Source organism: Gadus morhua, chromosome 18 (assembly GCF_902167405.1).
Source record: "Gadus morhua chromosome 18, gadMor3.0, whole genome shotgun sequence".
In the NCBI taxonomy this organism is placed as follows: domain Eukaryota; kingdom Metazoa; phylum Chordata; class Actinopteri; order Gadiformes; family Gadidae; genus Gadus; species Gadus morhua.
Genome location: NC_044065.1, coordinates 13,063,700 through 13,133,659, shown reverse-complemented (window position 1 = coordinate 13,133,659; position 69,960 = coordinate 13,063,700). Strand labels below are relative to the sequence as shown.

Genomic DNA, 69,960 nt, shown 5'->3' with positions numbered 1-69,960 from the left:
TACAGGAGAGAGGGAGTTGGTTCATGATTTCAATAGAGTGGAATGCTGAAATATTAAATGCACAATTACTGAGAGTTATGCTGGCCGGAAAAAGTGAAAGAAAGAAGTTGAAGGAAGAATGAAACGGCAAGAGATGTGTGCCGGGACAGGATGTCAGTGTGCAGGGCCCGATTAAGGGCTTTTTCAGATCTTGGATATTTGTGGCTATTGGTACAAGGACTTGCCCAGAGAGTAACTTCTCCCAGATGTGATTATCACTCACAATTTGCGTTAGCAAGATAAATTATATGATTTCAATATGCGGACAAAATATCATATGTAATTTCCTTCAGTGTGCTTCTCTTTAAGCCGAGCCAATGTCTCCATGGCCGTAGGTTCAGTAGTGCTGGATGTCACAGAAGGACAACCGCTCGGGGCAGGCTGACATACTAGGGTTTGAGGAGGGGAGACTACCCAGAGCAATGCCGCAGAGAAGAATATTTGCATCAATATTTATATCATTCTTCCAAAAATACTTATTACTGGGAGAATACCGAAAAAGTGAAGGATGGAAAAGGAAAGGATATTTTGCGATGTATTGAACCACGGATGTGGAGAAACAGGCCTGCAGGGTTGCATACTTTCATGCACAGAGATAGCAATATCTATATAAATATCGTTCAGAACACAAGTCCCACACGGCAGCTGTTATAAACTCTGTATGACAATAAGCAGGCATCCTTCAACAGAATGGGGGGCCTGTGTGTGTGTGTGTCTGTCTATGTGTGTGTGTGCGTGTGTGTGTGTGTGTGTGTGTGTGTGTGTGTGTGTGTGTGTGTGTGTATGTGTGTGTGTGTGTGTGTGTGTGTGTGTGTGTGTGTGTGTGTGTCTGTTACTGTGTGTGTGTGTGTGTGTGTGTGTGTGTGTGTGTGTGTGTGTGTGTGTGTGTGTGTGTATGTGTCTGTGTCTGTTACTTTGTGTGTGCGCCGTGTGTGTGTGTCTGTTACTGTGTGTGTGTGTGTGTGTGTGTGTGTGTGTGTGTGTGTGTGTGTGTGTGTGTGTGTGTGTGTGTGTGTGTGTGTGTGGGTGTGTGTGTGTGAGTGTGTGTGTGTGTGTGTGTGTGTGTGTGTGTGTGTGTGTGTGTGTGTGTGTGTGTGTGTGTGTGTGTGTGTGTGTGTGCTCGTGTGTCTGTATGGTGTGCGTGCGTGTGTGTTGGGGGGTAGCCATATTGCTCCGTGTTATCTGACAGACTGACAATAAGATGCAGGTAATAGAGCACATGGTAACCAGAACACGGACAGCCACCACTGGCTGGATCAATACATAGCTAACAGGTAATATGATATTGATGGACTGGCAATGAAATGGAGCGAGAGGCTGAACAGATGTTTCCCTTCTCACTGTGTGTGTGTGTGTGTGTGTGTGTGTGTGTGTGTGTGTGTGTGTGTGTGTGTGTGTGTGTGTGTGTGTGTGTGTGTGTGTGTGTGTGTGTGTGTGTGTGTGTGTGTGTGTGTTTGTGTGTGTGTGTGTGTGTGTGTGTGTGTGTGTGTGTGTGTGTGTGTATCAGTGTTTGTGTACAGCGTGATGTGTGTGTGTGTGTGTGTTTATGTTTGTGTGTGTGTATTTATTATATATATTTGTGTATATTTGGTACAGCATTTTTGTGTTAGTTTGGCGCACACACACACGCGCGTCTATGCGTGTGTGTGCATGTGCAGTTTCCATTCTGTGTGTTTCTGTGTGTGTGTGGGGGATGGTTGTGCACCTCCATAATAGATGCATGCACACGTGCCTGCCTTGATACCTAATACGAAAGTTTACAATATCAATGTATTTTCCTTTCACATAACATACCAATGCATTTTTAACCACCAGCCGCAGTGCTCATCAGTCTGATGTACTGGGCAGGCTATTGGCCTATAGCAAATCAATGACATAAAAACATTATTTTTAATAAAAGTAACGTAGCGTTACTTGATTTTAGATGGCAGGAGGAACTGAACAGTAAAACGATATATACACATATGGATAGTTATAGGACATATAGATTGATCTATATAAATACTATAGATGGATTTTCTTGAAATCGATATGATTAACATTTAGTGGTTCGCAGATAGGTCGAATTGTGGATGTGTGTGTGTATAGTTTGTGCGTGTGTGTATCAAGGTTGCGTGTGGGGGTTCGGTTGAGTGTATGTGTGTGTGTGTGTGGGGGGGAGGGGGGGTCTGAGAGAGGGAGTGTTTGTGTGCATACTCTGCCTGCAATTCATTTAATGATTATTCAGTTGGCCTGACGCGTTCCTAATTCAAAATGGAGACCTGAGAAAGGGCTTGTGTTCATTACCGTCGATTGAAATAAAATAAAAAACCAAAGATAATTCCCCTCTCCATTACTTTCTGTTGATAATAAAATACACGTTTCATTTAAGAATATTGAACCAGGTAAATGTGCGCAAATGGGCACATTCTATTAAATCACAAATATGATGGCTAGGCTCTATATAGAGTGACTTTGCTCTTCTAGTGACCAAGACTAGTGATTCAACTAAAGTTAATAGCAAGATGTGTGCAACCATGGTGGTCCGAGATGGCAAACAAAGTAGGAAGTCAAATTAATATCCAAATGTAACATGTTTTATTTTGAAAGGATAACGCAGACAGGGATGGTGTGGGAAGTGGTGAGGGGTGGGGTTGGGAGGTCCAACTCTGCCCTACACCAGCTAGGAGGTCTGGGGTGGTGGTGGTGGTGGTGGTGGTGGTGGTGGTGCATGAGTCAAGTGTGAAGTCCGAAAATAACTAGAAATAAGGAAGTTGTCTCATTTACAGTAAAGAAAAGCGTTTCAACGAAAAGCCACTTACAAGTGAGGCTTTAAACCATTAAACCATACTGGAAAATGGTCCACTTCAACCTTGGCCTCCAAGAGCTTAAATCTACAAGGGACAATTACATGTATTAATATTATCAAAATAACATATCAACAAACACATATACACAAGGAAGACGGCTTGTTTGTCGAGATGAAGCAACTGCTATGATCCAACTGTCCTTGATATACCCCAGCAGCCACCTGGTAAAGCACACAACACACACACACAGACACCGTAACCAATCATTAAATACACCCTCGCACAAACGCAAACCACAGGCAAATCAAAAAAATACAGGAGCGGTGGAGGTTCACTGACAATGTTAGACCAGCCGGAACAAACATTTCAAGTGCTGAAACGTTTTGAAGTGACGATAACTTAAGGAGAAAACTGGTGTGCAGAGAAAGAGTCAATGTCACATATTGTTTATAGGACTCATGTAACAGACATTGCATGCGTCGCTGCTGTAGGTCTGAACTGACACACACTGACCAATTAGATCCCTCGGCCCTGTCGGCTGATTCAGAGGTACAGACAGGTTCCTGGCTCCAGGGAGCCAGGAGGTTAGCTACTTTCCCCTGGCCCACCCAACAAGCTTTAGGGCTCCCTGGCACTACCTCCGCCGTACCACGGCCATTTTGATGAGCCTCATCGTTCTCCGACTGAAGCTTTCACAGGGCTGAGGCTGACTTGTTTTCCTCCACATAGACCGATAAATTGAGGGTGTCAGCCATGCTAAGGCAAAGGGTTGTAATCCAAGGGGGTCCCAGGTGGGTATATAGACCCCCCATGTGGGACTCAATGTCACCACCCAATTAGTGTTAAAGACAACCCTGCGGTGTGTGTCCCCAAGAGCCAGTGTACAGTTAGAGATTTAAGCTGTATAAATACATTCTTTGAATTGGCCAGTGAAAGTCTGCAAAACATTTGATCGGTCATTTCCTTCAGGCGACATCAACCGCCTCTTATTTTTCTGTGTATTATTGACTCAACTTCAGAAATACATTTCTATGGTTTTGAGGACCTTCTGTCTTCAATTTCCAAAAAGTGCCTCGGATGATTTAGTTTTTTCCTTACTATGAATGTTTTTTTTACAGATTTAAAGATCTTTTAATACTTATTTCAGTTAAAGAGATTAGCTTTCTTCTTTATTTCTCTTCTATCACTATTTTATCACACTTTTTTTATGGGTTCCTAATCCACAGTGAACCTCCCAAAAGACCATTCCATTCCCCGACTTTCTCTCTCCCTCAACTCACTCTTCCATGTCCCCTCTACCTCTCTCTCCTTTTCTCACATCCTGCCTTTCATATCTCTGTCTTTCTGGATATAGAACTCTCATCCCTGGCTTATGTACTCCCTCTATACCTCACTCTATTTCTTATGCACCCAATTCACAATCTCTCTCTCTCTCTCTCTCTCTCTCTCTCTCTCTCTCTCTCTCTCTCTCTCTCTCTCTCTCTCTCTCTCTCTCTTTCTCTTCTCTCTGCCAGACTCGGTCGGTCTGGAATGGTGTCCTGAGCCACACAGCTCTCAGTACATGACAGTCTGGCTGCAATCTGGCTACAGTCTGGCTACAGCCTGGCTACAGTACAGCATGGCTGGGCCAGAAGCCATCCTTGGTTCCATTCCTTTCTACTTAACCCATGGCCACACTAGTTATTAGTGTGCCTGGTGAAGGGGAGAATCGCTAACACCGTGATGTCTTCCATATGAGCTCCTCCGGAGAAACAGACCCCCCCCCCAAAAAAAACCTTAAGCAGAAGAAGACCAGACCGAGATCTTCTTCTGTCTTGGTTACAGCATGCAAGCTTTGATTAGTGAGACTGGTTCAAAAGCAGCTCACGCATGTGTTTTCAAAGACGCACGGTTTTTGCAGTTGGAAATGCATGACTTCTGCACTAGAACTCCTCACATCCATGATTAGAGAGAGAGCCTGCTGTGCAGAAGTCAAGTTGTCTACATAGTTTAAATTGGTATGAAACGTAAGAACCCAAATCCTTATTTTTTCTTCTTGAATAAACCAATTAGCAGATAATTTATTGGAGGTTATTTTGGCAGAAAATGGGAGCAATATATTATTCCTTCTAACAATTGTTTTCATGGATGGATCAAAATTGTAGTTCAGAATGAGTTCAACATTCTGTTTAAAGTAGGACTTCTCCCAAGAAGGAATTTGTACGTTTTACCTTCCATTGTTTTCGGTAAACCTGTTATAATTTCCAAAAGTTATTGGAAATGTCGATGAATGTATTTAATTCGTGACCCTTTTCCTGTTCCAGGAAGGAAATATCTGGCAACCGTGTGATTGTTCAATGGAAGCCATATTGGGGCACAAATAACAATCATTCCCAAAGCGAACGAACATTGAAATGACACACGTAATAAAATACAGCATAAAGAGGTTCTCTGTAATGCATAATGTTTTTCAAAATGCTGTACATAATATCTAACCAAGATAGCAAGCCAAACATACAATTCATCATTATGTTACAGGATTCAAGATATTCCATATACCAAATGCAACATAATGAAGTGATATGCATTCCTTTGCAAAGTACTTTCCAGGCATGAAACCAGTGAGGAACCACCAGATCGATAGATCCCAGGCAGATCAGCACCATACAGGGTGTAATGCCTCCTGCTTGTGGGCCCGGTGTGATGCATTAAGGCTTAAGCTGAAGTGCTGGAGGGGACAACCAACTAACCCTCCCTGAGATCTGAACAATCTTGGAGGAACATACATTCTGTACCGCGCTGACAGCGGGGACAGCTTGTGGGCAGGAGATACTGGACTATCTCTATTCTGCTGTCAACACCAGATCAGTTGGAAAATCGATGGACTCGCTTTTTTGATTGCCTTGGACCAGAAGGGAATATTTGAGTTTTTCAGCTTTTATGTGGTGGCTTGCCTGTGAGCGACATCACATACTTGTTTTTAAGAAACTGAATTTCTAATCGGAGAGGTTAATTTGTGTCTTCCACTTCTAATATTGCATGTTGACTTGGAGAAAAGAGCAAGTTGAGGTAAACCAAAACGGTGGAGGGACAATGGTGAATAAGAAACAAAGCAACACAAGCCGAGTTGATGGCTGTAACTCATTATGCTAGTTTAAACCTTTTTTTCCTCCGAACAATAGACCGTGTGAGTGAATGCGCCTACGGAACCGAGTTCACTTAAGAAGGGTACAAAAGAGGGGATCTATTTTGAAAAAATAACTAAAATAAAAATTAAGCCTGTGACGTGCTTCTTTTGAAACAACAAATCACATTTTCCACAGTCTTTTAAAGACCGCGGTGGAGCAGACACATGATTTTCTGTACATTTTGAGTTGGCACGGTGTGCGCACTCCTTCCACACAGTGGAAATAAATCCTACACACACGAATGGCGTGTACACATGGCGTGCAAAATCAGTGCATAAACAGTATATCGCAGGAATCACTTGACGAATCGGCATATGAAAGAAAATTGTTGTAAAATAACAGGAAGCTCTGAGCGGAGGCTGACTCAGTGCCTCCCCCTTCTCCCTCCCCCCCCCCCCCCCCCCCCCCAGCCCCGAGCAAAATGGCTCCATTGTTCATTAGTGCACATGCCGTTAAGATGTAAAAGCTTCTGTTTTATATATCACTCTCAAATAATTGGATAAACATGTTACCCATCTCATTCGAAGGGGGAAAAGAAGCTTCAAAGGCCTTGATTTTTTTTTCTTTATTTGAAGGGGGAACAAATTGGGGGGATGGGGGGGGGGGGGGGGGGGGGTTTGGGGGGGTCATATTTAGAGTGAGACTTTGGTGCCAGGGGCTTGTCAGAGGGTGGTAAGCTAAACATTCAATGCTCATGAGGGACAGATCCGATAGGCCGGGACAGAAGGGCATGCTTTGATGTCGGTGGAATTTTATGTGTCTCCGGGTATTTCCACGGTAAAAGGACAAATTGTACATCTCGTCTCAGTGTAGAATTAAAATGACAGTAGTTGTATATCAAGGTTTTTTTCTACTTTCTCTTCTATGTGAGTGGATACATCGTTTGGAACTGAGTGATGTAAGTGCACACGTGCGTGAAGAACACACAACCACACACACTTGCACGCACATACACACACACATGTGGATACACATAGACAGACACACACAAACACACGATTATGCATTACCTCACTCAAACCAATGTTACCCTGTTTATAATCTTTATAATTAGGATCATAATAGACATAACTATTACAGGCATATTTAACATGTTTTTTTTTAATTATCGTTGCCATATGTGGTATTACATAACATTATTTTTGAATTGTGACAGTATACACGAGTGAGTGAGTGAGCGGGTGAGTTCAGTGAGGGAGTGAAATACCAAACACTTTTTGGGTGTGGTGGTTTGTTTATCTGTTATCTTGGCAAATGGTTTCGGAAGACAATTGTCATGCAACTTCACTTTGATTACTTTTACATTTTCAGTGTCAATTCAAATGTATTTTTATTAATTATTTAGTTTCAAACACACTTGGGTCTACAACCTTACAAAGAAACATGGCAGGGCAATTTGAAATGACTAATGCGGCAGTGTGTCTTTTTATTACTTTAATGCTGCATTATAATTGACGGTTGACATCATGCACGATTCCAGCCCCGCTCCATTTAATCCGGACGACTTTTCACCAGCACGTTATTAACAATATTCAATGTTTCCTCTGGAGTCATGTCAGCTCCGTGCGAGGGCAGCGGGACGAAGAGACAAGGCCCATTGTAGTGAGCCCGAGCCCAGCTGGACCTAATACTGGAAGAGGGAGACTAGCGCTGGAGCCAGCCCAGGGCCCCATCGGCCTGCCATACAGGTGGCAGGTAAATTACCGTCTTGGAATCCCTCTCGACTTGGACAGCTTTCCACTTGGGGGAGTCAATAAAGGAGTGACTGGGACACGGCCAAGATGTCTGCAGATGCTCCGGTTGAATGTGAAAGCGTTTGGTGGTGCTCTGCCAAGATGTTCCTGTTTCATGCCCTGTTTTAATTATCTCCAAGAGAAATAATTGAGTTCCAAACATAATAAGACTACTTTAGGGCCATGGACCAACAGAGTATTTTCTGTGTGTGTGTGCGTGTGTGTTTTCGCACGTGTGTGTTTGCGTGTGTGTCTGTTTGTGCGTGTGTCCATAATGATTAATGCCTAAGCTTTCTTCCATGCTTTTTGCTCCTCCTTGCCTTTAACCGAATTCCACGTTTGTAAATGTTCTTCACGTTGTTGACTTTATGATTAATTGTATTTATCTTTGATTTATACGAAGGAGGTTGGGTTAGCATGCCGACTCTTTTCAGACAATGGCCTGTTTCACAATCACACACACATGCTCCTCGTAAAGGGCATAAACACTGACGGACACTCACAGACCGACAGACAGACAGATGGACACGCACACACACATGATGGAATCATGCATGTAACACATGGTGTGCATACACACACACACACACACACACACACACACACACACACACACACACACACACACACACACACACACACACACACACACACACACACACACACACACACACATAATCTATACACAAACCTTTCCATGCATGTGTATGCACATAGATTGATGTGGTTGATTAATGTTTGCAGGGGTCATCAAAACTCAGAAGGGTCTCACCAGGCTTTGGGCTTCCAGGAAGCTGACCTTCTGGCAGAGAGGTCACCCAATCAACCAATCGCAGCACATTCCTGCAGTCGTTGTGTTCAGGGGCCCGGGGCCACACACTTCCTGGTTGACTTCGAATGCAGTCATCTTCAGAGATGCCAGGGGGAGGCTGGTGATTCGCAAATCGTACTCCAGTCAGGTCTTCTATTGAAGTACTTTCTATGGGGGGGATGGGGGTTAAACTGTGTTTAAGGGATGATTAATGGAAGCTATGCATTTATATTCGATAAATCATGAAGCTGAATGCGAGGATCATTTTGATTAATCCATTTGCATAAGGACTCCGTGATTAATGGACCCTAGAAATGCAGTCTGAATATCTAATAAGATTGGAACTTAAAATCTTGCAATTTAAACCGCTGTAAGACTCACTGGTGGAGATTGAGGATTGATTCTTTTACATATATTAATATTTTACTTATTCGTTTATTTAAACACTTTTTATTTACTCTCTCAAAATTAAAATTAAACAACCTGACAGAATTTAGAAATCTAACAAATAACTAATCCTCATCAAAACAATAAGAATTGTTTTGTCTACCCATATAGCTACCTTTTTCCACATAGGCCTTGATATCCAGAGTAAGAATCACTGTAAAATGTCAAACCGCAGTATTTTGGTCAGTAAAAGCTGTTGTAATTATATGCCTAATCAAGGTGAGGGTGAGGTGAACTCACGCAAACACACACGCAAGTAGGCCTGCTCGCACACATTCGCACGCATGCGGGTACATTTACTCAAAATTGATGCACGAGCAATTTAGTTTTGTGTCGGCGCGAGGGCGTCAATGCCGCGAAAATCTGAAATGTGAGGAATAAAAAGTATATCATTCTACCCGTTACGTTTCTTTCAGCAAGATTAAGCTAGTTTATATTAATATATTGTAACCAACTCTACTGTCGATTACCTATCAAGGTGAGTCATAGATGTTTTGAGAATCGTTAATTTTAATTCATAAGCGTAATTGTATGCCTACATACGCAAACCTATTCAATATATTCGATAAGCTATGGTTTTAAAGAATAGACGTTGACAATTACTTATATATGTTCTTATCCCCACAATTAGGCAATCACAAGATATTTAAGTGTTCCAAAGAGAGCTTTTACATTCGGTGTGGAAGATGTCTGCTCAGAATAATATCGCCATCTGTGAATTGCACCCCAACATCTCCCACCCGGTGAGCTGAATATAATAAAGTTATTAAACCATATCTCATCAATAGGCTGAAAATACCTTTTCTGTCTATGGACGGCTACCCATGTTTTGTTATAATTCCTTATAAATGTATATATACTTAATTGGGGCTTAGACTAAGGTCAGGCTACATCTCTGACGTAGGCATATTATTATTATTATTGCATCATTTGTTAAATGCAGAAAGTAAAACGTGATCGATGTACCTGCTGTTTTTGCAGAGGGTAGTTGGTGTAGTCATCGGCAAAACGGATGTCCGGAGCTTCCCCGACAGAAAAAGTGAATATATATTTTTCTTTTATAGTATTTTGACTGCTAGACTTTGGTTTTTATAGTTAACTTAAACTATAAATGGAAATATTTTTTTTGTACAATACTCCCACCTTGTGGTACTTGTTATTTTTTCTCCTCAATTGAAATATACAGCAGGACACAACCCCATACTTCTGAATTACAGATATCGGCTTTGATAGATTCACCTTCAGTTTTACGGTGAAGGACTCCCCGGATTACTTCATCAACGTGTCGGCCTGGGGTAACGATGGATTCATCAATGTCCTCTCTGGCAGCTTTAACATTGGAGAATGTGGTGAGCAGTGCCGTGCACAGGAATTATGAAGAGCGGGGTCTCAAGCAAAGATATAACCCCCCCCTTTTAATGATACCCTGTTCATACCAAGCTTTTGTAACAAAAGAAAAGATGCAATGTCCTCACGTAGTTTGTTTTTAGTAATGTTTATTTTATATAGATGGGTTGAAAATCCAGTCGCTTCCGTGTAATGCAGCAGGGCAAGTTCAAAACTTTTTTATAACTTATGTCAGAGTTAAGGCTGCTCTGCTCCAAATATTGCATTTGTTTTTCCTTCCATTTTAAAGTTTTAATAATCGGATTACATTTCCCCTCATGGCGATTGTTACCACCCTGAGGTTGATAGACTTGGGAGGTAACATAGCAAAAAGGGATTGAAATTAAATATTACCAGGCACCATCAAATAAAGGGTTAATTATAAATAAACTGAATGGAATACAGGAACAAAGACATAAGCAAAAAAAATGCTTTGGGGTAGCCACAATAACCAGAAAATCCCAGATATTTGAACAAAACTTGCAGTCCAGGCTTAAAAATATATTTAAACATCTCTAATCCCACTCTACACCAAGACAAGAGAAAAAAACATGGGAAAACAAAACAATACTTACCCTTCAACAACTTATCAATGCTCTTTAAAAACAAAACACCACGACCAGAGCGCTCACTGCAAAACAACAGCCAGTGAGCCAGCCAGAGGGCGAAAAGAGAGAGGGCACAGTCTCTGGTGCTGGCATACTTCAGGTGAGTTTGGTGCAAGTCATTAGCCGTAACAGCGATGTACACTAGTGAATCACTTATGAGCGTAAACTTAAGTGGCCATTGCAGTGTCCAATAACAGTACACTCACAGCAGTGGTGCAACTTAATCTAGTAACAGCATTTCAGACAAGTACAAACAACATAAAAAAAGTCAGGGATTCAGACCACACCCCCTGCAATCCTGAGTCTTTCCAGGGTGGTTAGGAATCCCTCAAAGGTTTTGTGCGAGGCCAACAAGATAGTTGATAAAGAGTAGAGTAAGTTACAAGTTAGTTAAAAGAGGCCAAGGCAGTGAAGGGCTTGGCAATGGCTTTTGCCATGGAGAGCAGTGTCTTTGGGATCCAGTCTGGGGGGGGGTCCAATCTGGCTTGTCTTCTGGTTTGAGGATTCAGGGAGGCACCAGGGGCTGAGATAGTCCAGCCCCTGACGCTGGGGCAGAGGCCAAAGAATGCGAGTCTTTGGGAGACTGGAAGTATTCCAGGCTTCAAGTTGAATTGACCTGGGTTAGGGGGGTTAGGGAGCTGTCATCAAAGGGTTGGGGAGGGGTCGCAGGTAGTGAAGGGCTTGCCCACGGCTTTGACCATGGAGGACAGTATCTTGCGGAGGCTGCTTGGGCCCTTGGGCTTCTCAACGTCAGGGGCTCCAGAATTAGTATTTTGAAACTATTCACACACGCTGCCCTTGTGGACTTGCAATCTGGTGTCGGGTGATGTACCGGCTAGGTTGATGTGGTCGGTGTCAGGAGCAGGCACAGTGGGGACTAGCAGAGGACTGACTTTACTTCTTCCTCGTCCATAGCTTCAGGGAGGCAGCAGGGAGGCAGTAGGGGCCGCGGGCTGAGATGGTCTAGCCCCTGAGGCTGGGGCAGAGGCCAAAGACTCTCTGATCTTGGCTTCAGCCATTTACAGTAATTTCCATTGCCTGAAAACGCTTAGCTGCAACCAGCAACAGACGACAGCAGGATGGAGTGCCTGGAACAGTCTTGGTGGTGATGGTAGTGGACTAACCACCTGATAATAAATCAGGGGGCTCCAATTTAATAGGTCTGGAATATGGGTGTGGTTAGCGGACATCAAAGGGTTGGAGCAGGGCGCAGGTAGTGAAAGGCTTGGCAGTGGCTCTGGCCACGGAGGACTTCCATCTTGAGGATGCCACTGGGGCACTTGTGTCATTCCCCAGCGGGAAGGGCTCCAGTCTGGCCAGGCTTCTGAGCAGAGATATACTCAGGAGGCAGCAGGCCGAGATAGCAGGCTGAGGCTAAAGACTGTCTGATCTTGGCCTCAGCCTTTTCATTTCCTTCTCCTGGCAAAGCTCCGCTGACAACCAGCAAGAGACAGCGGCCCTTGCAGGACAGCATCTTCCTCAGCGACTCGCAGAGGACCGACTGTGGAGGACTTGCAGTGGTCGTTGGGGCCCTTGGGCTGCTCACCAACAGGAGGGGCTCCAGTCTGGCTTGTCTTCTGGGTTGAGATCCCTGTCCAGCAGAACAATTATAATCAACTAGTTAAATATTGGTTCTTAATAACACAATGCAAAAACACTCTGTGTTCAAACGTATTACAACAACATCGCTGCCATTTATTACTTTTCTTCTAAATCTGTCATGTGTCGGGTCATTTACCGGCTAGGTTGTTGTTGTCGATGTCAGGAGCAGGCACAGCGGGGACTAGCAGAGGACTGACTTTACTTCTTCCTCGTCATTTGCTTCAAGGAGGTAGCGGGCTGAGATGGTCTAGCCCGAGGCTGGGGCAGAGGCCAAAGACTGTCTGGTCTTGGCCTCAACCATTCAATTTCCTTGGCCTGAATTTGTTCGCTGAAATCAGCAACAGACAACAGCAGGTTGAGGGGCCTGGACCAGTTTTGGTGGTGTGGGTAGTGGACTAACCACCTGATAATTAATCCGGGGGCTACAGTTGAATAGGTCTGGGATAGGGGGATGAGTAGCTGTCATCCTAGGGTTGGAGCAGGGGCGCAGGTAGTGAAGGGCTTGGCAATGGCTTCGGCCCTAGGGGACGTCCATCTTGAGTATGCCGCTGGGGCACTTGCGTCGCTCCCTAGCGGGAAGGGCTCCAGCCTGGCCAGGCTTCTGGGCAGAGGCCTCAGGAGGCAGCAGGCCGAGATAGTCCAGCCCCTGAGGCTGGGGCCGAGGCTAAAGACTGTCTGATCTTGGCCTCAGCCTTTTCATTTCCTTCTCCTGGCAACACTTTGCTGAGAACCAGCAGGAGACAACGGCCCTGGCAGGACAGCACCTTGCGGGGGGCCGCTGGGACCCTTGGGCCGCTCACCGTCAGGAGGGGCTCCAGCCTGACTGGTCTTCTGGGTGGAGGACCCTGTCCAACAGAGGGGTTATAATCAACTAACTCAACCAACTTAATATCAGTTCTTATTAACACAATGTATGAACACTCTCCCCGTTCAAACATATTACAACATCTTGTCAAATTAGCATTTTGAAACTATTTACCCACGCTGCCCTTTGTGACTTTTTTTGTACCTGGGTTATATGTCGGGTAACTTACCGGCTACGTTGTTGTGGTCGGTGCCAGGAGCCGGCACAGCGGGGACTAGAACTGACTTTGGAGGACCTCTTTCCCTTCCATAGCTTCAGGGAGGCAGCAGGGACAGAGGCCAAAGACCTCGGCTTATGCCTCAGCAGGGTGCTTTGATAAATAAAAAATAATAAAAGATCAAGACCTTGAAAGTGCTAGGATTATGAAGGAGGTCCTTAACCATGCTTGGCTTTAGCCGACCGGGATCTCTGAGCGTGAGCCTCGTGCTCTCCGTCATCTCAAAATTCACCTATGATAAAAAAAATGACCTTGGCCTCACCCTTTTAACTTCCTTCTCCTGGCAACCCTTCGCTGGCAACCAGTGACAGTCGGCCCCAACGCTGGACAGCAGCCCCCTGCAGGGTCGTGCTGAGAGGCCTCATCCAAGTACTCGCAGGATGGGGTGCCTGGAGCCGTCTCGGTGCTGATTTTCCAGACCCACCACCTAATAAGTAATCCAGGCTTTGAGTTGAATAGGCCTGGGTTAGGGCGTTAGCAAGCTGTTATCAAAGGGTTGTGGAAGGGGTGCAGGTAGTGAGAGGCTTACCTATGGCTTTGGCCACGTAGGACAGCATCTTGCGGAGGCTGCTGGGGCTCTTAGGCCGCTCACCGACAGGAGGGGCTCCAGTCGGACTTGTCATCTGGGTGGAGAACCCTGACCAACAGCGCAAATAAAATCAACTCATTAAATATCAGTTCTTATTGACACAATAAACAAACTTATTACAACATCTTGTCAAATTAGCATTTTGAAACTATTCACACACGCCGCCCTTTTTGACTTTTTTTTGCCATCTGGGCCAAGTGTCGGGTAACTTACCGGCTAGGTTGTTGTGGTCGGTGTCAGGGGCGGCACAGCGGGGACTAGCAGAGGACTGACTTTACCCCTTTTTTCGTCAATAGCTTCAGGGAGGCAGAAGGGGCAAAGCCAAAGACCTGGGCTTGAGCCTCAGCAGGGTTGTCATGGGTCCGGCTTCATCCAATTCCTCAAAAGATGGGGTTCAAGGAGCCATCCTGGGGATGCTGGTGGGGCACCTGCGTCGCTCCCCACTGGGAAGGGCTCCCAGATTTCTAGGCGGAGATGCCTCAGGATGCAGCAGCCCGAGATAGTCCAGCCCCTGAGGCTGGGGCAGAGGCCAAAGACTGTCTGGTCTTGGCCTCAGCCAATTCATTTCCTTCTCCTGGCAATGCTTCGCTGACAACCAGCCACAGACAACCGCCCTACCTTTGGACTTTAGAGAGCACTAGTGCGTTAGAGCTGAGGGGCATCAGCAAAGTCATGGCAGGCTTGGGTGCCTGGAGCCGTTTTGGTGGCGATTGTGCCAGACTCACCTCCTAATTAGTAATCCAGGCTACGAGTTAGATCGGCCTGGGTTAGGGGGTTAGGAAGCCGTCACAAAAGGGTTGTGCAGGGGGCGGAGGGAGTGAAGGTCTTTCCAATGGCTTTGGCCATGGAGGACACCATCTTGCTGAGGAGGCTGGGCCGCTTGGACCGCTCACCGACAGGAGGGGCTCCAGTCTGACTTGTCTCCTGGGTGGAGATCCCTGTCCAACAGAACAATCACAATCGACTAATTCAATATTTTGCATTGTCAGATTTTTTGTAAACTGGGCTAAGTGTCGGGTCATTTACCGGCTGGGTTGCTGTTGTCGGCGTCAGGAGCCGGCACAGCAAGGACTAGCAGAGGACTGACTCTGGAGGACTTGCAGAGGTCGCTGGGGCCCTTGGGCCGCTCACCAACAGGAGGGGCTCCAGCCTGGCTTGTCTTCTGGGTGGAGGTCCCTATCCAACAAAGCCATCACTCATTAAAAAGTGGTTATTATTAACACAATGCATTGTCCGATTTTTTGTAATCTGGGCTGTGTCGAGTAATTTACCGGCTGGGATGCTGTTGTCAGTGTCAGGAGCCGGCACAGCAAGGACTAGCAGAGGACTGACTCTGGAGGACTTGCAGAGGAAGCTGACAGGAGGAGCTCCGGTCTGGCTTGTCTTCTTGATAGAGATCCCTGTCCAACAGAGTAATTGTAATCAACTAATTAAATATTGGTTCTAATTAACACGATGCACAAACCGTGTTCTAATATATTACAACATCTTGATTTTTTTAACCTTGGCTATGCGTCGGGTAACTTACCGGCTACGTTGTTGTGGTCAGTGTCAGGAGCCGGCACAGCGGGGACTGGCAGAGGACTGACTTTAGAGGACCTCTTCCTCGTCCATAGCTTAAGGGAGGCAGCAGGGGCAGAGGCTGAAGACCTGATCCTGAGCCTCAGTCTTTTGATTTCCTTTGCCTGGGAAGGCTTTGCTGACAACCCGTCTTTTGCCAGCTTCATCAGCCGTCTAAAAATGCCTTTTTTGCGTTTTTGTTCTCTGCTGTATTGATACAAGAGGTTGGCCGGACAGAGCCCTGACTCAGGACCGAGCCCTGACTCAGGACCGAGCCCTGACTCAGGACCGAGCCCTGACTCAGGACCGAGCCCTGACTCAGGACCGAGCCCTGACTCAGGACCGAGCCCTGACTCAGGACTGAGCCCTGACTCAGGACTGAGCCCTGACTCTGGAGAGCCACCCCCTGCTGGGTCGTGCTGAAGGGCATCATCCAATGACTGACTGGGTAGGGTCCCAGGAGCCATCTTGATGGTGGTGGAAGCCTCCCCGTCAGCCTCCAGTGTGCGCCGAGGGGCCTTGCTGACGCCACCGGGCTTACCCACAATATGGTCCAGTGAGCCCTTAATGATGGTGGCCAAGTGGACCACCAACATCTGCAGCGTCTCACAGGAGACAGTGGAGGCAACGCTGAGAGTCACCGGTACGCTGGACTCCAAGATGGGCGTGGTCATGGCAGTGAGGATGACCGCGTTGGCCATCAAGCTGACCTCAGCCACTATCAGCTGGGTCAGTGAGTCCATGGCAAGTCGCTGCGGGACTTCAAAAATACTGGTGAGGGCCTTCTGTAGGGACCCAACAAAGCTGGCTCTGAGTCCTTCCTCCGTCAGCTGGAAGTAAGGGAGGTCCTTCTCTGTGGGTGGAGGCTTGTATCTAAAAGAGCACCATTGGAACATAATATTTGCTTAATATTCTGGAATTACTGACCCGATCCTAACATGTTGAGGTGGCTTTTGGTGATTAACATTTCTGATCCTTTCAAATTAGTTCGTCCAAATGAGGTGAATTAAATCTCTGCAACCGGTTAGAATTTTTTTAAACATATCTACGCAAAAAATGAAAACAATATTCTAAACTTCAGACATCTTCAGCATCGCTTCAACGTACGCAACGTCCATGTTTCGACAGGCGTGGCCATGGCTCTGTATGTATTCCCCAATCCTCGGCATGACGGGAGCCAGAGTGGCCTTCACTAGGAACGAGATCAGGTCCGTTAACATGGCCACCATCTGGTCACACACACAGGGCTCCAGGTGCCCGCTCGTCAGATCCCTCCACAGCCTGAAAGATAAAGAGATTCGGTTTTTGCATCATGTTACGTTAAAACCAGAAAATAAAACAAAAATGTGTGTGGTTGCCATTTGGGCCCGCTATCACGCTGAAATCCTATCTAGTATCAGTGGCGGCTGGTGATCAAAAATGTTGGTGGGGCACAGTAATAGACAGGGGTTTCCCCCCCCCCTAAAAAAATTGAATTTAATAGATTTGATTTCCTGTATTCTGGTGCATTTTGGGAAGGGCCACTACCTATTTACCTACTATTCATTCAGATTAATAGCCTACATTCTGACTTGCATGGCCTGGACAAGCTTACACTGCATATACAGACCTAGTTTATGGCCATTCCACCAGCCATTGCTATTTGGCCAATTGTTGTTATTCTGATATTGAGACAAATCATGATCACTGTCTATAGCGTCCATTTTTTGTGAGTCTCAATGTCTACTTCAAATGCAGTTAGAAATACGGGACAGTTGCTTCATTTTGTTTATATGCTACAGACCGAAAGACTAAATTAATATGTAACTTACTTGCTCCTTTTAAGTATAACATTGCTTGGGGAGTCCAATTCCTCCCCTGAAAAGGGAAAGTACTAACAACTCTCTGCTAGCTGGCGAGCTATCTCTTCTCTACATCTAGTTGTGTTGCGCGAATGCTGCTGAGGGAGGTAGCATATTTGATTGATTCGTTGAATTGTCCAATCATGTGGTGATAACAAAAAAGAAACCCGATACCATTGGCCTGGGGCGCACACTGGTGCGACCCGAGGGCGAATTTTCTTGCGCCAATGAAAAGGTGTCTCTGCTTGATAGACAGCAAAAAGTTATCGAGCTTACATTAGCTGTGTTCGAAATCGTTCCCTATTCAGTCACTCACTATTTCCTTTATAGTGTTCATGATATAGTGCACTATATAGGGAGCGAACAAACGAGAATTCGGACACTACGCTGAACATTTCTAAACGTCATTTGCGTCAGTAAATGCGCCGGGTATTTGTGTGATGCAGACAGAAGCGCCCACATTATGTAAACAAACCGGGCACTCACGAGGAAAGCTGGAGGTTGTATTGAAGTTTTATTAATTTTGAATGTAACATTATCCATGTTAAATCCTAAATAAATTGTTGACATTTCTATACGAAAGCCGGAGTCTCCATCATTAAATGTATACTTTTTCGCGGTTATTCAGCTTCTTCTTCTCCTCCGGAAAAACACGAGGCACTTATGCCTGTGTGTAAATAGTGCTCAATCGACGAAGCGCATGTTGTTATTAGTAGCTAGGCAACGGTTTTGGCAAATAGCTCATCGCTATAAACTGGCTAAACATGTTGGCATAATGGTCTGATACCGTGAGAACTATATGAGAATATGTTTACACAATCGGGCAGGCGAATAAACATAAAAATAAAGTTGATAAAGGGGCACACAATATGGCCCAACAAGGCGTGCTGGCATTGCGATCACCAAACATTCCATTTGCGTTGCTTTAACTTCAGCGTTGACTTTAGCTGTCCAACTTACCGAGGTGTGAAACGATTCAGGCCGTCGAGGATCACCTGTCGGATCGAGTTCATGCCAACCGTAGCGTACTCCGGCTGGATCATCTTGATAGCGAAATCAGTCATCTTCTTCCACTTCTTGATTTTTCTCCTGTCTCTCGTCGAGTCTTCTTTCAAAACCGACGCAAACGATGCAACACGCGAATTTATAGAAGCATAGACGTCACAAAGGTAGATGCAGGCCCTGGTTGTTGGGGTTACGGATGGGTTTGGAACGTAATTAAAGCCTTCTGATTGGTCAGGCCGAAAAGTGATTGACAGGTTATTCCAGCCTTTTAATTGGACGGGCTGAAATTAGCTTTATTCAGTTCTGATTTGTTGCCATTTGCTTGCTTTTTGTTGGCTAATTTATTTAAACATTTTTCTTTGTCTTTCTTGACAAAGTGGTTGTTGAAAATCCTTTAGTGGCCAGCAAAGATCCAGAGAAAGATGAAAAATATTGCCCCACAACACCAAGGTAAAAAAACAACAACTGTTTATTTGTTCTTACTTTTACCATTTAAACAGGTGATCTTTTTTGCTAAGGTCTGGTTGTAGATTGCTTAGATGGGTAATATTCGTTTCATTCTTGTCTGTTGACAACCCATGTGTCAGTCTGACAGTTAAGTAGTTACAATTGACCAACATCGGACACATCAAAGTGTCCACCTTTGACCCATGGACTTCCCTTCGCCCGTCCTGTCCTCTCTTCCAGCCTCTACAGGCTGCTGGTGTCAGAGGCCCACTCTCGGGTGCTGCTGTGTGCAGACATGGACACAGCTGATAGGCTCCTCCCTCTGCTCCACCTGCCTGTGAAGGACCCCAGAGACTTCTACTCCCTCGGGGACATAGTGGCCAATGGGCAGAGTCTGGATGGCAGCGTCCTGAATATACTGGCTGCAGTGAGATCGGTAGGGTACTTTAATTGTGGGTGAGTATATGTAGGCAATGGGCAAATTGTTGGAAGCATGCTGGGTAGCAAGTTAGCTGAGAATGAGCATGATACACTCTTTGAAATGTAATTCTCTTTGAAATGTAAAATGTAATAGGGTACTTTGGACTAGACTTGTTCATCTGGCAAATGCACTTGGATAATGTGAACACCTATGTGTTCAATGTAAAGAAGGGACTCAAAGCATATGTGATCAAATCATCCATCCTCCAACCAAAACCTGCAAAGGCTTAATGATATGAAACATGTTGTATAAATGTCTTTAGATTGCAGAGCCGAAGCAGTTCACCACATCAGACGGCCGTAGAGGCCAGAGGCTGGAGGTGAAGCTCTTTGATGACTCCGTGACTTCCTTCTCCTTAGTCTGGTAAGGGTGGCTTTCCATTTGCCTCAGCACAAAATGCTAGAGAATGTATATTATATAGGTATATAACATGCACATGTAGATGAAATGGAAAATGAAAGTAAGAAGTGCATGCTTATTTTACATCGAATTGTATTTTACATAGCAACAGAGAAAATAGCTCAGTAAGCATTTTTGCAATCGAGCTTGCCATCAATCATTAGATTGATTGATTGGTCGAGTGATTGCCCGGACCTCTGTTCACCCCCATGTGTCTTTGATTTTCACCATGTGTCCACCCCACCTCTGCGTTTCAACTCCCCAACCTCACACACACAGCTGGGACAGAGAGGCCATTCAGCTCATACAAACTCTGGTACCAAAGGAGACGGGTAGGTTAACAGCAGCTAACCCCTCTCGCTTACAAAATGAATATTTCCTTAACCTAATGCAGAAATAACATGCCTGTCAAATTCCATAGGCTGTGAGTCTTCATATAGACATTCACTATAACCGACAGTTGTGTTTTTTTTCTCTTTCCTGCTTTCTTTTCTCAAAGTTCTCTTCATCGCAGATGCCAAGATTAGTTTTGACAGTTTCCGAAACTGTATGGCGGCAACAGTTAACTCCAAAACTATTGTTACTGTCAACCCTGGTAAGAATATATTTGACATGTAGGCGTAGCTTAATATTTACCCAAGCGGCATCCTGGGTACCAACTTGGGTCATGCATCATTGTTGGGTTGTAACTTAAGTGAAAAACTGCTACAATGTTGTACCCGTGTTTGTTATAGCCTCATCATATGGATTCCTGCCTTCATTGACATTTCATTGAATGAAGTCGATCTTGAATGACCTCTTGAATGATTAATAATAGGTTCTGTCAAATAGGACACACACCACAGTTAACCTTCTCTAAGCCACACATCACAACAGCACTGAGAAAGCCAGAAGCCATTCAGTTCCATTCCAACCTTTTGAGAGTACCTCACATTTCACCAACCACAACTGTGATTGACATCTCTGGGCTTCAGTACATGTTACTAACACAAAAATTGGTGTGAACAATTTGTGTCTAACTATGTGTATGTAAACTTGAAGAGATTGTTTGTGTCCATCACAGACACCAAGGAAGCTGGCCTGCTGTTCAGCCGTGCCAAGGAGATGTCTAGCTCAGGGCTGCTGGTGGACGACGACAGGCCAGACGACATGCCCGGTAGGTCAGACAGGAGCCTTGCTGTTTGACCATCTTACTGTTTTAAAATTCTTCTATACTTGTTTGATATTAACACAAATACAAACAATGACTAATAGCTTGTCAGGAAGATGAAGGACGTCCATACTTCCTCTTTACGGTCAAATGTGTTACACTGTGTTTCTCGTCGCTCCCCAGTGGACTCCATCACGGACGTGTACACGGTGAACCATCTGAAGCTGAGGGCCCAGGAGAGCCCGGAGGTCTTCTTCGGCCTCACCTACAGCTTCATCTCCAAGCTGGACTTGGACTCCTCCATCTCCAGAGTCATCAAAACCAAGTGGTAGGTTGACCCACCAGCATGACAGGCGGAGTCGTTCTATCACAGATTCACATTAAGTTCAGATCCTAACTTCTACATTTACCGCAATTTTCTATCCACCACTTTTCAGAAAATGTGGATGTTTAAAAAATAATAATTTCAAACAAAGTCAATAATATACAGATCATGGTTTTCATATTCATAGTAACAGAAGAGACGCAATTCTTCATTAAAAATCCCTATAAAAAACTGGTTGAGAATCTAACCAGCAAACCTCTTAAATCAATAAGTGCCATAGATATACAGATGAGTAGATGTTTGGCTGAATGGACAGACCTATATCCATCCCACAGGAAATAACATTGATTACCAGATGTTTACCCTAGCACAAAGAGTATTTAGGCCCAATCCCATTTCTTCCCCTTACCCCTTCCCCTTACCCCTTCAAAACAAGGGGGAGGGGTAAGGGGTAGAAATGGGATTGGGCCTTAAGGCAAGGCAAGGCAACTTTATTTATATAGCACTTTTCATACACAAGGCAGACTCAAAGTGCTTCACATATAAACATTGTCATACAATAAAATAAAATAATAGATAAGTAAAAGAAAAACATATGCAAAGAAATGGGTAAAATAGAAAAAGGCATTTTAGTATTAAAATAGAAAATAAAGGCAAAGTTAAAAAAGCTTTTTAGAAAGTGCAATGTATTTATGATTTTAGCAGAAAGCTATAGCAAACATAAAAGTCTTCAGTCTTGTTTTAAAGGTGCTCAGAGTTTGGGCAAGTCTTAAATCCTCTGGGAGTTTATTCCAGCTATTTGTTGCATAGTAACTAAATCCTGCTTTCCCATGTTTTGTGTTTACTCTGGGGATAATTAACAGATTGGTCTCAGAGGATCTTAGTGGTCTAGAAGGCTGATGTAGTGGAAGCATATCAGTTAAATATTTTGGGCCTAAACCAAGTTAAGGTATATCATGCTTCCTATCAGCATCCAGTGACCCAACCCCCACCACCTCCTCAGCGCTAGGTGCAAGTACCAGGTGAACGAGGAGCTGCAGAGCTGCACCAACCCCTCGTGTCCGGGCAGGGACCAGCCCCTGTCCCTGACCACAGGGTTCGACCTGACGGTGGATGTCACCGACCACACCGGCACCCTGCAGGCCTGCTCCCTAAGGAGCCCTGTGGCTGAGAAGACGCTGGGCTGCACTGTGAGGAGGCCCCCGGAGGGTGGGGACTCCTGGACTGAAGCGACCCTCAGACTATATGGCCCAATCCCATTTCTACCCCTTACCCCTCCCCCCTTCCCCTTACCCCTTCAAAACAAGGGGGAGGGGAAGGGGTAAGGGGTTGAAATGAGATTGGGCCCTTAGACATGAAGGTATCTCGACCAACTATGGATTTCATTGATTTATATATTACTAGTGCAGCACCACAGTGCCACCCAGTGTGCAATAGGTTGAACTCGAAACAATGATCCATACATTTTCTCCAAAATAGTGTCCAAGTGATTAAAAATTGATGTTAATGAATTGAGAATCTGAACCCTGTTTGACTTATAGCAGTAAAATGACTAATGTACTATTTAGATGTTTCTTAAAACCCTGTTCGTTGCCTGCAAATTTATGTGCAAGCTATTTTCTAGTGACAAAGTATGTATTTTTATACATGGAATTTGATTGAGTGTCTCTGAAACAGAAAGATAACAAGACGATTTTCATACTTTCTGTTGCAGATCGAGGAGTTCACAGGTCTCACTGATGAACAGCGTACTGCGTTCAAATGGAAGTTTCTTCTGGAGAGATGCAAAATACACATGAAGGTAGATCTAAAGAATTGGCCACACAGTCTACCACTGCGTTTCTACTACAATATAGTCGTTTGGCAGACACTTTCCATCCAAAGCGGCCTACGGTGAGTTCAGATACATGTTAGGAGAAACGGTATAGGGGATGGGCAATCTCGCTCATGGATTACTTCAGTTAGGCTTCTGACACAGGAATCAAACCCAGTACCCTTTTTCTGAGAATCAATTACCAAATGAATAATTAATATTAACATGTCTTCAACTTATGTTAATCAAAACATATAAACCATTGCAGGTTCTCCCGTCCACCAAGGTGAGGTCAGGTGTCAGAGGGATGATCCTTGCGTGCTCATTGGCTGATCCAGGGGAAGTGAAGCAGCATATGTCCGCCCTGCTGCAGTGAGCTCCAGTGTAAAGCAAGAGGAGCAGAGCAGGAAGTTCCTACAGCGCGGCTCTTTAACTGCTCTTTGATAGGTTACAGCAAAGACGTAGTGTTAGATTATATATTTGACTATGCTGAGAGGTTACTTTGTGTATGTCTAGGTCTATGTTTGGAAAAATGTATTTATGAAATTTATGCAGGTGTTCACATGTGTACTACTACTAATAATAATTATATTTAATAACATTTTTCAATAATAAAGATTTAATTGAACAAAATTCTGATTTGTTTCCATTAAATGTTTAAGTCCTATTTTTACTGTGTGTTCTTTCCTTTGCCTGTTTATAACGGGTTCAGCCTGGAAATTAATTTGACTGCTATAATAAAGCAACACAAAAGAGATTAAATATGAGCTTCATTTTAACGAAGCGGAACCATCGTACAGTTATGTTGTTGTGGGGGCATTTTACAGACGCACACACTAAACATCACATCTACCTTCAAGGTAGGGTTTACCTTGTGTTATTCTGTTTTGCAATGCATTTTTCACTGTTCATTGAGTTTCAATATTCCATTCCAAACTTAATCGACTCGATCAAAATCGTTTTCTCATAGCTGACGATTCGTCTAACTCTTAGCAAGTTAGCTTTCCATGCTATCTTTGTTGATACTGACCTTGTTGACATAGTTCAGTAAAAATATATAGATACTATATTCCGAAAACAATGTGCAACCTTACATCTTATAAAATGACAAGTTAGAATGTGTTTATTTCGATAGCTTCCTCGATAGGTCCGGGTACAACTATCTGCAAGAATGAATGTAAACCAGGGGGGGACCGTGGGGAGTGATCCAGTGATACTGGCCACGGCTGGATACGACCATACAGTACGTTTTTGGCAGGCCCACAGCGGGATCTGCACCAGGACGGTCCAGCATCAAGACTCGGTATCCTTTGTTTTTACGCCCTTTGCCTTGGTATGTTTTGTTTGGCACAAATAATATCGTTCAACTGAAATGTATCTCGGTACACCTGAAATCTATTAACCAGCAAGTGTCAGTGCCGTGGTGTACTTTATCATGTCGGAATACCAAAAACCTGTTATGCGTTTGCTTAACAAGCTCTCAGCAGGTAAACTCACTTGAGGTGACACCAGATAGGAGTATGATTGCAGCTGCAGGTATGTTTATCATCACAATTTATTGACCGCTCCTCAAATCTATATTATCAACCAATTCACAACATAGAAGTAACAACTTGTTTTTTTGGGGGGGGGGTTCTCTGTTTTTAGGCTACCAACACATCCGCATGTATGACCTGAACTCCAACAACCCAAACCCAGTGATCACATACGATGGCGTCAGCAAAAACATCACATCAGTGGGCTTCCATGAGGATGGGCGCTGGATGTACACCGGAGGGGAGGACTGCATGGCTCGGATCTGGGACCTACGGTACTCCCCTCGCATTCGATGCATGCATGGGGGTGAATCAAATGCTAATAAAATGCTAACCTGTGTTGGTCTCCCCTGATGTTTTTAAGGTCCAGGAACCTGCAGTGTCAAAGGATCTTCCAGGTCAATGCACCCATCAACTGTGTGTGCCTGCACCCTAACCAGGTGAGACAAAGAAGACCATTTACTCTGATTGTCAATGCTTCGATTTCCCTTGAAATTGAATTGCGTCTATAGAAAATGCAATTCTATTTGATTTAATCTGAGTAGCTGAAAAATAACTTTTTAATAACAAGTACAAAAATGTTTTAAGTACAAATTGTCAAAGTGCATAATTACCTTCTGTGTAAGAAATGTGTAAGAATTTGTCCTTTTTCTTTTTCCTGGTATTATAAGCGATGCACCGATATATTGTTTGCTATAGGCCAGACTGTGCGATATCAGTATCTGCAGAGTTGAACAACATGGCTGTCGTCTTGTGTGCTCCAGGCAGAGCTGATCGTAGGCGACCAGAGCGGCGTGATCCACATCTGGGATCTGAAGACGGACCACAACGAGCAGTTGATCCCCGAGCCCGACGTCGCCATCAACTCTGTCCACATCGACCCGGACGCTAGCTACATGGCAGCGGTCAACAGCTCGGTCAGTGGATTTGGTGGTCTCATGGAGTCCGACAGGAAGTTACTCTGCCCTCCTCTATAGCAATGCATTACATGCACAGATGCTCACGGTTTACATGTTCTGCGGTGGTGCTAGTGACCGAAATCTAGTGCCGGATCAGTGACTAGCTCGGATCTCTGGACTCTATTTTGGCTTAGTTAGGGTTCTGAGTCTCCTAGTGGACAGGAAGGCTGCTCTCTCTCTCAAATAATATAAGGTTTCTCAACAACAACTGGATGGGCATCCTGAAGGTCTCTCTATCTCATTATTATGCCATTATTTGAGTGTTGGCCAACCCCCTGATTATAAAGCTATTACTTGAACCAAATCTTTATTAACTGTGTATTAACATGCAATTTCACTGCTGTGTCTGAGTTGATTTGGAAAGGAGGGACTGAATGGGGGCTCTTGGCTGCGTTGCTCTCTTCTGAAACGCTGAGCATTGTGTGGTGGCTGATTATTTATTTTCTGTCGTTGTGGGGCATACATCTACCTCCAGGGGAACTGCTACGTATGGAACCTTGCGGGGGGCATGGGAGACGAGGTCACTCAGCTCATCCCCAAGACCAAGATCCCGGCCCACAAGCGCTACTCGCTGCGCTGCAAGTTCAGCCCTGACTCCACGTGAGTAAACCCTCTGCTTTCCTACTGTATTCATGTGTGGTTGTTCAGCTCAGACCTGTGTTTTGTGTGGCCAGCTTTTGGAGGATGAGTAAAGTCTTTTGATGAATGTTGCATTGAATTAACTGAATTACCACGTCTTCTGTTTTATTTTTGTATTAAACATACCGTGGTATGCATACGGTTGATTCATACATTGCATCCAGATGCCATTCAAATATTTTATCTAAACACTTGGAACCCCATTAAGAGTGGAATAATAAATAAAATAAACTTATGTTGTTGAGGAAATCGCATGCCATTACATTATACATTTTAAATGCGTATTCAAACCAGACCAAAGGACTCCTCGTTGAGTTGGATAACTTTGAGGTAAAAAGACGAGTGAGAATACCACAGGGACAAGCAACAGAACGCTTTTGCTTGCACAACAATCGTTGACTCACAGGAGTGATGCCTGTTTCTATGTTTGTGTCGGCAGCCTGTTGGCCACCTGCTCAGCAGACCAGACCTGCAAGATCTGGAGAACGTCCAACTTCTCCCTGATGACTGAGCTGAGCATCAAGAGCAACAACCCAGGGGAGACCTCTAGGGGCTGGATGTGGGACTGCGCCTTCTCTGGCGACTCCCAGTACATCGTCACAGGTTAGTACTACAGGCCAACTGAACGTGGTAGTGTTGGTATTCGGTATGATTGAGAAAAACACCTACACATCTAGTTGTAACTTAAACTTTGACGGTTTAGGCTTCAAGAAAACCACCTTGCAACGCTAATGTTGCCAAGGCCATCTAGAAACGACATAAAAAACTAATTGATTTGTTAAAAACTGTTTGCACTTAAGCAAGGCATTAGAATCCCAGGTCCTATGCGAGACCATAAGATGAATGCTGAACTTGTATATGCTGCTATAGTATTGTATATTAGGGTGGTTAAGTAACCAATAGCTCAATCAAAACCTCAACAGAAGTGTAATGAAATAGTACGGATGTGCTAACAAGAGTTTTTGATGTAGAACGTGAAACTTTGTCTGATTTCTCTCTCTCTGTCTCTCTCTCGCCATTCCTGCAGCCTCGTCAGACAACCTGGCGCGCCTGTGGTGCGTGGAGACCGGGGAGATCAAGCGGGAATACAGTGGGCACCAGAAGGCCGTGGTCTGCCTGGCTTTCAACGACAGCGTGCTGGGCTGATGAAGAGGAGGAGAAGGACGGCGTCGAGCGAACGGAAAAGAAAAAACGATTTTGGGCAGGAGAACAGAAGTGCGGAGAGGAAGAAGAACGAATGAATGAATGGACGCCTGCCAGCAGAAGGGTTGGAACGAGGGACGGAATCGACACGCATGGGAACATATTGATCGCTTGTTAACTTTGGTGGGGATGATCCGTGAGTTGGTATTGAGACCGCGGGACTTCTTTGGATCGGCGTTGACGAGCCAGACCACGGTGTGATGAGCATGATCGGGACTCCATCCCCACAGCAGCCAGAAGACGTTGATGATTATGATGATGAAGAGGAGATCAGGAGTGTCTGAATGTCAGCCCTCCTTATAAGTTATTCCCAAACGCATCCACCTGCTGTCTTTTAAATGATGTAACATCTGGTAATAATGATATTAATATTTTGCCCGTATGAATGATTCCGATGCAGCTCTCTCATCTGCCAATTTGGAAGAAGGAAATTCTTGACACTTCCATTCATTTGCTAACTAGGTTTTTAACTTTTTGTGCCAATCTTTCCAAAGGGCATGTCCTTATGGTGACATCTTTTAGAAATGAAGCAACCGGTAGCGAGCGGTCTGCAACACCACTGAGGGCGAATTAATACAAGCTTTGTTTTTAGAAATGGGCCGTATTTAAGAACACGTGATTTGCATTATATCCAGGATGCTGGCTCGCCTGTGCCGTTGGAATTGGTTATGTCTTGTTTGTGTCTTATGTATAAATGATATCATTATATTCCCGGGCCAATGTTTTAATATTTTGAAGACTGATTTTCCCCAGTAAAGATTTGGGTCAGTCATACGTCTTGCAAAACCTGTTTTCTGATTTTTTATCGCTCCGTTCTTACTTCCTCCTCACGCGACACACACAAATAAATGCCCAACATTACACAACAAATATTTATTGGCAAGATAAAAACACTGCATCTCTATAATAATGGTTAACGGTAAACAGGATCTTGGGCCACCAGGGAAGAGGCATTACAACATGACGAGGGGTTAAGGAGAGAATAATGACGTCTGCATCATCTCCTAGTGTGTGTGTGTGTGTGTGTGTGTGTGTTGGGAAGGAGAGAGCCTGAGGCTACTCATCTCTCCTGATGAGGCTTGTGTGGAGCGAAGGTGGTGCTTTTGCTGTGTGATAAAGGTGAGGGTGCAGGGAGGGACAGAGGGGTGTTCTGGTGAGGGGTGCAGAAGGTCACTCAGGAAGGTAGTAGAAGCACACGGACACGCAGATGTTGCTGGGGAAGCAGATGTCGATGCAGAAGTAGACGAGTCTCTGTCGCCCCGGGCCTGGAGAGACGAGAGGAACATGGTTTGACAATACAGTGGTCTCACGGGAAACAAACATCTAGCAAATGACCTGTTTTTACAATTTGGGCATATTAATTACAATGTTAAGATGCTTTTAGTTAAGTGTGTAAGTGGCCCGATAATTAGTACTTATGGTTTTTAGGAACAATTAGAACATGATAAGGTTAGACAGGTTGAAGAGAATTCTCACAGGGAAAGCTTCTGTCAGGTGGAACTTTAGAGGTTGTGTTAGAGAACGCATACAAGGTCACCAAACACCACTGAGTTATTGTGATTATAAGGGATAGTGTTATTTTCAAATGTCATGTCGACACAAGGATGCGCATCATTAAAACCTTTCTGGGGGAAACTCAGCCTTTTAGTTTCAAGTCAATCTCAAATGTATGCCTTGCTTGTTCTCAGACCGGTTTGTAAGTCGCTTTGGATGAAAGCGTTTGCCTAATGAGCCTTGATCTTTGTTGAGTGCTCAGTTCACACAAGCAAAAGTCTCGTTCGTTGGTAAAAGCATTGAATACACTGGAAAAGGTCAGTAAAGGTCAGGCAGTTATGGTTGCAGATTACATTTCTCTTGCTCTCACTCCCACACTACACATCCTTAGTCCATTGGCCAGCCACCAAGAAACCCCCTCTTCTGTGTTGGTTCATATCGTCTCAGTAATTCATTCAGGAGCTACACCAACGTTCAGTCACATTAACACACATTCAGGGCAACACAGTTCCGGTCCAGTGGTATCAAACTGTTGCAATCGCATTCATTAAACAGTGTTATGAGAGATGCTTTGTTCGTTGTAGTGAAAGGGATCATTTTAAATGCTACATACATACAAATAGATCCTTTCTGATCCTTTGGCTGCTGATTTCGTCTTTAGGTATATGTTCTGCGTGGTAGCCCTTCCATAATCCTTTATGTGTGAATGCAGGGTGTCTAGTGGTCGGGGTGTTCGAATCCTAACCAAAAGGTTCTGGGTTTGATCCCCAATGTCCACAGCCTATCGTCTCTGTGAAATCCCTTAAATACATATCTGAATTCACTGCAATGTTAATTTGGATTAAAACCTCTGCTAAATGTCTACATTAGTACCAATAAACCCCCTATTTAAGAGCTCAGTCATCCTCCTGTAGTGACACCAATGATGACAGAAATACATGGCAGACATACAATACAACGGGAGTGTGTGTGGCCGTCTATGGGGTCTCACCCTCTGCCCTCCTGGTCCAGTGGACCGGGCTGTCCCGACACAGGGCCTGGAAGGGCTCCTCCAGGGTGGACACGTTGACCCCGTGGCCCCCCAGCACCCCCAGGAACTCAGTCTGTCTGTGGATCTCACTCCCAGACAGCTGGAACTGGCTCATCTGTGGAAGGGGAAACAAAAGACCGACCAGGGGATTCAAGGTTCAGTCTAAGTCTGAGTCTTTATCTCCTCTTTGCGGTTAGCAAACACAATCAGAGTCAGAGATGGTTTCACACACAGTGGCTACGTGGTGAGAGCGAATGAGAAGTGTTCATAACACGGCCTAGATATCCGTCAAAGAGAAAGAGAGGGCGGCTGAAACTCGAGCCGTTATAACAGCGATACGCCGGCCCACTTGCTTTGGCTCTCCTCAGCTGAAACAAAGGATGTGTGTGGGGGGGGGGGGGGGGTTGATGCTGATGCAAATCAGCATCTATATCGCTGCACAGGAGACAATGGCAGGCCTCCCCTCCGCACTCTCCTCCACTCCTAACCCATTTATGAGGGCAGAGAAGGGGTGCGGCCCCGGAGGTCCACCAAGGATTAAATGAGCGCTATCTCCGAGCGTCTGAATGGACGCCGACGTGGCGGCGTCTCTGCGGGACATGGGACACCGTGGGAGAGGACGCTCTGGTGCATCAACACTAGTGGTTGTTTTGATTGGTTACTGTCCTCTGAGGAACTGATTACAGATCGGAGGGTGGACCACCAGAGGAGATGGAAGATGGACCCCCCCCCCCCTTGCTTGATTTGGAGCCTTTTGACAGATGGTCAATATTAGGTTTAAGTTCACTTCCTGTTCCTGTCATTCTTACATTCGGTTTTATTCACGTCTTTTGCAGCCTCAGCATGGTCGGTTGACTAGTTGTGTCTATACTGGTGCGCTGCCATACCTAAATCGAAAGCCCCATAATGAATGTTATGAGCTACACCTGTATCTTCCCTGGTGTGAAAAGGGTCTCTTAATAACACCAGCTCCACTTCAACAACAACCGGCCAGGTGGAGACAAGATGTACTTTCTAAATCCCAGATGGGGAAATTTGGTCCTTTAAGCCAAATGTTTTTTAAAGCCGAAAAATCGGTTAATTGGCAGATGATAAACTGCTGGTGCTGCCAAGATAAACCCCACATCCTCTCTCTCTCTCTCTCTCTCTCTCTCTCTCTCTCTCTCTCTCTCTCTCTCTCTCTCTCCCTCTCTCTCTCTCTCTCTCTCTCTCTCTCTCTCTCTCTCTCGCTCTCTTCTCTCTCTCTCTCTCTCTCTCTCTCTCTCTCTCTCTCTCTCTCTCTCTCGCTCTCTCTCTCGCTCTCTTTCTCTCTCTCTGGGTCATCATCGGACCTATCAGGCTGTATCTTCCTGCAACAGAGAAGACCTTAAAAGCTGAAAGCTCCCCCAGACAGAGCAGGCATTGTGCGGGGTCCCGGGCTCAGGCTTGCTGCCTGACCCGTCCGGTAAGACGAGCCTGGGCGCCGAGAGGGGGGGCTGGGGGGTTGGGGCGGGATCAGGTGTGCTGAAGAATTCAGTCATGGAAGAGAGGGCACACACACACACGCACACACACACACACACACACACACACACACACAAATGCACCCTCCCACGCATGCACTCAAACACAAACGTGCACACACTCATATTCACACACACACACACACACACACACACACACACACACACACACACACACACACACACACACACACACACACACACACTCTTTCAGACACCAACACAGACGCACGTACATACGGACCCACACACGCTCGCACACCTTACACTCACAAACACGCATATACTCATTCAGACACACACAGACATGCACACACACACACACATATACACTCATATGGACACATTAACGCACACATACGCATGCATGTGTGCCCTCACACACTTTGTGCTGTGTGGCGCAGGAGTAAGAACAGCATGAACCAACTGTTGCTAAGTGAGGTCGCTCCTTTCGAAATAAACCAGAGAGTTCAATGCACTGCTAATGTTAGTCCTCCTATCAGCAATCGTGTCAAAAAGAGACTTTGTTTCGGAGGTGATTTGTATCCATAGCAACTTGCAGTGAATTATTTGAGATACATGCCATCTGTCTTCTTTCACCAATTAGCCACTGCATTCTCCTTAGATGATGGAGAAAGGTCACATCGTTACCTGGTGCGTTGACTCGGGCAGGACGGAGCCAACACGTTGGTAATCCGATTGGTCCATTTCACGCAGGAAGCAGCTCTCCTGGTTGGCCGGTTTGTAACAAACCAGCCCCTGATGAACAGGTGACCTTTAAACTTTTATCTTATAACATAGGCTTGCTATGTGTTACAGTGCAAAGACATTTCCTTCCTTTAGGTCACTCTTAAAACAAATATATACATATATATATGTAAATATATAATATCTTAATCAAATTGTACACACACACACACACACACACACACACACACACACACACACACACACACACACACACACACACACACACACACACACACACACACACACACACACACACACACACACACACATTTATTTATACATGCATATTATATTTAAATGCATGCCAATGCAAACATGCCATGTTTGATGGACATGATTCAGGAACACTGTATTGATGAAAAATATGCTACAAAATACAATACACAAAATGAATTGACTTACATGTTTGACATCAAAGAGCACAGTGGAGGAGAGGTTTGACGGTGAGGTCACTGAAAAGGTCACCAGGTCATTCTCCTTGTCCACTACTGTTGATTGGTTGATCACAGTGCCAGTTGGATCGGGACCGGTGATTCGGACAATGTGTATAGACTACGATACAAACAAAAACCATGAGCAACGGGTTAATGAAAGGGTAGTCAAGTCAATATTAAAACAATATACTATATTAGCAATATAAGTATTATTATTAGTGTATGAACATGCAATAGAAAACCATACATTAAGTGTAGGAAATATTTTAGACTGAAAAGAACAAGGTGTTTGAAAGGGCGTACTGTAGATGAGAAAGGGGTGTTGTTTATTTCAGGGTAACTATACCTGGGCAGGGTCTTCCAGCATCCCGGAGTTACCCAGGTTGCCTGTCAACGCCAGAGCGATCAAGACCACGAGCAGACAGACCACCACGCTCACCCAGAAGGCCTTGTGGGGGAACCAGGGTTTCACCGCAGGAACTCCCTCCTAGCAATAAAGTGACAATACATAGGTTAAATGTGGACCTGTTGTTCAGGACAGATTCAGGACACTTACTCAAGAATGCCAACTGGTAAACCAAGAACATTCAAGGTGGGAGTCACACATCTTAACCCCTGGACCATCCTGCTCCATGATTGTCTTTGAACAACAGAATGCTGAGCTGAATGAACTTCTCTCCACATAAAATGATTGCCGATCCTAGATTTGTGTTTCCTTATCGGAAGCTTCTGATAAGTCATTTCCAAATTACCCAAATTCCTGCCATCTATATTGATCCTTATACTTCTTGACTATATCTCTTGGCCACTTCTATCCACCTATCTCTCTCTCTCTCTCCCTCACATTTTTGTTATCAATTAAAAATCATTCATTTGGATGCTTAGACTCCAACTCTAGATCTGGTAAGAGCTAAAAATAAATCAATACAGCCCACTGCCTGTCACAAAAGCAAGCCCAAAAACACTTGTTCCCCCCCCGATGAAGAGTGAGTTTGTTGCGTATCTCTTACCGTGCATCGTACTTCCTCTACGCTGTGCTCTGAGGGTCTCCCACAGCCCACCATCCTGTGTCCTTTGACGGCTCCTCACGCACTCTGCGGCCGTCCGCTGCTGCTGGCTATCGGCATGGAGCTGTGGTCCCAGCACTCATCCAGACTCCCCCACGCCACCCACCTGCTGGCAGCCTTCTCTATGGTCACACCCCCCACCCACCCCAAACCAGCCCCCTGCTCCTTCCCTCCCATGGTCCCTTCCTCCCTCCCATTGAGATGTCACCCCCACCCCCACGACCCAACTCCAGTCTTCTGTTTCCTTCCAAAACCTCCCCCTTCTCCCTCCACCACTTTGATAGACCTGCCAAATTTTGTTTGAAGAGGTGTCAACACCTCCTCCCATCTTAGACGGCCAGGTTAACCCTAACCTCTACTTCCTCACACTCCATCTCACACACACACACACACACACACACACACACACACACACACACACACACACACACACACACACACACACACACACACACACACACACGTGACAGCCATTGGCTAGGCCTTCCTTCCCAGACAAAGAACAAGAGGGTGGCCGTGGCTGAGCAGGCTCTCCGTCAACACGACATGAGAGGCAATATGAGGTTCCGCTGGCCAGGGCCGCCCAGGCGCTGACAGCAGCCCAAGGTGACTTCCAAGCCCCAGGGATTAACAATGACAATGGAGGGCGGGGAGGTGGTGGTTGCACTTGTGACTGCACCAGTAATGAGACAGCAGAGGTAGATTTGTTTTTTTAAATAAAAGTAGAGGTTTTATTTTGTGAATTTGATCAGTGAGTTTGCTCCTGGATGGCTTGAGGAGACAAGGATGGAGGATGACTGACAACAGAGAGAAAAATACAAACTCCTTTAAAATAGCAATATCTCCCTAGAATATATATATTGTTCTTTAATAATTACACATGCAAACAGTGCTTACAACATTACCCGCTCCAATTTCATTTGTGAATAGACACTTTAATATAGCTATATCCTGTGTTATTAGTTTGAACAAATTTGTACATACTTTAAAAGATAATTATATGATGATGCACTCTAGTCACTGTGTCTGTCTAGTAGTGACACATCACTTGATTGAAACCAACCAAACTGGTCAGCTTCAACCACACAACTTGAGAAATCCATCAGCACATCGACATCATTGCTTAAGCATGTAGTGATTGCATCACAGAAAAAGAACGGAGAGTACACACAACACCTTTTGTCATTTTAAGAAACACACGCTAAATTTGATTAAAAAAAACAATACTGCACATTGTTCACGTGTTGTCGATCAGTCAATTGATACTGAAACAGTTGGAGTTGAATATGTGTGGGATTTTTTTCGTAAAGCTCTCTAGCCTCCCTTAGGTCTCAAATTACAACAGCTCACGTCAAACCACAGATTAGCAGCGCTAGGTTGATAGCTATTGGCTGATTGGTGTTGCGTGATGATTGGGCATAACCACCCCACACCACCGGCGCAATAGCATTAAACATAAGCAGGTGCATTAAAGAGATCAATTTGCATCAAAGAGATGAACTTCACCATGTATCACAACAGTGGACCGCATGAGCTACCGTCGACCACAGCAGGGCAGGATGGGAGTTGACCAGAGGGGCCGTTATCCAAGGCGCCTACCCCTGGAGAAAGGGCAGGAGATCGGCGATGCTCTCCACGTAGTAGTCGGGGACCATCTTCTGCCTCTCGGGACACCCGCTGCCCTGGTGGGCCTGGGCGTCCGCCAGCGTGTTCACCCCCGTCAGGGTGAGCACCGTCTTCAGGCCACAGTTGGTGCCGAGCATGATGTCAGTGTCCAGGCGGTCGCCCACCATCATGCAGCGGCTGCGGTCCAGGCCGCACTGCGACGCCACGCAGTCCACCATGAAGCCGTTGGGCTTGCCCACCTTCTGCGCCTGCCGCTGGGCCGCCATCTCCACCGCGGTCACCAGGCAGCCCGTACCTGGGAAGGAGAGACAGCCATGTTATGGTCCTTCCTCTGACAGGTCTATCACCAGAGCTATTGGGTTAAAAAGACACCGAGTACAGTGACAGTCTGGTCACGTCAAGCTGTGCACGATACATTATTTGCCATTCAGCAGACGCGTTTTATCCAATTATGTCATATAATGAGCATAGTTAGTCATGTTTCCCTGGAGAGTCCAACACTCTTAAAACTTTCCATTCCATCACTTGCAAGGAGTGGAACCGGCTGTGCTATATGAATAAAGTAGATTTGATTTCTTACATACACATGGTGCAGTTTATATTGTGTATAGCATGGTTTGAGGTAAGGCCCTATCCAAAACACACAGATGAACAGATAAACGTACAGATAAACGTACAGATAAACGCTTATCTGTACGCCTTGTGCGCATTAACCAAGTCTTATCTGTTATCGGCAAATTGATGATTCATGCCAGAAATCCGGTTTAAGCATGCTTACTAGGTGATGCATGGTTCTTAATTCATCCCTACATCTGATCAACACAAGGTAGAAGGATTGGACAGTCAGAGGCTGACCTGGATGATGGGATTGGGTTTATCATAACAGGTCACACGTGTGTTATGTGACAGTGGGTTATTGTAGGGCTGTTTTGTATGTACACTTCATGTTTTGCATCGCCAGTGTTTCCCCTTCAAGTCTTTGCAGCAGTGGCGCTGAGTTGAGTGTGAGGTGCACCATGTCGATGACGGTGTGGGCACTTGCAACAGAGGTCTGATTCTAATCACTGGTTCCAGTAAGGCTCTGGTACATTCCAACAGTAATGGTATGAAACAAGGTTATAATAGTAATACATAACTAGAAATCGCCTGCGATAGTGTTAATTATTACATAACAGAACAATATTGAGCGGTCTGTACTTTTCCACAATACTTCCTCTATTACAACATTTACAATGTAACAGTTGAGGAGGTTGCAGTTAACCTGCAGCACCAGATGGCTTGTTACACAGAACCATATGTGTCATTGGAATTGGGCAGGCACTTTCAAAAACTAGTTGGAAGGTGTTTGGATGAACCATCACCGTCCATGTATGTATGTATGTATGTATGTATGTATGTATGTATGTATGTATGTATGTATGTATGTATGTATGTATGTATGTAATGTATGCATGTATATTAATAAATAAATACACTTTTTTTATGAAACAAATAGGGCGCCCAACATGGTTTATAGTTCTAAAGTATGCATATCACATATAAATCCATTTGTTTTGCATGACTTGGCGCTAGTAATCCGGCAGTGGCGCTGTGCCACTGCGGGGTGCATGAAGAGGGAACACTGAACTGTACTTTTTTCGCCGAGCCTGTGAATATGTACAAAAAGTCCCCCTTGAGGAAATAAAGTTATGTTATGTTGGATTCCATTTTAAAGTTTTGATGCTGCCGGTCTGATTAAGCCAGGCTGTAAAATAAATGCACTAATACCATAGGCCTATCTGCCTACTTCAACTAAGTGTCACAGTAAATAGACTCTGAAGTTACCTGGGACAGCCTTGCCACCTTCCAGCGGTAGTCTGGTGTCTGTGTTGGTCGCGACGAATAGACAACTGGGATCGTTGAGGTACTGCATGGCCCTGTTAACCTTCATGTAACTGAAGTGCTCGTCAAAGCCCACCACAACCGCCTTGACCTCCGCGTCCAGGGATACATTGGCCCAATCACTCTGCGCGCCAGATATATGATCAGGTCCCACACCAGTTTGCTGTATGCCCACATCTTCCAGCTCTTGCTTCAACGCATTGCTTCCGATAAGATACACTTTGCCCTTAAAATTAGCGACCGTCTTGAGATACATAGCCGTGCAGTACGCGGTGCCGAAAACGTCCTCCTCTTTCACGTTAAATCCCATGCGTCCCATTTTCTGCGCGTACAGCTTTCTGGTCTTGCTGCTGTTATTGGTGACAAAATACACGTTCTTGCCGTGTTTCTTGAGTAGATTGATCACCTCCGCTGCACCGGGCACAGCGCTGTCCCCTCGCCAGATGACCCCGTCGCAGTCGAACAGGACGCTGTCTACGCTGTCCAGGACCTGCTTGATCAGGGCGCCGTTCAGCCGCGTGCATTTTGAACCAGCCATCGTATGAGATGATCGTGCTACTGTACTACCTTATTAAAATCAATCTGTCTGACGCCGTCGGCTCATACGTCGTTCCGTAAGCCGGTTGTAACAGTCCACTCAACTTACTACGAGCGAGTGAGGCATGCAGAGTAAGTAATGGATTTATTTGCCGTATTTGGTATGTTGTAATTCAACATCCATGGGTAATACCTGACCTTCCAGTGCTGCATCAATTTAAATTGTGCCGTTTTACTTCCGTGCCGGCTTAAAGGGGAAGAGCACAAGGGAGGCTTGAAGCTGTCAAACACGAGTGAAAGGGAGGAGTTATGATTTGGGTGTCTCGACCGAAAATTTAACCTTTGTCAATAACTAAGTATTGTAAACCATGGAACAGAAGTAGCCCAAGTCATGGCGGCACGTTTAAGTCCGTTAGCACTCTTCTTCCACTATTCGGCTGCCGCTCGAGCTAAAGGAATCACGCGCAGTGCCGCCATCATTCGGATTTACAAGCCGTAATTAGCCAAAGGCTTGTACATCTGAATGCGATATGGGAGTCATTAGAATAATAGTAGCCTACTGTAGAAGTCCTAAATGAATCTAAATATACCATAAGTAAAGAAAACCTTGTTTGGCCATGTCTTGCACGAGAACACAATGTTCCCCATAATATCAAATCATTTCACTATGAATTTCTAAACAATGACCAAAATACATTATAACTATTATTAAAATGCTTATTGCTATATGCTTCTATAATGGAGGCGGTCATTGCGATGTTACAGCGATTGTAGAAGCTGTTTAGGTTAATGTATTGTAGTAACTAGTTTATAGACCTGAAAACAGATTACCTCAGAAAGTTCCCTAGATTGTACCTTTTGATTCTTATTTCAACACCCAAGATAGATGTTCTGAATTTCTTCTAAAATGAAATCACCACATACCTTAATTTAAAAGTAACAATTCTTATACACAGAGAAAAAACACACAAAAACCGATGAACCACTAGGGTTCAATTAGTCTATTCAACTTAGTAGGACTGATAGTTGAATGGTGTGCGTCTTAGGACTCAGACAGGAAATTTACAGTAGTCTGACATGTTATTTGTAGTCTGACATCCCAAAAAGAATTACACCTTTTTGTTTATAAAAGCACCTTTATTTAAATATCCACATCCCTTAGGTGTCAAATTCGAAAAACTATAAAACACAACTTGAACACACTGCAAAGCAGTGTCCAAATGACCATTGCCTCAATTGTCTTTCTTATGCACAGGACAGAGAGGGAAGAAGATCTCCCCTAGATTCCTCCACATGCCTCGACTGTAGAAGTGTCTTCTAGAACGGTCGGGGGCGGGGCCACAGTGGCTGTCTGCTGAGGTGGCCGGATTGTTGGGGTGGCAGTGTTGGCACACCATGCCTCTGCCCTTGTACCACTCGTTGGAGGTCTGGTTGACCAGGGCCAGGTAGCAGTGGAACAGGGCGTAGCCGGCCAGCAGGAGACACACAAACACCAGGAAGCCCAGCATGAAGACGATTCGGGGGAAGGTGAGGAATAGATGCTGATGGTCGGTAGGGGAGGGAAGGTAGGGGAAAACCAAAAACAAATATTAAGAGAATATGTATTTTAAAGGATACTATCCATCTTAGGAACTTAGATGAATTGTCTTCTGCCTAGTAACATGCTTGCACGAACTTATTATTTACTTTCCCTCAAATTCATACTGGCTAGGAAAATAAGTTATGATAAAACTCAAATGTGGTTTCTCATAAAATCCTTTCACAGATTTTAAATAGCATTTTACGGGCAACTTACTTTCAGAGTATTTTCTTAAACCAAATCTTAAATTAACCTCAAATTTGGTAAATCAAAATCGGCACAGATCAAAAACGACTTAGTCGACAATAACAATATCGTGGAGAGGGGCGGGGCTCAACACAAAAAGAACCTCAACAATCCAACATGGCAGTACCTGGAAGACAAACAGGGGCCCCGCCTGCTGCCGCTGGCCCTGCCCGTCCATGTAGGACGACCTCAGGAGCCCCGAGCGGAGCACGGCGTGGAGAAGCATGTCACCCGTCAGCAGCGCCATGCTCCCCGCCATGGCGCACACGCTCATCAGGTAGAGGATGAAGTAGCGCGTGTTGCGGGCCCCCAAGCAGTTGTTCACCCAGATGCAGTGGTGGTCAAAGCGCTGGACGCACCTGTCGCACACTCCTGATTGGAGTTAAACAAGTTGGTCATTCGTTCGGTAGTTAAGCACAATAAAAGGGAAGTATAGGATTTCATGGTTAGAAAAGGGAAGGGGTAGGGTTTGGTATACATATCTATAACTAATAAGTCACATTTAACGATAATGTAGCAGGACAGTCTAGTGCAGGGGTCGGCAACCCTAGGCACGTGTGCCACTTACACGGGGCAGCATAATGATTGGCACACTTGAAAAGAAAATCGTTAAAAAATGATGATTTTTTTTTGCACTTTATTCTGTTTTGGGCATTTCCTCCCAGTGCAAATATGTTTAAATTAGTTACAGAAAGCAGTGTTCTGAAATGGGATCAATTAATAGTTTTTAACCCGTCATTATTCAGCTTAATTTTAATATAGTGTTGCTTAAGGTACACTCATTAACGAGAAAATGTCAAACTGGCACTGCATGTTGAAAAGGTTGCTGACCCCCTGGTCAGGTGGGTAGGGAGGTAAGCTCCTAGCCGAAAGGCACTGGGTCTGAGATCGGATATTCGTAGCCTACCTTCAGTAGGTGAAGTATGATACCTGCCTGCTCTTTAATGAGCGGTAGCCGAACTTAGCTTTGGATAAAAGGGTCTGCTAAATATATTCATTGTATTACTATACTGAATAACTAAACATTTGGCTGTTGGATATGTTGAATATACTCAACATTTCCCTTGCTAATACCTTGTTATTTCTTTATTGCCAAGGACATTTTGTATTCAGCCGGATGGGACTTTGACGAACATATACGTACTGCAGTGTTTGGAGCGAGCCGGTTTGACCAGTTGGCAGGTTGGACAAGGCACCCCAGGGTGGAACATCCTTCGGTCATAAGGGTAGATGGAGAGCTGGCCAGACATCTTGGCCTGCGTGACTGTGCCTGGTGGAGCCAAGGTTGAAAAGGGCATAGGGTTGACAAATCCACACTGCCCTAATCAGTCCTCGCCAGATACACTATGCACCATCATCACTTAGTACACACACACAAAGTGTGAGGAACACAATAGACCCAACTATAACCACAGTTGACTCAAGGGAGATTACATTCTTATTGTCGGCACCAGAGCGTTACTTAAACTAGGTAGTTTTCAAGATGGACTGCACACTCATTGCTCAGAAATTGATATAATCATCAGAATAAGATTAAGGTGAGGGCAATGGTTGACTACGGTGGTTTGCATGATAAAGGAGTACTCGTTATCTCCACACCAATACTGTATTGACACAGCCACATGCTTTATACTTTGTTTGCAGGAATCACACTCATATATATCTCGGTGGTCATTGCAATGCATTGCCCCAATGAATTGAACAATGGCGTTACCTGGATCAGTGGTGATGCAAAGGTAGAACAAGTAGGTCTTCACAGCCAGCAGGATGTAAGGCACTGACAGGCTAGTGAGAGTGGTGTCCATATCCCTGCAGAAGCCAAACACCTCATAGCTAAACTCTCCGTAGGCCAACAGCTCCAACAGCAGATGGAGGTAGATGAAGGTGCGGTTCCTTAAATTAGATAAGCCAGACGAGGACATGAATGAAAGCATAGAACATAACAACGACGTACACATCAACATAGGATACGTTTTCCTATAGTTGTTTTAACATACTTTTTATACTGAATAACCTACCTTTGATGGAAGAGACCATGCAAACTTCTCTGCGACAACCTTTGAAGCCATACTGGTACAAATGGTGCGGTTACCTGGTCATTAAAAGGTAATAGTCTTGTTAAGCCACAGGATGATTCCTACCTCAGAAACCAGTAACGTTACTAAACAGTGCCATTAAGCAGAAATACAATAAGTTGGTATCCATTCTTACCCTTGAAATACAGTTGAATATTACACCAAAAGGCGTTTGTTGCTGGCCCGAGTACTTGCAAACCAGAGCGATACACGTCAGGATCACCACAACATAGACGGCGAAGAGGGTGAGGAAATCCATGGTTCACCTTCACACAACAGGTGTGAACAACGGCGAACCGACATGGGATGCTCATATGTATGAAAGATATGTACGGTTTATTATTAGGTAAAGAGAACTTCAAATGTACAATTAAGTTAACGTTAGCTCCGAGAAGTTTGACGTCAGTAACGCCATACAAACACACCGCAGCGTTTCAACTACTACAGTTGAAACGCTGCCTGGTAACAAAAAGGCATTATCCATATTAAGTGTCCCACAACTTACTTTAAGTTAGCATCATTTAGATGAACAGTGGAGGTTGTAGCCACCCGCTTCTGTGTCGGCTCATTCTCCTGGGTCCCTTGGCCACAACACTTCCTTAGCATTCATGCGGCTAATTCCCAGCTACCATTTGGGTTAATTCCTACTATTCAAAGAGCGCTTACATAATTTATTTTATAGTTGTTTTAATCGTAACAAATGTACACGCTTACAATTAGGAAGGTGTACAAATGGCACATTAAAGCATAATATGAAAACGTAAATGATTTCATTACTTAATTTTTTCATTTCACTATTTACTAATAATTTAATTCGTTTAGTCATTCTAATGGAGGAAATACAACGTAGCCTATTTCAAAGACAGATTGTTTTTTATTTTATTTTATTTTTCACCGGTTCGGTTCTGTGTTGCACCAAAAAAAAAAGAACATGCCATGCCACCTGTTGGATGTTGTTGCTGTTTATGCGCTTCTGTAGGCCGAGCGGCGCGGAGGTAGAGAGGTCCGGTGGTTGTGGAGGGGCAGACCGCACGTCTATGAATGCAGTTTATTAAGGTAAGAATAAGACACAAAGAAAAAGTTTAAATTAGTATGGAAAGAAAATGCATGGAATGGCTTGAGAGAAAATATGTATTTAGCATAGACGAGACTATTCGTGATTAATAGCTGTTCGACATCGAATACTCTTAAAACATGTTTATTTCAATCATTTAATTTATTTGGCTGTAGGCCACGTGGTACAGCGGTAAAAATAAGAGCAAATGCACATTTGATTTCATTGTTTTGAATTTATGAATATTCATCATGTTCTGAGCGTGGAAGCCATAAGACACTATTTAACAGTGTGTTCAATTGCGTCTGAAATGTCCTCGTAAGTTACTTGGCAGTGTAACCATTTTCGCTGAAAAGTGTAAGAGGAGAGTTAACTGAAGTGAACAGAGGCTGTTTGGAAATACAACCACTTGCCCTTAATTATTCAGTGTGAGTGCTGGACTAGGCATTCCTTATTGTGCTGCTGTGTCTATGATTACACAGGAGGTTGGACTCGCATCTCTAAAATAACCCTCCTTTTCTCCCTTTACCATCATTTAATTCAACTGTGGCTTTATATGCCGGAAATACCTCACAGTTGTTCGGCAATGGTTGTTAAAAGTGGCTGTTAGACCATTTCTACTCTCCTTATAGTTTACTTTCTCCAAATGAAACGCTCTAAAGGCCCCTAGGCCATTACTTTACCAACAACTATAGACCACCATGTCTCTTGGCTGCATAAGAATAGATGCTTGATCGGAGTGCGCCACTGCTGTTATAGATTCTAGATGGAGAGGCTGTGGAATCCTAGGTCCACCTTACCAACAACTACATCCAAATACCCTATTCAGATATTTATATGGGGGAAACTCAGACCAATTTTTCAACGCCAGCATCAATGGTACTGCAGCCCTCGGCCATTGTCTTTGCACCTACCATGAGCATGCTTTATATCGCTCATGACTAATTAAGAACGGGTTGACATCTAGCGATAATAGATTCATTCTATCTTATTCTCTTATTCTCAGAAGGAGAATGCAATTTCATTGAATCCAAGTGTGAAGTCCAAGGCTATTACTGTCTGCCAGCCGTCTTACATTGTCTTTATTCCACTTCTACTGCATTGTTACTGCATACACTCTCACTCCCACCACTCAATGATAAGTGTGTCCCCCGATGAAAACACTCTTTACTTCCTGAAAGCAGTGCTGGTATAGGGACTGCTTAAGAAAAGCCCAATCTATGGAGTGGATCTGCTCAGTGGATCAGGTAGAGGGGGGTGTGTGGACATAGCCACACAGACCTCATGCTCCTAGGGGGGGGGGCGGTAGGGGCTTAGGGAGGTAGGCTCTCTAGGGGGTGGAGGATGAGACATGAAGACTTGAATCTCAGACCACCCCCCCCCTTTAATCCTAGTCGTAATCCTACTACTGGATAAAGAATTCAACTGCCCCTACTTCTCCTTATCCCGGACCAAACCATTCGGGCCTGCATGGACACATACATATTCCATGCACACCCACACACACACAGGCACGCACACATGCTAGCACGTGCACCATTATGGACATGCATACGTCCCAATTAGTGCTCATGAAGAATGGTGGCGTTGGAAGGGATTCTGGGCCATCAGCAGGCTCGGCCCCTCTGAGAGCCTTCTAGCCAAGAGGGGCGGAGGCTGGAAGAAGCGACACGGGTGTATTTATAGAAGAAACGAGGTCTCACTACACCTTCTTTGGGAGCGAGAGAGAAAGAGAGAGCGAGGGAGAGAGAATGATTAAGAAAAATAATTCGGCGCACGTCCCAGTTTTTCAACGTGGTGGTGGTGGTGGGGGTGTGCTTTTTTTTCCCTCTTTTTTTTTTACACGTGCACGAAACCCGGAGCCGGTCTCAGGGATGAGAAGTGCTCAGCGGTTGTGACTGGACCCACGCATGCTCGCAGTCATGACTGTTCACCCGGCATTTTGTGCACCGTCACCCCATGCTGGGGAGGCTGCGGCGACCACGCGGCTTCCGCTCCCGTTTTGGCTGAGCGCACGCGGCGAGGCCGAGCTTTGATCCTCACTCCCTCCTGTTGACCCAAGGGCCTTTATTTTTGTGTCCCAGAGTCTGGAAAGAGGGCGTCCTCCCTATCTTCAACTTTTCTTTCTACTCTGGTCGAGAGTGTGGATGGTATCGCAGAAATTTACTATTGATTGGTGCTATCATTTTTAACAATTCAAGATGAAGAAGTTCTTGCAGAACCAAAAGGGGAGATACTCCTTCCGCCAGGGCAAGCGGGGGTCGACGTATCCTCCGAAAGATTTTTGTAAGTCTCCCATCTGCTTTTTGTCCAGGGGGTGAAATCCCAGGGTGGAATCTCTTCATAATCACTGCAGAACTGTAGCTTGAATAGAGAAGGATGTCAAGGTTTTCGTAATCGTGCCATTTGACAGGGGCATGATTGACACCGATATGATACATAAAACCTGTACCCCTAGGGGATAGTTTAGTTTTGAAAATATCCACCTCACCTTCACCTCACAGATGTGTCAGTTTACAGACGTGTAATCACAGAAATACTTGGAGCAATCTGCATCCGCCAGACTTTGTCTCTTGCTCTGCTGCTAATGTGATTGCCTGCTGTGAACGGTGAACCAGGTCAGGGCTCTCTGAGGCTGTCATAGTTCAGCTCAGAGAGGGTCACCTACAGCGCAGTCGACGGCACCACCTCGGAGAGTGAACACGCACGACGAGCGCTTTAACCTTCTTCTTATATGACATGTTAGAATTGGCTGGGAGATGCTAAGTTTGACATCACTGTCAGCAAAGGGTATGTCTTTCGACTTTCATGTTCATGTTTATGTCTGTAGGAGTTCACCATCCGTGTATGTGTGTGTGGTTTGTGATTTATTATATAGTTTGTACCAGTATAGCTTTGGCCCGGCGTGGAGAAAAACAGCTACTCCGACGTTATTTCGACGTGCGTTACATACGACGAAGGACGTTGTGATGAAGGAATGATGTGCGACGACGCATCCATTTTGGTCCCCTTTACTTCTTGTTGATTCGATGCTAACCAAACCTAAATCTCCCCCTCCCCTCCACTCCCTCACAGTCCTCAACATGCCGTCGTCCAATCAGGGCTGGCCGGAGGATTTCGGCTTCAAGATGGGTGGGACCGGCCCCACCTACATCCTGTCTGTGGAGGAGGGCAGCAGTGCCCACCTGGCCGGCCTGCAGCCCGGGGACCAGGTGCTGGAGATCGAGGGCCAGAACGTGTCCACGCTGGGGGCTCAGGCCGTGGCCGCCATCGCCCAGACCCAGAAGAACATCCCGCCCAGCATCGGAGTGGTGTCGCGCATCCAGCAGGTCTCACACAGGGGAGAACGCTTGATTGTCTCCTTGATTGAAGACAGTAGAGTGTCATTCTCGATAACATCTTCTTGCAATCACCATATTTCAGTATTTCTTTCATAGGGCAGAGAAACTTCTTATTTTTGACAATAAATTATTTAAACAACTTAGCGGTTGTTTTTGATGTAATGTTACTATGGGATATTTGCCGTCGATGAACAGCTAGGGGCTAGTCATCTTGCATGATGATGCGCTACACCAATCATGCCCCAATTATTTTACAGTTGCTATTGTCGTAATATCACAACGCAGCCCACCCAGTGTGTACCATCACCCTCGCCATTCTCCCCAGATGGACATCATCCCAGGCCCGGATGGTCGCTTCGGCTTCACCATCGTAGGAGACTGCCCCCTGCTGGTGGACGACTGCTCCCCGTGCTCCCCGGCGGGCCGCAGTGGCCTGCGGGCCGGGGACTACGTCATGGAGGTCAACGGCATCCCGGTCCGGCAGCACGAGATGGCGGCCACGCTAATCAAGTCCTCCCAGGGACGGACCCTGCGGCTGGGGGTTCTGTGTCTGGGCCCCAGGCAGAAACGCAACAGCGGCATCGAGGTCAGCACGCTGGGCGGTGGGGAGGGCCCCAAGATGGACCGCAAACACAAGGCCCTGGAGTTCAACCGCAGGGTGAGAGGACTTTGCCTTTATGATGTTGAGATTAGTTCTGAGGTGTGTGTGTGTGTGTGTGTGCGTGTGTGTGCGTGTGTGTGTGCGTGTACGTGTGCGTGCGCGTGTGCGTATGCGTGTGCGTGTGCGTGTGGGAGGTGAGCACGGATGCCAGGTGGTTCAGCAGATTGTAAATAATCGAAATACTTATCTTCTACGATATAACCCAGGATGAAATTAGTATTAGAATGACTCATCAAACCAATCAAAGCCCACAAGAATCTTAGCGAGAACGTTTTGCATGATGAGGACACCTCTCTCCTTGCAAAGTGGCATCAACACGTCGTCTCCTCCATCCATCAGATCGAGCAGATCCTCGGGGACGAGCCGGAGGTGAAGGAGAGGCTGTTTGGCGTGCTGAAGCAGTACGCGGCGGAGAAGAAGGTGGATTGGCTGGCGTCAGTGCTGCCTGATGTCCTGACCACGGACGAACAGCGACAGCTCATCTCCAATATCAGGTACAGCTGCACTGCCGCTGTTCTCCTGCCCAGGTTATTTCGGTACCCTCCACCAAAGTGGGTCGATACAGACAGAATACCGCCTGTGACAGGGAGAGGAGGAGAGGGCTCGCTGCGGCTGCCAAAGAGAGAGATAAGGTAAAGATGAGATCTTTATCTCACAGAGGCTCACACCGGATGCTGGGATGTTTGGGGAAAAGGAACGCCCTTTGGTCAAGGTTGAAAAATACCATATCCACAGTATTTGTCAAACGCATGTTATAAAGTCACCAAAATGAAAGTAACACTTGATACAATGATGTCATTTACTTGGAATGGACCATGCTGTAACTATGTAACTGAGTCTTCTTCACAATCCTTAATCCACACTATGCCTATTAAAGCTAATGTTAATCTCCTGGGATAGAAATCCTTCATGACCCTGTTAGCCGGCTTTTGCATTTGCTTGTCCTGTTTTGGGGAGGGATTAGAGTGGAGGCGGTGGGGGTCTCGCTTAGTTCCCCACCCTCAATCACTAGGCAACTGACTTTGGGCTCCATCTGCCACCCTGGGTGAACCCCACCACCCGCGCACCATCACCACCCCCCACCTCCACCACGCCCACCTTCCATCTGAGATAGTGTAAAGCAAATACACTTGGACACAGTCCCCAGCTTGGCGTGTGTGTGCTTGGCACCAACTACAGTACCACCACTTGGATGTGTTTGAAGGTAATCCCACTGATTCAATTAAAATGGGTGATTTTTCAAAGTGGTGTTTGGAGAGCGAAGCATATGCGGAAACTGACACGTTCACACCAATGCTGGAAAAATAGTGTTTCTTCGCTACTTCGTTTTCACGTTGGGCTTTGTGCTCGTCGTTGTGCTTGGTTAAAACAAACCGGTGATATATATAGATTACGTATCTGTCTTTGTGGATTGCCGCTGGTGAAAACGGAGACAATGTGCAGAGGGAAACGTTAATGAACATGTACGATAATTGGAACCACAGGCGGTAGGGGGCGGGACATGTCCTCGGATGACATGCCCGAGAACAGTGTGATTGGTCAGCCCACTGGGAATCCTAGAAATGGTTTCAAAAGGCACTCAGGGGCTCCAATTAACTGTGTGCATTATCTGTATCTTGTGTCTTACTATTGCACCTGTATTGTTCACAATTGATATTCCTGGTTACTGAGATGTAACTATCATTTCAACTGGACTTCATGCTAATTATTATTTTGTTATTTCGTTTTTTATTCTAAGCGTCTTATATGGGATTCCTATACATCTTAGGGCATCTAGCTTAAGGATGCCAGGAAGACTTTAGAGACATTGGGGATCAAACCCAGTACCTTTAGTTTTGGAGTCAAATACCACAACATCTACTACTCTGTCCTGCCCCCACCACACTAAGATATCCTTAATGGTTCTATCCAGAAACCGATATCATTGTTACATTTGATGATACTCTATGTTGAGTAGTGGCTGGTTGTTTAAAGCAGAATCGTTTGACTGAGTCAGGCAGTGATTGTCAGCAAGTGGCTCATGAATCATTCAGAGTCCACAGACGTCCCCCGGTAGTGCTGGCGTTATCAATCATGCGTCTGTCTGCACAAATCAATCTAAACCAATATCAACCTAATAAATGCTGATTCCCCCTATCGCTCACCTCTCTCTGTCTCTGTCGATATCTTTCCCCTCCTCTGTCCCTCTTTCTCTACTCCTCTGTGTCACTCTCTCACTCACTCTCTCTTTCCCCTCCTCTCCATTTCCCTCTCTCTATAACTGTCTATAACCTCTCTCTTTTACTCCATCCCCACTCTATTATTCTCTTTTCTCTATCACAAAGTCATCTGATCTATTGTGTTCTCTTTCTCTATGTCCCTGACTCCCTGCATGTCTCTCTCACTCTATATTAATCCCTCTCTCTTTCTCTCACCCTTTCTCTGTTTATCTCTCTATCTTCTTATCTTATCCCCCCTCCAATCTCTCTCTCATTCCCCTCCTACCACTCTCCCTCTCTCATATTCCCCCTACCGCTTTCTCTCCCTCTCTCTCCCTCTCTCTCGCTCATGCCCCCCCTACCTCTTTCTCATGTCCCCCCCCCCACCTCTCTCCCCCTCTCTATCTCATGTCCCCCTACCCCTCTCTTCGTCTCTTGCTCTCTGTGGTAGTGTGAGAGGGGCTGTGTTCAGTTCATTTTCTGCTGTGGTCTCTCTCTCTCTGCTATCTCTGTATGGTGGCTCTCTGGGTTTTCCCATGTTGGTTTTCCCACAGCAGAAGACCCTTAGTTTATCTATCAGTTGGGAGGGCGTGTGTTAGACGAAGGCATGCGGGATGCTCAATACCTGGCTGTAATGCTATATAGTCCTAACAGACGCTACGCTAAGCTACACTACCTGCTTCTAATGTGTACCTGGGGAATGCCTGCCTGTTGAAAAAGCATGAGTTGCTTTGGGTGAGTACTTAATCATGTTATGAAAGTAAGGATTGGTTTACAGTATAGCTGAATGCAGTGGTTTTAATATAAATTATGCAGTGTTTTTTGGTTTAATGCATTTGTTATAATATAAATAAATGCATTAGTTTATAGTAAAGTTTAATGCAATGTTTTTAATATGAATCAATGCAGTGTTTCATAGTATAATAGTTGAATGCAGTGGTTTTAATATGAATCAATGCAGTGTTTTATAGTATTGCAGTGATTTCATTATGAATGATTGCAGTGGTTTTTAGTATGGTTGAATGCAATGGTTTTGGTATGAATGAATTCAGTAGTTTATAGTATAGCTTAATGCTATTCTTATTCACATCACGTTTGTTAGTTTGTGTGTACTTTCTATTAGTGTGTGTGTACTTTATAGATATCTGTGTGTGTGTGTCGGTGCCGTTAGTACATGATGCAGCAATTCCAGGGTTGACGGTTTGATTTCCAAAGAGCCTTTGCACCACAGGTTTAAGAAATCAGATGTTTTGATTGTGGAGGGGTGGTCTTTGTGTTTTATTTGTGTCTAGTGTGTTTTTATCATGAGCTCTCTTTTTTATTTTTTGTATGTGTGTTAGTTGTTCTGCGTATGATTCTGTGTATGTATGAATTTGTTTGTGTGTGTGTTTGTGTGTGTTTGTGTGTGTGTGCGTGCATGTGTGTGGAATGCAATAATAATGCCTGTTCTGATCTAAATCAGTAGGGGAGGTCGTTTTTTTGGTTTGCTCCCTTCCTGCCCGATGCTGCAGTATTCAATTATGCCAACCAATTCTCTTGGATCAACTGCATTCATTCAGATGTAGGGCACAGTAGCTCAGCATGCTGCTAAGCTAAACCTGGTTAGGATGATTATAGCAGTACTGTAGCTAGCTGGCTTGAACCATAATCTATTGGTTATATCGACATGGTCCCATGATTATAAACAAAAGTTCTCTGGTTATTGTTGCTGGTTTAGAGGCTGGTACCAGTTCTCTGGTTATTGTTGTTGTTAGTGTAGATGCTGGTACCAGTTCTCTGTGGGGTATTCCACAAAGCCGGTTTTATCACATAACTGGGTAAGTTAACTCACGGTTTGCGGTAACCCTAGGTTTTCCGCTCCAAAATGAACACGGTATGTTATTTACTATAGAAACATATCCTCTGAATCAAACCTGGTCGGAGCAGGTTTTGAGCAGGTTAAGTTTGGAACATAACCCGGTTTTGGGTATTTAAACCGGCGTTCACAGCAGATATCATGTGTTCACAATGGCATGCCGTTTTGATGAGAGAACTGCTGATATCGGAGCACAAATTGTTCGTGCAATCCACCGGGAGTGATTAATAAGACCACGGCTCGACATCTTGGCATATCCGGATGACTTTTTGCTTGAGAGATATAGATTCTCGCGCAAATCTTTAATACATTTAAATAGCCTTCTCAAGCCTTACATAGCCAACACTACCAATCGAGGACCTTGCCTCAGTTCACTCATTTTCAGATGACCCATCCAGGTCCGGACCAAGATTTTCATCGGCCTCCTATCATACAAAGAGCAATATTGTCTGAGTTCTATGCCGAGAGGCGCTTACAACCGAAAGTATAAATAGTCCTAACGGACTTACATCCGCTGGAGAGTGTTCGATCGTAGCCGGCGGCTCCATTACAAGCACTAATCCATTTTGATCTGTGAAGTTGACGAATTGTCACTTTTAGTTTTTCTACCCAGTTACCAAAAAAAAACATTTGGAACATTTGCGCTGTGGCACGCACACGGTTTGCATGTGTTACTTCGAAGACAAACAAAATCTAAAAAGCAAGAGAAACAGAAAAACCTACATTCAACCAGTGGGGAACCCTCACATGGCCCCTGACTCTCTGAGGAGGTACCTCCAGGTACCCCCTCCTTGCCAGGGTGCCCTGAATTTATGTTGATTGCCAGCTCCTCCACCGGGGTCAAGACAATCTGAGGGCCAGATCCAGTCTGCCGACTGTCAGCCTTTTTACGATTGGCTTAAAAAAAAGGGCTTATTTAAATGCAGGAGTGACAAATATGGTATGACAATTTAAATGCTGGACTGACAAAATGTACCAATACGATGGTGGGAAAAGCTTACCAGTTTGTATGTTTTTATACTTCATTTTTACTTGATCCGCTGACCGCTTGGGAGCCATCGGAGTACATATTTTTTAGAAGAAAAGGGTTATGTGGTAGGAACATTAAGAATGCTTAACTGGGGTATTAATAGATTCATGACTCAAATATTAAGAATCATGCTTTTGACATGTAACTAACGCATTTACGCGGTCAGTGATCCGCTGCCAGGCTTTGGTTCTCTGGGTTGCAGAGGCTTTAGCGTTCCCTATTCTTGTGATAATGTCCTTCTCCTCCTCATAGGAGAACCTGGGAGAACCTGGAGTTCCGTTTCATTGAAATAAGCGGCCCGTTTTTGCCATTTCGATCAGGGTTTCCATGATCCATACATCACGTCTTTATAGGTTTGGCGTGGACACGCACAACCCTGTGTTAACCAACCCCGTGGTGATTGAACTAATGCATAACCCGTGTGGTGGAACCGACAGCTCTGGTTTAGTTGGCACAGGGTCAATCAACCTAGAGTTCAGCGTTAACTCTGTGTTTGTTAAACCTCAGTTCGTGGAATACCCCTCAGTTCTCAGGTTATTGTTTTTGTTAGTGTAGAGGGTGGTACCAGTTCTCTGGTTATTGCTGTTGTTACTGTTGATGCTGGCCTGGTACCAGTTCTCTGGTTATTGCTGTTGTTAGTGTTGATGCTGGCCTGGTACCAGTTCTCTGGTTATTGCTGTTGTTAGTGTAGATGCATGTAACGGCTACCTGGTATAATTTGCAGCAGTCTTTATTCATCTGCATTGTTCTTGCAGATCTCAGCTGTGTCAAACATGCTATAAATGTGAAGTTTAGTGCTGACAAGTCAGTTATTCACGTCGTTGACAAACAAGAACATGAATAAACTATTATCTCCTATCTCATCCCTTTTCTCCAACTCCCACGCACTGTCATTATCTCTCTCGCACTCTCTTTCTCACTCTCTTTCTCTCTCATCTCTGCCTCTCATTCTGTCTCTCTGTGTCCATCTCTCTCATCTCTCTCATCTGTCTCTTTCTAATCTCTTTCTCTTTCTTATCTCTCTCTCTCTCTCTCTCTCTCTCTCTCTCTCTCTCTCTCTCTCTCTCTCTCTCTCTCTCTCTCTCTCTCTCTCTCTCTCTCTCTCTCTCTCTCTCTCTCTCTCTCTCTCTCTCTCTCGTACTTTCTCTCTCTCCCTCTCTTTTTTAGTTTTGGGAAATTAAACATTTGTCGGCTCCAGATTATCAAATGAATAATTTAGTTTTGCTCGGCTGTTTTTCAGACAAAGCATGCACACTCACGACAGGGATGGCTTTGTTCTTTGGTAACATGTGGTAGGCATTTGCCATTGTTTATGACAGATATGATAAGTAAAAGTGATTTAAACTGGAATTTAATTGAGAGATTGATTCATTAGAACTGTGAACATAATGTTGAAACTCAGCCCTTAGTAATTCTATTCAACTCCACGTGACCGGTCCATAATAAGTCATCAGTGACCTTTAGTGATGGGTCGGTCAGAACAAACGAATCCCGAAGGTGAACGACGAGAACTGATTCCAAAAACAAGAGAACTGATTCTTTTTTTTCTTCTTTTGTAAACATATAACAAAAAAATGGTCACGTAAATAAAATATACAAACGAACAGAGCTTCCTCTCCCCGCGACCTTATATTGATTGAGTCTAAAACCTTCTCAACGATTCAGCCGTTGCCATGGCACATGGGTAAACAAATGATAAGGCACCACCACACAAGTTGACTAAGGATATACGTTTACATTTGCATTAACTAATGACATACATTTTAATTTACATTTAAGGCATTTAGCAGATGCTGTCATCTAAAGCGGCTTACAAGTAGTACATTTGTCAGAAGAGAGAGAAACAACAATATATTGAAGCCGGTACAGAAAGGATGTTCATAGAAACAAGTGCCAAGCCCTTACAATCGCTAGTCTAACCCATTCCCTGTATACAACATGATAGCTAGGATAAGATGCTACACAATGCTAGGTACTATTTGTAAGTGCCAGGACGTACAACATCCAATAAGTGCGTACATTAACTACCATGACGTACAACACATATAGACTTTGATATAGACATATCTAGTAACCGGGAGTTTGTGAGCCTGCAGTTCAACGCTGGCTTCATTGGTCCTCTATTTATGGCTCCGGATCATCAGGTGGCCTTGGAGACCAGTCATTGAGTTTTTACCTGTCGGAGTCTGACCCCATTGTGTCTGTAGAGAATGATAAGTGAGCAGGCATCTGACTTTGCTTCAATGACGCGCAGCACATGCAGACACTCTGTTCCCTTGACGATGTCAGTTGGACGTTGACCAAGAAGCTGAAAGGGGAAGGGGGGGGGGGGGGGGGGGGGGGGGGGTTGGGGTGTGATGTAGTGTTAACCAATAATGGGAACCAAGCAGAATATATACAGATTGATGAGTGTTCTTTTTATTATGCTATGTCATTTATTATGGCTGTTCCATACGCCAAGATATGCTGATGGATAAATATGAAGATTGTAAATGATAAAAGGAGTGGAATTTTAAAGAAAATCCCCATAAATAACTATAATGTTTGTGATTTTAATTAACAGTTAACTCTTATCAAGTGTTACGTCTTACACTGTGAGCCTTTTTAAAAGGACTACAGGAAGTGGACCAAATTACTTGGAACAATAACATCACCGACGACCATGAGCCTCAAACTCCTCTATTCCTGTCTGAAAGCTGAATTACTCACCAGTACGTTGATTGCATCCTGTCCAAACTGTAAATTATGTGGCTGATTTACCCTCAAGATATAATGGGGCCGGTCCGGCCGGGGGTGGACATTAACATTTTCATTAAGTCACCATCGACTAATACAATCGATATCTCAGCAACTACACAAAAAAGCAACACAGGCAAGTTTATTAAAAAGTCTCACACCTGCACATAATTCCGATTTACCTGCAGGAACCATAACACAAGGTCGGTATTGGAACTGCGTTGCTTCTGGAAGAATATTGGATCACATCAGCTTGCCTTATCGCATGTATGTGCAATCTCATTGAGAGCAGAGATTCCACTAAACTGTGTTCACTAGTCTGTTTGTGTTGAGAAACACGTGAAGCTACGTATAGATAAAATGGAATAATGTTAGGGTTTAGAATCAGTATGCAGGTGATGCTCAACTCTGTATCTTGTATTCACATATTTACGCTACAGCATTTATAAAATATCTTATTAATTAATATTTTCCATTTAGTGATGCTTTTATGCAAGATGCCTTACAATACCACAACTGCAATACATTCTGGCTCTGGAGAATCACACCCCTATGTGTAAAGTAAGTACGCTAAAGTACACAAATATATAACGTACATTACATTTTCTACTGTCCAGGAGTGGCATGTCAGCCTAGAAAGCCTGAGATCCATTACACACCCGCATGTAGACATTAAAACTGAAACCAGGTCTCCTCTATATAGATTTCTGCCTGTCATTCTTCCCTTTTGAGAATCTCTCTCTCTCTCTCTCTCTCTCTCTCTCTCTCTCTCTCTCTCTCTCTCTCTCTCTCTCTCTCTCTCTCTCTCTCTCTCTCTCTCTCTCTCTCCCGCCCCTCTATGTTGCCCACTCAGCCACTCATCCACTCACCCACCCACCCACGGATATATATAGATTGTCATTCTTTGTAAAAAGAGGCCAAATCAGGGAACTCAATTAGTTTAGAAGAGAAAACTTTTATGTCGTGAGGAAATGGTTTCAACAGATGCTGTCTGGAATGTGCAGAACACATAAGACGTGTATTGACGTGTGCTCAAAGGCAGATGGATGGATGGATGGAAGGTTCTTGGGTAGAGTGGTATGTAGGGATGAATAGATGGACACACACACACACACACACACACACACACACACACACACACACACACACACACACACACACACACACACACACACACACACACACACACACACACACACAGCACAGAGTGCTTTTGTGTGGGCTGACACCATCCTTGCGTATGCGTTCCTTTTGATATGATGCTTAATGGAGCCACTCACTCCATACGTCAGTAGACCCTGACCCCCCTGGCTTCACATGAAAAGGCTGTCCACGAGGAGACCATGAGAGTTCTGGCCCGAGATGGGTTTTGCATAACTGCGCCAAACATTCACTCTCTCTGCTGTGACCGAGGTCACGCCCGTCCACTCTTCATGAGATCAGTATGGCGCTCGGGAAATAATAATTAAAAAAAATGGTCTGCTTTTTAATAGTAAATATTGTTTCACAAAGGAATATAAAATAATTTATTGTTGGTATTCAAAGACTGCGAAGAGGAGTATCTGCTGCACTGTGAAGTGATAGTTGATGCATGTTTACCCGTGGGTTTAGCTATGGAATGAATGATCGATCTCCTGTACATCATCCCACTTTAGATCAGAGGTTTGATTCCCTGCCCAAACCCGGTGCCGGGTCGGGTTCGCATTTCTCCTCCACTCCTTAATTCCTTGTGCCAATCATGTTTTTATCACAATTCAATCAAAGGTTACCATTTTAAATGGGTAACCTAACCTTTGATTTGTCAGTATGGGGTTCCTGCTGCCTCCGGCACCACAGAGGAAGTGGGCTGGTCAGTAACACGTCCTTTTGAACAGATCTTTGTCATTCAAAAGTCTTTGAATTAGTGAAATTATCAACAACAATGAGTAGCCTGAGTAGACCCCATTGTTACCATTCCAATGATCTATCCACACATTGCACGTATTTTCTCTCTCTCTCTCTCTCTCTCTCTCTCTCTCTCTCTCTCTCTCTCTCTCTCTCTCTCTCTCTCTCTCTCTCTCTCTCTCTCTCTCTCTCTCTCTCTCTCTCTCTCTCTCTCTCTCTCTCTCTCTCTCTCAAACACCTCCACTCTGTTTGCTTTATTTAGCCACCTAGGCTCTTTTCTCTCATCTGTGGCACAACCGGGTTGTCTTGGTGATCTGCAATATTTCAGCTTTTTAAAAATGTCCTACCGTTGTCACTTGGTCTCTGTTCTTCATCAGTGCTAATTACCAGGTTACTGGATTTAATTGTATATCAATTTACTTGCTATTATTGATCTTCTAGTAGTGTATATTTGTATGTTTTTTTTTACCCCGATAATGAAGCAACCATTTGCACATCCATGTGTGTTTCAAGGGGCTTCAAGTGAATCAGCCTGAGTGATTCAGGGCAGGGGAGTAGGGGAGGGTGGGGGTGGTGGTGGTGGTGACGACAAAACTGCCAGTTGGAGCAGCCTGCTTGTGGGTGGGGAACAGAAAACAAAACATTGTTTGTCCCCTCCACGCATTATGGCGCTGTTCTGTTCTGTCAAGTGGCTAAAAATATTACCCTCCCCCCTCACAATATTTACCCAGATTACGTAATCAATTAATCAATCATTGGTAAACCTTTTTGATTAACTGTCCTGTCCTTTTAGAGTATTCGCATCTGTGGCTTTTTTGTGGGTGGCTGTAGTGAGTTACTGTGTGTGTGATTTTAGTGGGTTACTTTGTGTGTGTGGTTCTAGAGGGTTACTTTTTGTGTGTGGTTGTAGTGCTTTACAGTTTGTGTGTGTGGATGTAGTGGGTTACAGTGTGTGTGTGGTTGTAGTGGGTTACCGTGTGTGGATGTAGTGCTTTACTGTTTGTGTGTGTGGATGTAGTGGGTTACCGTGTGTGTGTGTGTGTGTGTGTGTGTGGATGTAGTGGGTTACCGTGTGTGTGTGGATGTAGTGGGTTACAGTGTGTGTGTGGTTGTAGTGGGTTACCGTGTGTGTGTGTGTGTGTGGATGTAGTGGGTTACCGTGTGTGTGAGGTACCGTGCGTGTGTCTGAAGTGGGTTATAGTGAGTGTGTGTTGTGTTAGTGGGTTACTGTGTGTGTGGCTGCATTGGGTTACTGTGTATGTGTGTTGCTGCAGTGTGCTACCTTGTGTGTGTGGTCTTAGTGTGTGTGTGTGTGTGTGTGTGTGTGTGTGTGGCTGTAGTGGGTTACTGTATGTGTGTGTGTGACTGTACTGTGTTAAAGTGTGTTTGTGGTTGTTGTGTGTTAAAGTGTGTGTATGTGTGGTTGTAGTGGGTTAAAGTGTGTGTGTGTGGCTGAAGTGGGTAACAGCCACACACTACTGTATAACTGTTAGTCAACTGTCAGTAGTGTTGAGTGTTTTGGGTGTCAGCTTGGTTGTCACACATTTGAACTTCAATCCATTAGTCAATGCAGGGGAAATAAACAAACATAAGACTGTAACTAAAATAACACAGGTTTGAAAAATTAATTATAGATGAATGGATAGGTACTGTGTTTGGTGCCGTGCTTAAAATAGTGCATTTGTCATATTAGTTTCTATTAATAAGTAATAACACTTTTGCACACTTAATAATGTGTGGTAGTTTCATTCAGTTCGCTATATAGTCCTCCTGCTGAAAATATAATTCATTCATTCAAGATTTCTGATCATCTTCCTGCCGGCATCATGTAGAGACACTGCGTCACTTGACAAATGTGGAGAAATTGGTCCGGTCAACAGTTTGATGACAGCTGTGGCGTTGGCCAACCCTAGTGTGCATGAATGACGGGGAATGTCAGCTAATGGAGGTCGTGTAAGTGGTCGGTAATAGCCATGCATTACCTACGGACGTACACTAGCATTGCCATTGGGCTTGTATGTGAGTGAGTGGCATGGAGAGAGAGACAGAGGATGAGAGAGAGACAGAGGACGAGATAGAGAGAGAGAGAGAGAGGGAGAGAGAGAGAGAGACAGAGGACGTGAGAGAGCGAGGGAGAGAGGGAGAGAGGGAGAGGGGGAGAGGGGGAGAGGTATGTATTCATGTATAGGGTGAGAGGGAGAGGATGAGTTTGAGGGAGCCAGAGACAAAGAAAGAGAGATAGACATTTGACGAATTTGACTGAAAGAGAAAAACCTAAAAGTTATGTAAGAAAACAGAACTCATTCATCAACAATTATATAAATATACAGTAAATGATAAAAATTTGTAAGTTTATCTAAAAATAAAAAGACAAAACACACTGATCCATAGGTTGAGGTTATATTTAGAAGGCAAGGCATGCACAAATGCAGGCCGAGCGATGGAGAGATCGGCATAAAGGGAGAGAGAGAGAGAACGCATCCCCATGCTCGCTCACCCACTCCCACACCTTCACTGTTGCTGTGTTTGCGCCGCAGCAGCGATCTCTCCCCACAGTTGCAGTCGCCACCGAGAGGCAAACAGCTTCAGTCCACGGAGATATCAACTCTGTCCCTCGTTCTTTTTCTCCTTCTTTTCCTCGACCGTCACTTCATGGATGCTATCTGTGTAGGCTATCAGTTACCGGAGAGTGAGGTCCGGCTTAGCCTCTTCACCGGGATCGGCTTCCAGAAACAATAAGAGGTTTCCATCAGGTCTTTGAGGTTCTTGGATGTTTGATGGTTTATTTCATTCCACACCGCACGCCGGACCTTGGGCGCCTTTAGTACGCTCTGTCTTTTATGGATTCTACAGTTTCTCACTGAGGAGGAACTTGACGATGTAGACCTTAACCCCCCCCCCCCTCCCCTCCTCCTCCTCCTCCCCTTGAGGGAGAATCTTTCCGAAGTAGGAACCATACCTGGCTCTCAGTCAGAGCAGACTTTTTCGAAAGCAAACAAACAAACCAAAGCACCTTGTCTCTCTCTCTCCTTCCTCCTCACCACCTCCACCAACACCACCGCATGCGGCATCATGTTCGGCAGGATCTTCATCCCCAAGAAGCACCGCCAGCGCTTCGACCAGGCCGTCTCCCAGAACCTCATCCAGCGCATGTGCCGCAGCAAGAGCATCAGCGAGCCGCAGGGACGCCTGCGCCGCAGCCGCAGCGAGGACCACCCCGACCGCCACCGCGGCTCCAAGAGGGCCAGCTCCGTCCCCCGCGAACCCGCTGAGCACGTGGCCGGCGGGGACAGGGAGAGGGACCGGGACCGGGATCGAGACCGGGATCGGGATCGGGACCGGGACCGGGACCGGGAGAGGGAGAGGGACCGCGACCGGGACAGGGACAGGAACCGGGACAGGGACCGGGACCGGGACCGGTCGAGGGACCGGGAGAGGGAGAGGGGAGCCAGGAAGTCTGTGATATCAGTGCATCCAGGGCCGGGAGCCAATCAGAGGTGAGTCTGGTGGAGTCAGGTGACTTTTGTTTTGCTGGGACTTTGTTGATGTGTTGTAGAGAAATGTGCGATGCTGCAAATCAAATCTCGAAAGGATCTGGAAAAGAGGTGCAGCTTAGCCTCACTGAGTTTTATTTGTATAAATTATAGTCCAATGCAAAATACAAGTATTAGCATTTAAATTACTTAAAGGCTTATGAGACTGAATTGATTTTTATAATGGTGTTCTTACAGTGTATGTTACATTGATCTGTGTGATGTGATTTCATGTTCCTTAAGGGAGCATGGACAAAAATAACACGGCAACACTGCAATTACTTTGACTATTACTAGAACTAGAGTATCAGAACATATACACCCGGCCCTCATATACAACCCATGTCGAATAATAATGAAGAAAAAACCAATCACACAGAGAGCCGTTTCCCCTGTGAGCGGGAATGAAAGCCCACCACGCACGTAGGAGTGCTCGCAACTCGCTGCTCGCTGCGTTCCCTGGGGCCGCCGCGCTGCCACTCCAGGTCCGCTCCACCCAGCACGCCCCCCCTCCCACAGCTACCCACCCACCCACTGCCACGGAGAGCATTACGGAGATCACACCGTGCCAGGGAGGACCTCCGCTTACCGTTTACAACACGGACCCCCGGGAGCTACGTAACGCATCCGAACACCACCGGGCCTTTCAGCGCAACACAATACCGTAGCGTCGGACCAGATCCACAGCCAATCCACCAAGCCTTAACCGTAGAGGGCAACACGCCCACCTGAAGGGCCGGGCCAGGCTCAACAGGGTGCTGTCTCTGTAATCCCCATGTGAAAGGTGGTGAAATATTTAAATATTTACCGTATTGGCAGGTCACGCTGCACGGCTAAAGAGGGACGATGGTTTATTGCGAGCACAGGAAGGTTGACGCACTGCTCAAAGTGGCTGTTATTAGGAGGGGGGATGTGAACAGTGGACGATTGTTCCACATAATTATGTTGGAGAGAGCGACTTGACGGAGAGAGCGAGGGAGAGATAGAGACTGAAAGCAATATGCTCTTTACTGATACAAGACGCTCTGTCTGATGCCACTGACCGGACATTGAGCTGCATTTAGGAGTTAGGCATCTCCCCTACTGGATACCAAGTAGTATGGTACTTATTTGTGGACTCTGGACATGAGGGTCAAAACTCCAGAAGTTTTTGAAGGAGCTTAGGAGTGAAACAGCCCTCACCACTAGACTATCATCCTCCTGAATCCTCCTGTGGGTCCCAATCCCGTAATCTCTTGAGTCAAGTGGGGCCGACAGTCGCTCTCTCTAACCGAAATTCACCCCAGCTAATGAGCGCTACCAGGGGGGGCAATCAGCAGCCCATGCCGGAAGCCCACTGGGCTGACTCCCAAAAAAAGCACCTAAAGAGCTGCCAATGATTTAATTGGCCAGTGTGTCGTGACGAACTGAAACTGGACGGACACGGGCTGTCAAAACGTCTGGGTTACGGATGGTTACGGTTGGTTACGGATTTGATGGTCTCTGCGTTCTCCAGGATGTGGCGAGAGGGGAGGCAGGGCTGGACACACGCACACAAAAACACAGACTCGTTTTTAATTGGTTGTGTCTTTGTTGTTTGTGAGGACAAGTATCCCGAAGCGGAGGTTAACACTCATTGCCAATGATTCGCACGCCAAGCTAATTCAGTTCTTAGAGTTGATTGTTTTTATTCAAACCATGCGCACAACAATTGGGATCTGGAGGAAGGGGGGGGGGGGGGGGCCGTGGTTGTATCCAGCGCTAATCCTCCCCCTCTTTCCTCCCCACCCTCCCCCCTGAGCACCACCTCCGCGAGCACCACCCACCCCCACCTCCCCCCATCTGCAGGATGCTCCCTCTTACATAACTGGCCTGTGGGGGCAAAACCGACGGTAGAAAGAAAATGATGTATTGCTTCTTTTCTTTTACCATCCCCTCTTCTCCCTTTAGTGGTTTATTCTGCGGACCTCTCCGTGTTTACATCTTGCAGTGGTGTTGCCTCGAATAGTTTCCATGGCAACAAGAGGCCGATAGCGCCGGTTCTTGCTCGGTGTATCTCTCGTCTCTGGGGAGTTAGAGTAGGGGACATCACTGTCGGCAAAATGTCAATGGTGCCTGTGGTTTTAATGGAGGGCTGTCCTTTTGGCTTCATTATTTATATATGAGTTTTTCTAGTGTTTTGGTCTTTTTTTCAAGGCACAGAGAGGGATATCAGTTGGAAAAAAATAGCTGGAGGAGAAAGAGTTTATAATGATCGGAGACAACTTCAAACTCAGCTGCCGTCCCACCGGCTAAACTTTTTCTTCTTCTTTTCTTTGGTTCTTGTCGCACTGTAGCGAAAAAAATCACCCAGAAAAGCTCCCCAAAAATCCTAAAAAGATTCTGTGCAAGCATGTTGTTTTTCTTGAAGTAGCCTGTCTGAAGCAGACAGATCCAGAGCGGTTACTTTGGTTGCCATGACTCAATGCGTCTCTGTTCCTTCTCTAGGACTTTGCGGGTCTACCGGGGGAAGAAGAGCTTTGGTTTCACCCTGCGTGGTCATGCTCCCGTCAGCATCGACTCTGTTATCCCAGGTACGGTTGTTCCCAACCCATGTTATCTAAACCTACCTGCTACTGTTGTTCACTATACCTTGTTTTCTAAACCCCTACCACCTACTGTTGTTCACAATACCTTGTTTTCTAAACCCTACCAGCTAATGTTGTCCCCAGTATGATGCTAGCTGAAACCTGCTGTTGTTCCTAGTAGGATTTAACCAGCATGGTATTCCATGCTAGTTAAATCCTACCAGCTTCTGTTGTTCCAAACTATTTTCCCAGCTAATCCACCTCAGGTACTGTTCCTTCCAACCACCATTCTAGCGTAATCAACATGAGGCTAACTAAGCCACCAGGATACTATCTCAGGGTGTTTTAACACCTGTAGTTTGGTTAAATTGGTCAGAGAGAGCAGTTCATTATGTGAAAGCAGCATTATTTTTTCCGAGGCATTGTTCCTTCTTCCATGATGCTAGATAGACCTTCTCGAGTTGGTACCTCTCTTCAAAACTGGATGGTAGCCAAACCATCCACCTCCCCAGACGCCTCCTCTCTCTCTGTGTGTGCGTGGTGTGCTAGCCCAGACAGTCACCCTGCCCATTCGCCAGCGCACCGCAGCGGAGGCGTGTAAATGTATTTTGGTAGGGTAGGCAGCCCTGTTTGTCAGCAGCGGTACCGGTGGTTTTCTGTTCGGGAGATGCGTGGCGTGTGTCTACAGTAGGAAGTTAGATGTTCGCTGACGCATTAATGCGATGCCAGTGACCCTTTAGAATTACCTAATGGTTCCTTTGGGGAGGGAAACCAGGGGGGGGGAATCCGTTGCATAATGGTGTTTTATAGTTTCATTTTAAGTTTTATACATTTTTGAGGGTCTAACCTAATTAATGCATCTTTATTTATACATTTGATTTATCTTGTTTTCTATGATGGGAAAATCTGTAGTCATTTTTGACAACAAAGACTAAACCTTCAAAAACAAAACAAAATCTTATTTACATCTTATTAATACAAGTTACAAAAATATTGAGCCTCAAAGGGAGTTTTATTAATTGGTAGATTATGGCTTGCTAGCATATTCAACTTTTCTCCATGTTAGAGAAAAAATACAGATGTTGATTGACTTCGAAAATGCAATATCAACACTTTGGGGAAATAAGTTATTTTTTATTCTATTTGGTAAATTCTCAACTAATCCCTACTTTATTATGCATCATCAAAGAACTCTGAGGATTAACAATCGAAACAAAACAAATTTGTCTATGAAAATTAAGCCCTCAATGTACCTCTGATCGCAGTGGAGTTCCTAACAAAAGTACCATCAACAATTGAGTGGGCACATGTATTGAGTCATGAACTATTGAACAGTGCTTATCAAAGAACAAAGCTTTTCCCAACTAAACTCCTCCAAAAGAAACTTGTCAGTGTGAACAATACTGTGTGTGATTGTGTACGCATGTGTGTGTGTGTGTGTGTCTGTGTGTGTATGTGTGTGTGTGTGTGTGTGTTACAGAGTGACAAGTATCGTCCTAAGGGAATTGGCGTCATACAAGTGTTTGTGTGTGTGAGTGTGTGTAACTGTGAGCGTGTGAGTGAGAGTGTGTATGCCAATGGCACCCTTGTGGGGAGATGCTGTGTGGACCTAGATTCCATTGTAGACAGACAGGACGCTAGCAAGCCATACATTAGGAAGAACGTATTATTTACTGCTAGGGGACATTTTGTCTGTCTTATCAGTTGGAAATATGCTCTTGTTTTTTTTACGGTTGTTACGTTTCCTTAGTCAGGTATGTAGGATGTTAATGTTCAATAATCAAGCTCAGAACCAGCAGATCCTACTCCGCTGAAGTAAAACCTTAGGCCAAGAACTGAAAGGGCAGAGTGACACCAGCTACTGTTGGGAGATATTCTACAGAAGAGAAACTTGTACGTTTGAGTGGATGAGTCTTTCAGAAGGGGAATTAAATCAGTGTTTTTCTACATTTGCCCGTCTACATAGACACTTTTTTTTACAGTTTACTACTCTTGGCCGAGTATCTGTTCGCCAATTGTGCCGCTAAACGATGTGCAGACACTGCCTGGCAAGCTTCTAAAAAATGCAACTAAACATCTCTTGCTGTCAAGACACTAGTGGGATGTGATAGAGGGACCACAGGACCTCAGAGCCTTGACCCTGGCCCTCTCCGTCCCTCTCAGACAGCCCGGCTCAGGAATGCGGCCTGAAGCCAGGAGATCGCATCCTCTTCCTCAACGGGCTGGACATGAGGTTAGTGTGTGTGTGTGTGTGTGTGTCTGTGTGTGTGTGTGTGTCTCTGTGTCTGTGTCTGTGTCTGTGTGTGTGTGTGTGTGTATGTGTGTGTGTGTGTGCCTGTGTGTGTGCGTGCATGTGTGCCTGCGTCCGTGGGAGCATGTGAGTATGTCTGTGTGTGTGTGTGTGTGTGTGTGTCTGTGGCATGCGCACGTGTACCTCCTCATGCATGAGTCATTTTCACTGGAAAAGTGTGTTGTGTGGGTGGGTGTCAGTCGGATTGCTTGGCGGGTTTGATTCGAGTGCGTGTCCACGTCTGCACGTGTACGTGTATCATAAGGGTGTGGGTGGGTGTGTGTGGTGCATGGATGCGTGTCTGTGTGTGTGTGCGTCTGCGTGACTTTGTGTGCGTTTGCATCTTTATGTGTCTACGTGCACATGTTTGTTCATGAGTCTTCAAGTAGGAGTTAGGATCGCCTCCCATCAGTTTCAAATAAAGATTTGAAACATATCCCCCACAAATCTCGGTCGTTATCCGCTTTAACCGAGTGTATGGCAGCGTGTGCCCGACCGAAGAGGGGGGTCAGAGGTCAGCTCTGGCCTGGAGGAGGTGAGCGGGCCACAGCAGTGGGAGGAGGTGTTTATGAGACAACAGAAAACACAACGAGGCCAGGATGTGGGGGAGAGCCAGTGTGTGTTTGTGTGTGTGTTGCTTGTGTGCGTGCATCGTATCGTGAGTGTGTGTGTGTGAGAGTGTGATGCTTATGTATTGTGTGGTATTTTGTGTGTGTGTGTGTGCATGTGTGCGGTGGTTGGTCCACGCGTAGTATTGTGTGTGTGTATGTGTGTGTGTGTTTCTGTGTGGGTGGTATTGTGTGTGCGGTGCTTGTGTGCGTGCGTATCATTCAGTGTGTGTATGTGTGTGCATGTGTGTGTGTGTGTACTGGTCCGGAGGATGAGTCAAGTCCATGAACAGCTCTGTTGGCACCATAGGTCAATAGAGACAAAAGGGAGAGAGCGACCGAGAGCCAGCAGGCCCCTTCAGCCTGTATCAGTACAAAGGGTACAAAGTCCTGTGTGGGGTCGGATCATATGCTTTGTTTATTGCTCTGTTTGAAGCGCTTGTTATCTTTGTGGACGTGCTCTGAAAAGAGAGCCTAATTATCTTTTTGTTGCTCGTCTAACTCTGCCCCCTCTCTCTCTCTCTCGCCCCACCCACCTCTCCCTCTCTTTGTCTTTATTTCTCTCTCTCTCTCTCTCTCTCTCTCTCTCTCTCTCTCTCTCTCTCTCTCTCTCTCTCTCTCTCTCTCTCTCTCTCTCTCTCTCTCCCCCCCTCTCCCTCTCCCTCTCTCTCTCTCTAGGAACTGCTCCCATGAGAAGGTGGTGTCCATGCTGCAGGGCAGCGGGGCCATGCCCACCCTAGTGGTGGAGGACGGCCCCGCTGACTACTGCTACTCGGACCACAGCGACCCCGAGGACTCCGGGGGGTCCATGCTGGCCCCCACTGCCGTGCCACGCTCCAGGTCCTCACCAGCAGCACTCATAGAAAGCTTTCTGTTGGATGGATGTTGGCCCTCAGCGTCGAGAGATTGAAGCTTGGCTGCTCTGTTCATTTGGACAGAGCCTGTTGGAAGTCCGGTGGCGGCGGAGGAGCTTATTAATATTCTACCGGCGTTTTCACGCCTGAATGAAAAAGTTGACAAAACACTCATTAGACGCGACGCTGGTGGGTGGGCAGCTAGTCCAGGAGGGAGACCATAGACTATATGTAGAGAAGGGATTGGAGGGAGATGAACAGTGGTGGAGCAGTGGACGTGTTTGTTAAATCTCTGTGGGGTGGGATTTAGAAAATAATTTAGAATGAGGAGTCACTGGCCGGTGGTTACAATGTCGTCAGGAGGTGAAGTCGGCTCCAGGTTGTTGGTGGCATAACTGCAGTACAGGGTGTTGATGGGAAGTTCAAGGGTTCAGTCTGGCCTCAAATCCACGTCTAGAATCATACTGATTTTTAGACATCTTTTATGTGAAGTTGGATGCATTTTAGTTTGGAACATGATGCTCACATTTAAAAGAGTACACTTCTGATGTCGAACTTGGTGGCGCTGATTTGGATTCTTCCTCATACAACTGGGGCATCATATTTTGTTTTCCATGAATTAGAGACCCAAAGTAGGCAGTATATAACGTCCTGTAACAGATATGAGAGCTAATGAGATTTGTCTACCTTTTCTTAAAATAAGATGTTGGTAAATGGTAATGCAGATGAAAATGCAGACAACATATTGTGCTAACAGACCATGGTAACAGGTCAAACTAACAGACCATGCTAACAGACCATGCTAACAGGTCAGGCTAACAGACCATGCTAACAGGTCAAGCTAACAGACCATGCTGACAGACCATGCTAACAGACCATGCTAACAGACCATGCTAACAGGTCAGGCTAACAGACCATGCTAACAGGTCAGGCTAACAGACCATGCTAACAGGTCAAGCTAACAAACCATGCTAACAGACCATGCTAAAAGACCATGCTAACAGGTCAGGCTAACAGACCATGCTAACAGGTCAGGCTAACAGACCATGCTAACAGGTCAGGCTAACAGACCATGCTAACAGGTCAGGCTAACAGACCATGCTAACATACCATGCAAACAGACCATGCTTACAGGTCAGGGTAACAGACCATGCTAACTGGTCAAGCTAACAGGTCAAGCTAACAGACCATGCTAACAGACCATGCTAACAGACCATGCTAACAGACCATACTAACAGACCACTGTTCGGTTGCAGTTCCCCGGCCCTCAGCTCTCTGCAGTGGGTAGCGGAGATCCTGCCCCCCAGCATCAAGGTGCACGGCCGCACCTTCAGCCAGCAGCTGGACCACCTTCTGACGGTCCAGGAGCGCTACGCCGTCTGCAAGGCCCTGGAGACGTTCTTCCAGCACAGGTTAGCGCCGGGGCTAGGACAGTGGGGTTCAAGAGGGCCGCAACCCGTCCGTGGGCGACAGTGAGGAACCAATCTGTGGGATTGCCACAATTATATATATATATATATATATATATATATATATATATATATATATATATATATATATATATATATATAATAATAATAATTAAATTATTATTTAAACAATAACACTTTAAATATTGAAAAAATATTACAAGGTGAAAACGGGACTATTGCACAGAAAATAAAATGTTAATGCTCAATTCTATGGAGTCTTTCCTTGGACAATGAAAATGACAATGTTTTATTTATTTTACTGCACTGAATATTTGATGGTTCCATGGCCAAAGTACCCCCACTGGTGGTTACATCATGAACAAGTTATGGAAACCCTTTGCTTAGAGTGTGCGGTGACTGTTTAACTAGTTGAACCTGTGCTCATTGATCGCTCAATGCATGACAGGTGTGCAGCCTTACCCAACCCCCCCCAATCCCATCAGTCTGACTCAGGCCAGGTGAGGCTGCTTAAACCAGCTATCAACCACACACAGTTTGGATTTGAATGATTTAGATACAAAATAAACGTTTGGTATACCTGGAGCCATCGTTAGGTTAAGCAGGGTTGAAGCACTGACTGCATTAGAGCAGACATGCTGGTAGCAGTCTAAGTGTATGTCATTAGTACTTCCACGTATGCTGTATGTAGGAGGTAGGCAGGGATGCCAAAGGGAATCGCCATGCCGCGCCACGCACGCACACGCACACGCGCAAACACACTTTGGCGGCTCGATTCCGTTGGTTTCTTTATCCTCCATGGATCAAGCAGAACAGCAGAGAATGAAAGGACGTGGGCTCAGTCTACTCACAGTGCAACCGAATGCTGGAGACCAGTATTCAGCTGAATAGCATGTCAATTGAATGTACATGTTTACTGCTCCACTCCCCCGACAGTCACGTCTCAGAACAAAGACACAGAGTTGACTCTATAGCATATCCCTGGTGTTGAGTACCAATCAACTCAAACGCTCCAATACTATGTTAAAACATTATGTAATGTATGCTTATGTATTTAAGGTATTCGCATGTGTGTGTGTGTGTGCTTGTGCTTGTGTCTGTGTGTTTATGTTCGTCTATTTATTTTTGTGTGTGTTTGTGTGTGTGTGGGGGGGGGGTTGAGCTTATGTGTGTGGCTGGGTGTTTGTCTTTTATGTGTGATTTTGTTTGTCCATATGTGTGTGTGTGTGTGTGTCTATGTGTTTTTCTATACATGTATGTGTGTGTGTCAATATGTTTGTCTATGCGTGTGTGTGTGTGTGTGTGTGTGTGTGTATGCCATGCGCGGGCCCCCTCCTCCAGGAACGTGGACACCCTGATCGTCGACGTGTTCCCGGTGCTGGACACCCCGGCCAAGCAGCTCATCTGGCAGTTCATCTACCAGCTGCTGACCTACGAGGAGCAGGAGCGCTGCCAGAGCAAGATCTCACGCTTCCTGGGCTTCAAGAGCGCAGGTCAGCCCACATGTAAGGCCCGAACGTCTTCTTCTTGGGTTTGAGTGAGCGGCGTTTACTGCGCTAGCATGACTGGAAGCTACCGACCGCAAGCTCGCCTATCTATTTGTTTAACTGGAAGGTAGACAGTGGAAGGACAACTGAGGTGAAGTCTAGACTACTTTAGTACGAACAGGAGATGATAAAAGGGAGGAGAGGGAGGAGAGGGGGTGGTGAGTGGGAGGAGACAAGGGGAAGGGAGACAAGTGGAGGAAACCGAGGGAGGGCAGGTGAGGTGAGGATGTGAGAGGAGTGCAGAGGAGAGGAGTGAGGGAGGAGAGTAAAGTGGAGGAGGAGAGCAGGGGAGAGCGGAAGGAGAGGAGTGAGGAAGGAGAGGGGAGGAGAGCAAGGGAGTGACGTAGGAGAGCAGAGGACTGAGTGAGGAGAGGAAAGGAAAGTGGTAAGGAGAGGAGGGGAGTGGGAAATGGAGGGGAGAGGAGGAATTAAGTGAGTGTGAGGGAGTAGTATAGGGATGAGAGCGTAGAGCGAGACCATATGCTCTCTAAACTGGCGTGCTTGATCACACATTGCATTAGGGAGATCCTGGAAAATGGTAATGACCGTTTGGCCGACATTC

The 69,960-nt window shown here is 45.3% G+C and overlaps 6 protein-coding genes and 1 long non-coding RNA gene across 8 annotated transcripts in view; 3 read left to right on the top strand and 4 right to left on the bottom strand.

Moving 5' to 3' along the window:
• Nucleotides 1-9,357: 9,357 nt before the first annotated feature.
• meiob (meiosis specific with OB-fold) lies at nt 9,358-23,846 on the top strand. Its single transcript, XM_030339584.1, has 14 exons — nt 9,358-9,464; nt 9,618-9,729; nt 9,968-10,025; nt 10,204-10,335; nt 19,037-19,109; nt 19,347-19,542; nt 19,850-19,950; nt 20,266-20,318; nt 20,486-20,581; nt 21,050-21,142; nt 21,320-21,464; nt 22,465-22,651; nt 23,176-23,262; nt 23,543-23,846. Exons 2-14 carry the CDS (start codon nt 9,673-9,675, stop codon nt 23,648-23,650), a joined length of 1,386 nt encoding a protein of 461 aa, XP_030195444.1. The 5' UTR covers nt 9,358-9,464; nt 9,618-9,672; the 3' UTR covers nt 23,651-23,846.
• On the bottom strand, nt 10,472-16,113 carry LOC115530811 (uncharacterized). Its single transcript, XR_003973792.1, has 9 exons — nt 15,782-16,113; nt 15,525-15,653; nt 15,280-15,429; nt 14,467-15,191; nt 14,194-14,301; nt 13,927-14,091; nt 13,617-13,757; nt 12,719-13,427; nt 10,472-12,571 (listed from the first exon to the last, which is right to left on the bottom strand). It is a non-coding gene; the product is annotated as an uncharacterized LOC115530811 (long non-coding RNA).
• Nucleotides 23,847-24,063: 217 nt separating the features above from the next.
• On the top strand, nt 24,064-28,396 carry mlst8 (MTOR associated protein, LST8 homolog (S. cerevisiae)). The gene is made up of 9 exons (XM_030339588.1): nt 24,064-24,134; nt 24,410-24,577; nt 24,759-24,810; nt 24,922-25,084; nt 25,174-25,249; nt 25,574-25,726; nt 26,244-26,368; nt 26,847-27,010; nt 27,435-28,396. The coding sequence occupies exons 2-9, from the start codon at nt 24,446-24,448 to the stop codon at nt 27,551-27,553; spliced, it is 984 nt and encodes a 327-aa protein (XP_030195448.1). The 5' UTR covers nt 24,064-24,134; nt 24,410-24,445; the 3' UTR covers nt 27,554-28,396.
• Nucleotides 28,397-28,468: 72 nt separating this feature from the next.
• bricd5 (BRICHOS domain containing 5) lies at nt 28,469-33,998 on the bottom strand. Its single transcript, XM_030339594.1, has 6 exons — nt 33,831-33,998; nt 33,167-33,307; nt 32,789-32,938; nt 32,288-32,395; nt 30,096-30,249; nt 28,469-28,875 (listed from the first exon to the last, which is right to left on the bottom strand). Exons 1-6 carry the CDS (start codon nt 33,882-33,884, stop codon nt 28,781-28,783), a joined length of 702 nt encoding a protein of 233 aa, XP_030195454.1. The 5' UTR covers nt 33,885-33,998; the 3' UTR covers nt 28,469-28,780.
• Nucleotides 33,999-34,586: 588 nt separating this feature from the next.
• On the bottom strand, nt 34,587-38,178 carry pgp (phosphoglycolate phosphatase). Its single transcript, XM_030339590.1, has 2 exons — nt 37,338-38,178; nt 34,587-35,808 (listed from the first exon to the last, which is right to left on the bottom strand). The coding sequence occupies exons 1-2, from the start codon at nt 37,930-37,932 to the stop codon at nt 35,483-35,485; spliced, it is 921 nt and encodes a 306-aa protein (XP_030195450.1). The 5' UTR covers nt 37,933-38,178; the 3' UTR covers nt 34,587-35,482.
• Nucleotides 38,179-39,047: 869 nt separating this feature from the next.
• On the bottom strand, nt 39,048-42,486 carry zdhhc4 (zDHHC palmitoyltransferase 4). 2 transcript variants are annotated; one of them, XM_030339586.1, is made up of 7 exons: nt 42,337-42,486; nt 41,968-42,097; nt 41,775-41,848; nt 41,471-41,649; nt 40,901-41,026; nt 39,884-40,128; nt 39,048-39,472 (listed from the first exon to the last, which is right to left on the bottom strand). In XM_030339586.1, the coding sequence occupies exons 2-7, from the start codon at nt 42,088-42,090 to the stop codon at nt 39,164-39,166; spliced, it is 1,056 nt and encodes a 351-aa protein (XP_030195446.1). In that variant the 5' UTR covers nt 42,091-42,097; nt 42,337-42,486; the 3' UTR covers nt 39,048-39,163. The 2 variants fall into 2 exon arrangements, with proteins under 2 accessions (XP_030195446.1, XP_030195447.1); XM_030339587.1 differs by having other exon boundaries at nt 41,968-42,140; nt 42,337-42,461.
• A 17,176-nt stretch (nt 42,487-59,662) lies between these two features.
• grid2ipb (glutamate receptor, ionotropic, delta 2 (Grid2) interacting protein, b) overlaps nt 59,663-69,960 on the top strand; it is a 23,704-nt gene continuing 13,406 nt past the window's right edge. The window contains 6 exon segments of the mRNA XM_030339597.1: nt 59,663-60,087; nt 62,590-62,675; nt 64,833-64,902; nt 66,246-66,407; nt 67,678-67,833; nt 69,193-69,344. Of these exon segments, the coding sequence (XP_030195457.1) occupies nt 59,663-60,087; nt 62,590-62,675; nt 64,833-64,902; nt 66,246-66,407; nt 67,678-67,833; nt 69,193-69,344 (1,051 nt within the window).

Coding starts and splice junctions, on each gene's coding strand:
- meiob (XM_030339584.1), top strand. CDS start 9,673: ATGTCTGCTCAGAATAATATCGCCATCTGTGAATTGCACCCCAACATC. Junction 19,110..19,346: donor TATTGCCCCACAACACCAAG/GTAAAAAAACAA, acceptor CCTCTCTTCCAG/CCTCTACAGGCTGCTGGTGT. Junction 19,543..19,849: donor TACTGGCTGCAGTGAGATCG/GTAGGGTACTTT, acceptor AAATGTCTTTAG/ATTGCAGAGCCGAAGCAGTT.
- bricd5 (XM_030339594.1), bottom strand. CDS start 33,884: ATGGTGGGCTGTGGGAGACCCTCAGAGCACAGCGTAGAGGAAGTACGA. Junction 32,939..33,166: donor TGCTGGAAGACCCTGCCCAG/GTATAGTTACCC, acceptor TTTGTATCGTAG/TCTATACACATTGTCCGAAT. Junction 30,250..32,287: donor TGCCCGAGTCAACGCACCAG/GTAACGATGTGA, acceptor CCCCTTCCACAG/ATGAGCCAGTTCCAGCTGTC.
- mlst8 (XM_030339588.1), top strand. CDS start 24,446: ATGAATGTAAACCAGGGGGGGACCGTGGGGAGTGATCCAGTGATACTG. Junction 25,085..25,173: donor GCTCGGATCTGGGACCTACG/GTACTCCCCTCG, acceptor GATGTTTTTAAG/GTCCAGGAACCTGCAGTGTC. Junction 26,369..26,846: donor AAGTTCAGCCCTGACTCCAC/GTGAGTAAACCC, acceptor TTGTGTCGGCAG/CCTGTTGGCCACCTGCTCAG.
- zdhhc4 (XM_030339586.1), bottom strand. CDS start 42,090: ATGGATTTCCTCACCCTCTTCGCCGTCTATGTTGTGGTGATCCTGACG. Junction 41,849..41,967: donor TATTCAACTGTATTTCAAGG/GTAAGAATGGAT, acceptor TTTAATGACCAG/GTAACCGCACCATTTGTACC. Junction 39,473..39,883: donor GGCCCCTGTTTGTCTTCCAG/GTACTGCCATGT, acceptor ACCGACCATCAG/CATCTATTCCTCACCTTCCC.
- pgp (XM_030339590.1), bottom strand. CDS start 37,932: ATGGCTGGTTCAAAATGCACGCGGCTGAACGGCGCCCTGATCAAGCAG. Junction 35,809..37,337: donor AGGTGGCAAGGCTGTCCCAG/GTAACTTCAGAG, acceptor TCTCCTTCCCAG/GTACGGGCTGCCTGGTGACC.